Genomic DNA, 72,089 nt, shown 5'->3' with positions numbered 1-72,089 from the left:
TTCTTTTGCTATTGAATTTTTACCTTACTTGCTGTTGTTCTTGTTTCTTCTTCTTTTCCTTGTGACCTGGTGTTGTTTTTCCTGTACCAACGGCCTTTTTCTTTCACATTTTCGGTAAGTGTATGATGTGTTTCGCTATGGATATCTAACCGATCAGGTACTAAGGTTTTGATTTATGTTTAGGAGGCAATCAAGGTTTAAGGGCGGCAAGTCGAAACTTTAGCTTTGAGGAATCATCATTTTTCGTCAGTGGTAAGGCTGAAATTACTGAAAGCCGAACGGCTTGTTGTATCTTTGTTCAATTTTTGTTAATATCGCTGACTCTTTTGTTAACTTTAACTTCGTTTGGCCTGGATTTGTGCCTAATTAAAACGTTGATTAGAGGTTACTATTGTCTTGACAGCAAGGAGTCATTTGGAACGAGGTCCTTCTTCTATGGAATTTTAGGATACTTGTTCGGGGTTTCAAGGTAGGTATCGTGTGATTGAATTAGTAGCATATTCGGCTTTGTGTTGTAGCTAATCATGAGTTGAGATTAACGATAAAGTTGAAACGACCAATTTTAGGAACTACTGAGCTCGGAAGTGTTTTGCTGTGAAACCATAACAGGTGTTTGAACACAACACTGAATATTGGTAATCGGCAAAAAGCTGAAAAGTAGGACTGTCCACGCCAAACGGGCGTATGGTCACCCGTGCGGTAGGTCGTGTGACTAAACACAGGCGTGTGATCGACGAGGCTGGTCATGTGTGATACACAGGCCGAACCGAATTGGGTTGTGTGGGCCACACGAGCGTGTAGACCTATATATGTAAACCACAGGGGCGTATAGGATTGCTAGGCCAGGTTATGTGATCCACACGGCCAAGGCCATTTTTGGGCTGTGTGAGCCACATGGGCGTGTGGGCCCACACGGGCAAATGTCATGGGCATGTGGGCCCACACGGGGAAATGTCATGGGCTTGTGGGCCCATTTTCACTGTTTGATGGCTAAGATTGCACGGGTTGCCCGAGTTGACTGTAGACTTACTGTAGGGTCGATAAGCTTACCTAGAGCCCTAATTGACTGAAATGACTATATGACTGATACGATTATGCATGTTAATAAGCATGATGATATCACACTGATTTGATACAGTATGCCATGATTTTATGCATGATATCATGTTTTAGCATGTCATAAATGTATATTGCATTGCATTGAGGTGGGGGATTTATATTGTTCGGAGGAAGTGCACTGAAAGGCCTCGAGCCTAATTTACTGACAGTTTAACTGCAAACCACTATTTGGTGCCGCATTCGGTACTTTTTGGACAGTACAGATGGGTGGGTTGATTATATCCCCATATGGAGTGTAGGGTTGGACGGAGTTGGAGTGTAGAGGCTGGCTGGGTAGGATTTGATATTGCATATCTGTTACTGTACTGAATATGGATACTGTAATGGGACAAGGCCCAAACGCATGACTGCTACTGTATTGTAATGGGCTAAGGCCCTAACTGAAACTGTTACTGACATGGGCTTAGGCCCAGACTATGATTACTTTCTGTTTGCTTGTTTATAGGGGGTTTACACACTGATTTTTCGTAAACACACCCTTCTATTTTATCTGTACAAGAGACCCCTAGACTTTGGCAGATCGGAGTGGCGGAGGACTCTGCGGTGGCCATACGACCCCTTTTTACACTGTTTCGTACTTAATTAAGTTTTTAAAGTTTTATTTAGGGTATTTTACTGTAATAAAGGGCTCTATGGATTTTTGCTTAAAATTTGGACTTATATTGTTTTATGTTTTATATTTGCTAGAGGTAGAACAAATACGGGTTTTAAAAGAAATGCATGTGTTTCAGCAAAATACCCATAAAGACACAAACTGTTTTTAGAAAAGCTTCCGCAATGCATAATGTTTTGAAAGCTAACGACTGAATAAGAATCATGATTTTAGAATTAATAAAAGATATTGAGGAATTCTAAACGAAAAATGTTTTAAACAAAGCTACGGTTTCCTAACACACTACCATGCGACATCACCGATTCAGCCATAACTTCCAGGCCGGGTTTGGGGTGTTACACATTATCTAAATAATTATCTTAAATTCAAAAGAAACAAGTATTGACATCTTCATTCAAGATCACTTAAAGCACTCAAAGTGTTTAAGGTTCAAATATAATGCACTCAATAGTCAAACGAGAATTGCTAGTACCATAAGCTTTCTTGAAAATCAAATCTCCACCACTATAAAATGAGATGACACACCAATCAAGAGGTCTTTACAAGGTTGTAACGGGGCTTAGGTTAAGGGTATGGAATAGGCAGAACAGTTGGTTATAATCAAGAATCGACTTGATAAGTTACCAAACTAGAAAAAAAATCAAATGTTGAATTAAAAGGATTCACATCAACAAGAAATAAATAATAAAAATGAGCTTTTCAACACAATATGAAACTAACAATTCAAGCTCAATCATTGTTTTTTTTTCTCTTTTATTATTATTATTATTTTGAACAAGAAAAAAAATTCAGCAATACAAATGATGAAAATGACTTTTATAAAGGGGGAGTCATTCATTCAAAAACAAGTTTACCAAATGTTTTGTTATATCAGAAATGGGGAGATTGTTAAACCAAACTTTATTTGATAATATGTTTTGACATAACAAATTAAAGTGTTTTTGAATAAAAGTCAAAATTGAACAAAATTGGCAAAATCATATTTCAAATGAAGTATAAGAGATAAAATTTTGAATATTATACTTTGAAATCTTAGAGAATTTTTTGAATTAATTTTTTAAATCAAGTTAAAATGATTTCAATCAAGGTAAATTTTTTTTCAAATAAGTTATTTTGTTTATAAACAAGTCATCATAGCTTTAGGCTAAAAAATCAAAATGTTAAGGGAGTTTGTGTCTTAAGGTTTGGTGTAAAAACCTTAAGGGAGTTTGTAAGGTTAAACATTGTCATCAAAGGTTACCAAATTAGTGAATTTGAGAAAATTCTTAGTAGTGGAAAGCTAATGTAATGGAGTAGGTAATTGGGGTCGAACCATTCTAAATTCTTGTGTCAAATTTTTCTATCCTTATTCTCTAGCTCCCAAAAAATTTTAAAAAGCCAATTCACCCCATCTTGGCAATTTCGGTTTGATTATTTGGGCTAACATTAACAAACAAAATTGGTGCACCCCAAGGTGATACGCTCAGTCTAATGAATCCGCGATCAATCAGTTCTTGCAATTGAACTTTCAACTCTTTCAATTTTGTCGAATTCGTTTTGTATGAAGCAATGGAAATCGGAGTAGTTCCCGACACTAATTCAATTATAAATTCTACTTCTTTATCCGACAGTAACCCAGATAATTCTTCAGGGAATACATTTGTGAATTCTTGCACAATTGGCACTTGCTCCACTTTTGCTCCTTTCAATATCGTATCTGGTACATAAGCTAAGCATGTTCACATCCTTTTCTAACCAACCTTTGATCTGTTAACGTTGTTATAAAATTAGTAACACAATTCTTCCGCTCAGTTTCAACATTAACTAGTTTGTGATTTTGACATCTCAACTCAATCTGTTTCTATCTACTGTTAGCAATGGCGTCATGTATGATCAACCAATTCATACCAAGAATGATGTCAAACTCGTCAAAGGGTAAAAACATCAAATTCGCAGGAAACTCATAACCTAGTTTTTCCAGCGGCCACTTCCTAAAAATCTTATTAATTACGACACACTATCTTAGAGGGTTCGATACTTTAACATCAAACTCAGCGAATTCTTCTGGCATTTTTTTCTCAATTACTAATGAAGTGCAAATATACAAATGCGTTGATCCAGGATAGATTAAAGCATAAACAGTAACATCGAAAAGACAAAAAGTACCAACAATCACATCAGGAGAAGTGGCTTCTTCTCTAGCCCAAATCGCATATGCTCTGGCGGGAGCTCGACCCTCAGACTTCACAGTCACCTCACGTGCAGTGCTATGGCTAATTCTTATACTATTTTTGGATCCTTATTTTCTACCTCTCTGTGGGGTGGTTGATGATTTAGTGATTTGCTCGGAGCTAATTTTCTACCACAGACACTTCTCGCACTGGTTACTGATGTTGCTTAGGGTATCAAATTTTCATGTCATGATCATTCTCTCCCCGAATAACCGGAAGGAGGCATGAACCTATTTGAAATAGTTCTGAACCTTTTTGGTGGAGGAGGGTGATCGCCTCCGGATGTACCAACATCCAGAGTGTGAATATTGCAACTAAAGATATAGATTTGAGGCGGTGTCCGCAAGTATATGAGTCAGGTTGTAATATAGTTTGTTTACAATGAAACACTTGGTAAGTATTCCAAGGATCATACCTAAGAGATTGTAGTTTGGGGAAAACTACTATTAAGCTAATTACCAAAAATAATTACTAATCTACTCGAGTCACAAATTAGTAGTGTTGATCAAGAAGCAAGATAATAATAAGAATAAACTAAATAAATTGAATTAAATATAAATCTACTCCTAAGTTCATGTATCGGCTTCTACTATCCCTTGTTTTATTTTATACAAGTTCCTTTAGCCTAGATCCAATTATTTTACCTAATTAATTATTGATGTAGGGTTCTAAGAAATCAACTAGTTGATACCCTAGTAGGATCTTCCGATCTTCCACTAAAATAACTAGTCGGCAATGACTACTTATCTTTAAACCTCACAGTCCAGACCGATTCGGGGTTAAGGTGTTCATGCAAATGACTCTCTATGGTCGTCAAGCCTAGGGTTTAAGTTCTTCCTCTCTCAAATAGTTGATCCACTAAGAAACTCTATGATTCAATCAACTAATTAAGTTAAAGCAATTGAAACATGCAAAATATGTATAAAGCATAATTTGATTATAATCTTTACACAAACATTTATCTAACAATGTTAAAGAAAGAGATATAAAGAATAAAATAAGGAAAAGAGATGTTCATGGATTTATTGATGAAAGCGTGTCTCCGAAAAAATCTCTACTCACGCAAGTCTGACTTCAGAATAGGATCTTTTGATTACAAGAACACAAAATAACCTAAGTAAAAAATAAGAATGAAAGAAAAACCTAAGAATCAAAACTCTCAAATTGAGTGTTTAAACTTATTACAATGGCCTTTATATAGGCTAAACTCAGAATATTAAAGTGCCTAAAATATTCTTGAAGTTCTTAGAGTTTGACTAGGACAGATACTCCTAATTTCCCAAAATGTAATTAAAATGTGCTAGAATTTTTGGGCTGCACAAGGGGTTGGTTGCAACACATGCCTGCAATGTTGCAACTAACCACAAGGGGAATGTCGCGACACAGGAAGGTTGTGTCATGAAATCAAGGGTAGTTTCGATCTAGAACTTGTTTTTAGAATTTGTCTTCAATGTTGAGACATCAGTATATTAGTGTCACGACATAAGCATCAGTTTTGGCCCGAATAAACATCTTTAGCTCCCGTCTTGACCTATAAGACCATGTAACCTTATTTAGATATATAGAATGTAATAAAAACTACTAAAAAGAATAAATTACTACTTTAAGTATGAAAACCTAAATATATACTAAGATGCTTTGATTTATCAATCAAACAAGCTAAAGTTATGTGTAAAAAGGGTATAAAGGATCTAGACGTACTCCATTTTCCTGAATCTCGATGTTTCATTTCAACTAGCTTCTTGGCATTACATATATCCTCCATTTTCTGTTCTCTATCCACCAGAGTAACAAACTCCTTAACTTTAAAACCTTCAACCAATATTTGAATTTTTCATTCAAGCCCCACTCTGAGCGAGAAAACAATTCAACTTCGGTGGAAACTATCTTTATACCATATTTACTAAGTCGAACAAATTTCCTCTCATACTCATCCACTAGCATGTTTCTTTGTTTTAACTCAAGAAACTCTCTGTTTTGCTTTTCCAGATATTACGAACTAATATATTTCTTCTGAAATTCATTTTGGAAAAATTCCTAGTCTACTATTTCTTTTGAAACCACTGCACCAGCGTAGCCCACCATAGATATGCTTCTTCTTTTAGTAAAGACACAATACACCTCAAACAGTCCTTTGACGAACACATCAAATCATCAAGAACCTGTTGTGTATTTTCTAGCCAATATTCAACTTTAGTTGGATCATCATCTATTTTTCCTAGAAATTCCTCAACCCCAGACTTTCAAATTTTTTCGATTAGGGGTCTATGCAAATTTATCAGGTTTAAATTTTGAGGATGTGGAGTTACCGAGAAAGACATAGTAAGGGGTGAAGGTTGCAGAGTCACAAGGTGAGTTTGTAGGAACGTAGAATACAATCTATTCATCATTTGGAAGAAGGTACCACATGCCTCACTTCTAGGCCTTTGAGTTGCGAGTGCACTTTGAGTAGGTCCTTGCTCAGAAGCTAGAACATTACTTTCTACTTCATCAAGTGTAGCATGATTGTACTCAGCAGACATCTTTAATCTAAATGAAAAAATAAAATAAAATTGGATCAAAAGTTATCACACTATCACCGATTACAAGTGGCATCTATTTTTAGACTCGTGTGTGCTACATTTAAGTCTTAGAATCGACTAAATCAAAGTTCTGATACCACTAAATGTAAAACCCCTTACTCGGTCTGGTTGTTGAACTTAAGCTACAAAATGTTACCATACAAGATTCACATGACATACATATACAACTTACATGATGGATCTTGCCACGAACTAATATGTGGCAGACCGATCCTGCGAATTGACCAACTAAAAAAATTTCCCACGGGTACAACTATTGCAGAAAGTAATGCAAACACCTTATTTCGTAATTTACTACGGATACCTAAATGTTGAACTGTTCTACTAATACCTACACTAATAGGTTCCGCGAAACATAACATAACTTGAATTCATTTTATTTACAGACGTCAAAAGAGCCCAAAGCAAACATCTTCAAAGTTTAATATATTTTCTTACAAAATAACCATTTTTTTAAATACATGCCACTTAGACGAACTAAATCAAAATCAAACATCTATTGAAATTTTGACAGATAGTGTGAACTTCTTCCTGATCCGATTGTTACGCTCTAAATGTTCAAAATCTATAAGATAAAAGCAACCTATGTGTAAGTGTTAAGAATACTTAGTAAGCTCATACAAACTCGATAGTTAACTTAACTCATATGATGAGTATATGATAATTTAATATACAAACATAGTTTACCTATCAACCAACACAATTCACTAACAAAATAAATGCATATACTTTATCTCATACAGTATATCGAGTACACAACATGATGCTATAACATACTTCATATCTAATTTATTCACATACCTTTCACTGGTACAGACTTAGATTTCTCATATGCAAGTCTTCTATTATCCATCATTTCTTAATTCGCAAATTTCACATTTTGCATGGTTTATAATACCTAAAGAGCATCGTAAAAGAACTCAAAACACAAGTATGCTTCACATCAAAGGCTCATCCGAGCTAATCACATACAGAGGTGTCAGGTTACCTGTCCGGGCTAAACTTTTATCGACACAATGAAAGCCTGACCATGGCTATATATACATGTAAGGTTAATAGTTCAGGCTAACCCTTTAAAATGACAACATATTACCAATCCAGGCTAAATCTGTGTCACATGTATCTTTGAATCCACAACAAATGTCAAATCTCGAAATTATCAGGAAATAACATGTAGCCATGTGTACGAGTCTTTTACTAAGTACATCAGGACACTTTCATTTTATAATCTCATTCATATTCCTTCGTATTATAATTCAATATTTCTCCTCTATGTAGTTAACAAACCAAATCAAACCTACCAAATTTCAATTATACAATTAAAGAATAAAAGAACTTACCTGGCGAAATGGAAACAGACTCAACGACAAAGGTCAATCCACAATCTTTCCTTTTCCACAATTGTCTTCCGATTTGTTCAACGCTTGATCTTTAACATAATTTAGTTTAACTTAGAAATTCCTAACAGTATACATCAACTTATAATGTGTTTAAACCAGTTTCAGACATTCACTCTTTAGCCCTTATTGTTAAAAATAAAAAAAATTTGCTTTACCAAGTAACTCCTTTTCATACCTAAATTTCTAACCACATCAATTAGCATCAATGTTTCAAGCATGTCTCGATGACAACACTTTGAAACTTTAACAATTTTGAAATCAGATGCACAGTTTAGCTAAATCGAGTTAACACGTTCACAAAGACATAAACTTAATGAGAAACATACAATAATTTGCTTACCATGCAAGGCCAAAAGTTACAAAAATTCTTGAAGCTTTCCTTTTCTCCTACAATGGTATGGTTTCGGTAGAGAAGATGAAAATGAAAATCGTTCTCTTTCTCTCCACTTAAATACCTACTCACATGTCTATTATATGATTATTTTACTAATGTTTTAACATCTATCCATCCAAAAAAAAAGCATCAATCGTCCACTTAAAAAGAAAAGTGGATAATTTCCATATAAAACCTTTCAACTCATAGAGGTCAAGTTCAACTAACTCTTACCACATGCACAATTTAGTCCCTATACTAAAATAAATTATTTAGTCAATCAAATCAACAAATCAATATTTCATATAACACTATCATAGACTAGAAGATATTAAATATTAAAACTTACTGATTCAATCATAGATAAAAGAGATTCCAAAACCATTATTTTCGGTACCACTAAAAATGGGTTGTTACACACTAGTTTTCTAGTATTAACTAATATTAAGTGGTATTACATAGTCAGATCATCATACAGAAAGACAACTTATATTAGTAAACAAACCTAAATATGTTCTTAGTTTAATCGAAAATGAGCAAACCGATTAAAAGATTGATACATCATCTATCAAGTCTAATTGGGGAGATGTTTTATCTTGAGAATTAAAGCAGATGACTCCCAGAAGATAGAGACATAGATGTGACTGACTGGAATGATACTATATTAGACTGGACCCAAGCAGAATAGATCCTAAATTCGTTTATAGATTTATTCACTTGTGACATTCATAGTGTGACATACCTTAAACTTGAGTGGATTATGGAAAATGTATGCGTGAGTCGAATACTTTGATGTAAGTAAAAGTCTTAGTTCGAATAGATAATGAACTAAAAGATGGTACGTTAGGTATATAACTTTTGCAATATGCATCATCAATCATAATAGTGGAATTCATAGCCCAAAACATGAGTAAATGATATATTCTCATTTGCATTACATGATCGATGAAAAGTAAACATGGTCATAGGTTGTTTGTCTTTGTGATGAATGACTTAATTACTATTTGATAGTAGTTGACTTTTCATGAAGGAAGATGTAAAAGTTACCATGAGATAAAATAGGATCATATTGGGGGAACGAATTTATCCCAAAGAGATTAAGGATATTTTATGAGGGTAACACACTTATGACAATGTCATTGGACGAGCACTAATCAAGTAGTTTCTGTTATGGTATGTAAGTGGAGAGAGTTTAATCACGATACTATAATGGAATAACTTTGTGACTAAATGAGTTTATAATTAATAGCAAAGTATTTCCAATTATAAGGACCGAAGAGATGTTTAGTTAAGGTTTTGAATAGGTTAAAAAGACCTGGTGCTTACTATGCAATTAAATCGATGAAAGATTGTTGATTACCCAAAAAATGATAAAAGAATCTGAGAAGAAAAAAGGAAATGCAGAGTTCGAGATTTGAGAAAAAATGAAATAATGAGAAAATGTAGTGTTTTTAATTGATGAAAAAAGCTAAAAAGAACAAATGAAATGAAAATGTATTTTCTTTCTTGTTTTTAAAAGGAAAATGGGCTAAATAAAGGCTATATGCCAAATTTTTTTAATTAGGCCTTTAGGTCATTTTTAACATTAATTGGGGAAATATGTCGCTTTTAGGATAGAGAAATGGAAAGTACATCCAACTAGGTGCACTTTCTTCATAGATGGCAGTAAAGCGTGCCTAGTTGGCCACACTTTTTGTTTCTCTCTCTAGGGTTAGGGCCTTTTATTTTATTAGGGTAAGGGATTTGGTTGTTTTAGAATTTAGGGTTTTTTTGAAAGTTTTCAGAGTTTTTTACTGAAATGAAAGAAGTTCTTAGGTAGTTTTGAGGGGTTAGGGATGTGATAATATGCCTCAACACACATACATTTCATATGTCATAGCAGGATAGGACCATCACTTGAGAAACCTATCTTGGGGAAATCAAGTTTTAGGGGCGACGGTGCTTGATACGATAGGGGTCAAAGTCCAGGTGGAGGTCCCAGTTGGCAGTCCTGATATGGTCACAAGTTTGAGTATAATCAGGGGTCCGGTGATGATCGTTATGCAATTAAGAGTTCAAGCTTTTTGGATACCCACAAACAATGCCCTATATATACCATACATAAGATTGATGTCATAATCATACAGAAAAATGCTAAGAACTTTCGGTGTAATCAACGTAATTTTTTTCTCAATTTCCAAGCAGTCAGTATCTTAAACCTTTCATTCTTGTCTGAAGGCTGACACCGAAGTGGACACAAGAGGGATCTTAGGAGGAGAGCGGATGTTCTGATACAGTAGAGGTCAAACTTAGGTCGTCATGATAGCCGTTGTAGTTATTAATGGGTTGTGTAATAACGAGAATCATCGTCCCCCTGAAAGGATCATCACCTTTACTGCACTGCAACAACTACTTCCCACTTGAGAGTCTTCTTCCATCTACGATGGTGCCAACCTTTGACTAAGAAGGAAGATTAAAGGTACCAGTTGCCTAGAACTGGAGAAAAAAATTCATCGATTATAGTGGGAAGCCCCAAAGTTTTTTCGTACAAATATGCCATCAAACTTCTTTATGGTATTTATAAGGCATCATTTTTGGGTATTCGAAAAGATTGAGCTCGTGGCCGCGTAACGACCATCAATTGGCTCCCTCGTTATACCCTGAAACATTACCGTATAATGACCGTTGATCGAGACCTCTATGTTGACTTCTAACCTTGACCATAGAAAGAAAAATCACCCCATAAACGACTTCTCTAGGATAGGCTTCGGAGGCAAAGATCCCATCTCAGCATGATATATGAAATGTGTGCAGCTCGGAGCGATATTACATCACTGACGACTCAAGAATACCTCGAACATAAATAAAATATTTTTAGCGACTGAAATTTTTAAGATCGGGGAATGGTTTATAGTGGAGAAATAGAGAGGATTGAAGAGAAATTATATGATCGAGGGATGATGAAGCTTGTATGTGAGAGCCATTTTATAGCTATAAGGAAGGGTCTGTTTGCAAAGGAAAACTTTGAAAGCGCGCTAAAACATATTCTAAATGTTTTGAAGTGTTTAAAGTGTTTGAATTATTCGAAGCGTCAAGCTTTTCTACCTCGGGTGAAAGCCCCTAGCTGGGCGAGCTTTCTCTAGCAAATTTCCTATACTTTAAAGGTGAAAGGATCTTTGCGTATGCCTGTTGAGCACATTATGCAGCGCCGAATCGCAATGAAATTATATGAATTTTGAACTCGTGATGAAAAGTATTTACATACAATATGCAATAAATATGTACATTCATAAATGAAATCCATAACATGTATTCTCTTTCTCCCTACATAATTCTCTTATAAAAGGGGCTTAATTTTCATAACATAGACACGCATCAAGTTAATATCAAACAAAATAACCTTGCATCATAGGTGAGAGTTGTGCGTACTCCTTCGGGCAACTCTCTACTTATTTTTCTTTGCATTTATTAATCCAAATCGTGACTGTTATTGAAATGAGTCGATGAGTGAAATTCATTATATACTATGACGGTTAAATTTGTAATACAGAGTTCGAGGTGGTGTTTGTAGGAGCGAAGTCTATGGAATTTACAAGTAATAGCACCATTCAAATGCCTGAGCCAGAGACCAGAATCAGGAGGAAAGTCAGGAAATCATCCCGGAGAAGAATTACGAGGTTGCAATGCAGATTTCTTACATTCGTTGACCCCTATAAGTATGAGTTATTTGAATTGATTAGCGAGACGTGTCTCGAGACAGTCATATCATCGCATATTTTAAAAAAAATGTTGTTATTGAGTTATATGTCGTGTTTACCGGTGCTAATGGGTCTGGCCTATCTTTGACCACTGTCACGACGAATACAGGTACCGAAGCTGAAGCTGAAAGTCCTACTATAGATTTGTGCAATGGGTTTTCTGGCCTCCTTCAAAATGGCTACTACGGTGTTCCTGAAATATCTATGGGTAGGCACTCATCGGTATCCGGCATCGATCTAAACTTCGGGGGTCAATACCTATCGAGTTATTAGCATAAGCCAAATTTAGACACTCGGGCTTGACATTCAATTAGTGCATTTGATTTCAACTTCGGCACTGGGTCAATGTTATTGGGTGAAAGTAGTTATACCCGGGGATTATCAATATACATCGGTCATCAACCAGTTGAATATTTTGTTGGGCACATAGGTAACAAGAGAACCAATGACCTACTCCTTTTGACGAAGGCCTACAAGGGTTCGTCCAACACCATGCTCAAAGGTGACAATGAAGGCACAAACAAAAAAGGGGATGTAAGTGAGGAAGAAGAGACTATAGACGCTGATACGGAAACCCGGATCTAGACACAAGAGAAACACAAATTAGAAATAAAACGAGAATAAATAAAATTAGTTAAATAATAAATAAATGAATAAATAAATAAAAAGGATAGATTTGCCCTATGGAACCCTTGGTTAACTTGTAACCAAAAACGCCAATGATTGAGCGGCTCCCTACGAAACCCCTAGAAGAAGAACCTCTAGAAACACCGATGAACGGGAAAGAAATTTGAATATTTGCAACTCCGAAATATCCTCGAAAAGTAACAAACTCCAAACTAAATAGCAAGAGAAGAATCACTCTACTCTCAAAAATTTGCCTCACACAAATTTGGAAGAAAACAAATACTCTCTTTTTTTTTATTTCTCCCCAATGTGTAGAAAACAAGCCTATTTATAGGCAAATTACAAGAGTAATTGAATCCTAATAAAACTCTTTCAAGAGTAATTGAATCCTAATAAAAACTCTTTAAAGGGTAATTGAATCCTAATAAAACTCTTTAAAATTATCTAAGAAAATAAATAAATAATAACCTAACCAATAAAATTACTTAACTCATAAATGATGTGTCCCAACCAATGAGAATTAAGTAAATAATAATAATAATAAGATACATAAAAAATTAATCCACCAATTTATGGGCTTTTACTATTCCAAGATTGGTCCAGTTAATTGCATTCTCGTATTTGTCAATGTCACGAACATGATGAATTAAATTTGTAGCAACAAAGTCTTGGACAAAAGCATTCATCTTTAATTTTAATTGTCGTGTCTTGCTTCGAGTAATTGGACCACTAGGAAAAACAACCCCTTGAGTGTCACTTCCTTGGCTTGTATCATTCTCCCCCTCTTCAAGAAGATTCGTCCTCGAATCTGAACCTGCATCAAATTCAAAAGGAGAAAGATCAGAAACATTGAAAGTAGCACTAACACTATACTCACCAGGAAGATCAATGCGATAAGCATTGTCATTTATTTTCTCGAGTACTTGGAATGGTCCATCTCCTCGTGCATCAAGTTTATTCTTTCTCTTAGAAGGAAATACATCCTCAAAATCCTGCAAAATATCAACAAAACAACTAGGCAAATGTGTATTCGGGTTAGTCAAAACAAAGTTTTCCCTAAACCTAATAATTACAAATGTTTGTTTTGTACAATGAGCAAATTTGATATCTCGAAACCTAGCGAATAAACTCACTTTCTCATCACGTGACTTGTGTGTGCAATTACTCACCAATGTTGGACCTTTAAGTTGGCTTTTAACACTAAGGGCCTCTTTACTCTCAGCCTTTTTCAATGATTTTACCTCACTTCCCTTACCCATCTCACTAGCAAGTTTGAGTTTATCATTGTAGACTTCTTGAGGAGGAAGTGGAGCCAAAGTAAACTTCTTTCCAAGGAACACAAAGGTATATTGGTTAAGGAACCCATCACGATTTACTCGTCGATCAAACTGCCATGGCCGTCCAAGTAATATGTGCCCAGCTTGCATTGGAACAACATCACACAAAACTTTATCAGAGTATCTACCAATGGAAAATGAAACTAAGCATTGTTTAGATACTTTTACCTCCCCACTATCATTCAGCCATTGTAAGCGGTATGGCCTTGGATGCTTCACACAAGGTAGGCCAAGTTTCTCAACAAGGGAAGAACTCACCACATTGGTACAACTTCCACTATCGATGATCAATGAACTAGGCTGTCCACCAATCAATCATCTCGTGTGAAAAATGTTATCTCTTTGTTCGCGCCCTTCCTCTTTAAACTGGACATTTAAAGCCCTTCGAGCAACAAGTGCTTTCTCACCATACTCCAAGTATTCTTCGTACTTATCATGAGTATGCACATCATCAGCATCTTCCAAAGGAGGCATCTCATCTTCGTTATCAGACTCAAAATCAACCTCGCCATCTTCTCAAATCACCAATGACTTTTTATTAGGGCATTCTCGAGCATAGTGACCCCTTCCTTGGCATTTGAAGCAGGTAATATCTTTTGGCTGCTTAATGGCACTAGGAGAAGTAGAAGAAGAAGATGAAGCTTGATTAGTAGAAGTAGAACCTTTAAATGAATTAGGCATACCTCTATCTTTGGAGTAAGTTCTAGGCTCATTTGGCTTGAACCGTGCATCTCTCCCATTCCACAATCTATCATCTTGTTTTTGCCAATTTCCTCTCCAAGCAGGATTAGAAACTGAACTAGCACCCCTCGATGTCCCATGCTTTCGTAATTGCTTTTCAATGGTGAGTGCGGTTTGAAGCATCTCTTCAACATCTATGTAGTGTTGTAACTCAACTCGATTTGCAATCTCAGGCTTTAGGCCAGCAAGGAATCTAGCCATAGTTACCTCAGCCTCTTCAACAAGATTGGCTCTAATCTGAATAGTTTCCATCTCTTTGTAGTAGTCATCCACAGATCTATCTCCTTGAACAAGATGTTGGAGTCTTTGATGGAGTTCTCGATAATAGTATGGTGGAACAAACTGTTTTCGTAAGATGCGCTTCATTTCAACCCAAGTAGTAACAGGTTGCTCTCTATAAAGAATCCTGCTTTTACATAATTGATTCCACCATGTTAGTGCATAATTAATGAACTCAGCGACAGCGTATGTTACCTTTTTCTCATCAGAGTAATTGTAACAAGCAAAAATTGCTTCCATCTTTTCCTCCCAATCAAGGTAAGCATCAGGATCATTCTTCCCTGAAAAAGAAGGAAATTTTGGTTTGGGGGTGTCATTGTTTCGTTCCACCCTTTCTCTAGGTACATACTCGGACTCAAAGTCATCATAAAAAACATGGTCCTCCCTTCGTTTAAAAGTTCGATCGCGCGAATTTGATCGGCTTATAAAGGCTTCGTTCAACTTCTTGTAATTATCGGCAATGTATCTCTCTTGAGTTGTAAGTTTTGTATCAAGATACTCCCTTTGCTCTTGTATCATCTGGGTCATGCGATGTTCGACTTGAGTTTGCAACTTTTTCATCTCTTTTTGTAACAACTCGAGCAAAGGATCGTTATCTCTTTTTTTGCTCATCCTCTTCATTTTTACTAGTTTGGGATCTAGTTATCGGCATGGTATCTGTGAAAAAATCACACAAACAGGAACAAGAAAAAATGATAATAATCTCACTCGTTAGCTCTCAAAAGAATAACTCTCTGAATGATTCAAAACTTGTAAATATGTTTGGAGAGGGTTACTAATCAAGATCAAATAATGGAGGTGCAAACTTTAAAGAAACAATGAAGATCCTAATTGCTTTAAGAGGCCAATAAACTTGACGAAGCAATTTGTAATGGAGGCTACACGGATGAAGGAATTGTGCGTGCCTTTAATATCTGCTAACACAAGAAGAAACAAAGTGTTAGAAAACGTAAGAGAAACAAAAAAAAACGTAGACCTGCAACGATCCCTAGCTCTAGAGTCAAAGAAAAGCTTTAATAAGAAGAAAACTTAAGAAAACTCTACCCAATTTAAAGGAAAACAAAAAATCGGAAACGTTTGGTGTGTTAAGATTTTCAAAAATTGAAGCTTTAATTATATTTGAGTCAAGAAAGAAGGGGAATTTTTTTTTTCAATTTTGGGAAAAAATAAAATAAAAATAATAACAATAATAGGAAAAGAAGAAACCTACGTATAAAAGGTAGGCAACTTTTTTTTGCGCTTTTTTTGCTTTTTGCTTTTTTTTTGCGCTTTTTACTCTCTCTTTTTTGCGTTTTTTGCTTTTTTTGTTTTTTTTGCGCTTTTTACTCTTTTTTGCGCTTTTTTTGTTTTTTTTGCTGTTTTTGCTGTTTTTGTTTTTATTTAAAGAATAAGAGGAGAATAAACACAAACTTTTAAAAAAAAAATCGACGAAACTGATGAAAAGTGTTTTTGGTATTTTGACTCGTTTCAGATTTGATTTTATCTTCGAAAATAACACCGAATGGCTTGGCTCTGATACCAACTGATGCGGAAACCCGGATCTAGACACAAGAGAAACACAAATTAGAAATAAAACGAGAATAAATAAAATTAGTTAAATAATAAATAAATGAATAAATAAATAAAAAGGATAGATTTGCCCTATGGAACCTTTGGTTAACTTGTAACCAAAAACGCCAATGATTGAGCGGCTCCCTACGAAACCCCTAGAAGAAGAACCTCTAGAAAAACCGATGAACGGGAAAGAAATTTGAATATTTGCAACTCCGAAATATCCTCGAAAAGTAACAAACTCCAAACTAAATAGCAAGAGAAGAATCACTCTACTCTAAAAAATTTGCCTCACACAAATTTGGAAGAAAACAAATACTCTCTTTTTTTATTTCTCCCCAATGTGTAGAAAACAAGCCTATTTATAGGCAAATTACAAGAGTAATTGAATCCTAATAAAACTCTTTCAAGAGTAATTGAATCCTAATAAAAACTCTTTAAAGGGTAATTGAATCCTAATAAAACTCTTTAAAATTATCTAAGAAAATAAATAAATAATAACCTAACCAATAAAATTACTTAACTCATAAATGATGTGTCCCAACCAATGAGAATTAAGTAAATAATAATAATAAGATACATAAAAAATTAATCCACCAATTTATGGGCTTTTACTATTCCAAGATTGGTCCAGTTAATTGCATTCTCGTATTTGTCAATGTCATGAACATGATGAATTAAATTTGTAGCAACAAAGTCTTGGACAAAAGCATTCATCTTTAATTTTAATTGTCGTGTCTTGCTTCGAGTAATTGGACCACTAGGAAAAATAACCCTTGAGTGTCACCTCCTTGGCTCGTATCAGAGGCAATAGAGGGGGAAGAGTTAGAACCTAAGCCAATCCGGCATCACGGTCAGGATGGTTTAGAAGTGGCACTATTTTTCGAACCGGATCCAATTACAATAGAGCCGGAACCTTACGATTTTGACGATGACGCCTCGAACTATGCTCTTGATCCAGATGCGCGATTCATTGTGTATGAACTTCTGCCCTACATGACGAACATCGACCTATCGGTCGAGGGTGGTTTAGAGTTTTCGCGGCTTTTGCACAGAACACCTGGTCATGTAAACACATATCGTGGTGTACTAGTACTAGAAGTTGGAATGGAATACCCTAAAAAATGATTTTCTTGTTGCACTGAAGCGAAATAGAATCAAGAATAGCGTAAAATACTACATCATGAAGTCCCACTCCGAGAAATTTGAAAGAAAGTATGCAATGAAGAATGAGAGGTGTAAGTGGAAAATCATGGTGTCTTAGAAGAAAATTAGGATGTGGATGATAAAGAAGTACCTCGGTCCCCATACGTGTGTTTTTTACGGGTGAAAGTTAGGACCATCCAAGGCTAGACTCGGACACGATTGTTGGCATTATTCTACTGATGGTGAAGGCCAGTCCCCAGATTGAAATACCAGTGCTAATTACAGATATATGTAGCCAGTACCAATACACTCCAACGTATTACAAAGTTTAAGTTGCAAAACAGAAGGCTGTAGAGAAGTTGCATCACGGGTGGAAGGGTTCGTATAACTATCTATGGCAATAGTATTAGGTATTGGACCGGTACGTACCAGGTTCTATAACCGATCTCAAAATGCTCCCAAAGTACTAGAAGATGTGTTGCGGCACGGAACCTTTGTGTTGCGACATCGCTATAATTTTCTGCAGGGTCAACCCGACCCATTCGCACAACCCGGTGGTTTAACCCTTAATACACCCAATTTTAACCCTTTAAAACACCTATTTTCTTACCTAAAATAACATAACTCTTTTATTAAACCTAGCCTAACCTCTCTTACTTTCATATTTTGAAAAACCATTCTCAACACGCTTAAACCCTAAACCCTCAATATCTTAGACATTCTATTTCCTCTTCATAAACTCTTCAATAAACATCGGTGCAACAAGAAACGGGAACATCGCAGGAAACCAAGGAATTCAAACAAACTTCGGCTATATATTTAAGTTTAACAGTTCCTAAATTCAACTTTTTACTGTTCCATTGAATTGTTTGCGTAGTATTCATTAGGATTGAAATATCATGCCTCCAAGGAAAGTTAGGCAAACTATGGAAATAGATCCATCGATGGTTCAAAATCCCTCTACCTTTCTAAATCTGAATGTTGAAAATTATTTTAATAAACTTCAAGGAAAATCATTCATTCAAGAGAGGGGATTTGATCCATCCATGATTTTATGTAAGGAAATATGGCCTTTAGTCAAATATCACAGGTGTAGACATTTTTGGATGATCCCTAAATACAGTGTTGTTGTCCCTATTGTTTAAGAACTTTGTGCATCCTTACGGTACCACGATTCTAGAAACACTGAAGGCTATATTTGGGAATCGATACTTGTGTGAGGGAAAGAATTGCAAGTAACCCCTCGAATAGTTTGCGACTTTTATAATGTTCCATACTATGAAAATGATTTTATTAACGAAACTGATTTAGAATACTTTTGGGACATAGATATGGATAACATTATAAACTTTTTAACTGAAGGAATGGGTGAATGGAAATATCGTTCAAGTACCAATGCTCTCGTATCCTTTCATCAAGCTATTATGTTTCCAGAGGCTAAGATATGGATCCAATTTATGTGTACAAAAATAGTACCTACTTTAAATTTTTCTAACGTTAATGCCTTTAGGTCAGTGTTACTTTATACTATTTTACAGAAAAATAGGTATGTATTAATAAATGGATTCACCAGAACATGAAAAGATGCACTAGTGGCTAGAAGGTGGGCATCTTCTTTCTTCATCTAGTGACGGCTTTATGCAAAAAGATGGGTGTACCTATGATATCCACTGCTACACCATATTCGTCACAGTATTGGAACAAGCGGCAACAAGAAATGACTACTACACCATATTCATCACAGAGATTGACACGAGCTTAATAAAATATCGGTGAAAATAGTCATCCAAAGCTTAATTAGATGATATAGTGGATGCAAGAGTTGGGACCAATTTTCCAAGAATTTGCAAGGGAAAACAGCATCTGGGTCCCCAATCATACACCTGACATGTTCGGGCCAACAAATATAAAGCAAAGAGAAGAAGTGCGTAACAACAAAAAGGATGAGCAAAATGATGGAAGCGAAGAGATGGATTTTGAAGAAGATGATTGAACATTTTTTTATTTTTGAAAACTTGTATTAATTTTTGGACGCTTTTAATTTAGACTTTGTAGGAGTAGGATTAATAAGTAAATTTTTAGTATGTTCTATTTTTTTAAGCTTTCTATGTAGGAACCCAACACGAAGGAGACACAAACAATTCGAGCTTTACATGATCAAAGGAGGAAGCACCCACCATTAGCAGTTGGAGCGACCACGATCAATCGGGTAACTTCTGTCCTTATGTTTTATAGGCTACACATTGAGGACAATGTGTCAACTAAAGTGTGGGGGGTAACATAGAAAATATGCTTCAAATTTTTATATTTTCTTTGATTTTTCTTGTCTTTTGTGTACTTGATATTGTAGAAATACAAGTGATTGGTTAGGAGCATGTACATAGGTTGCTTGTGTTTATGAATAAATTTGGCATAATCATAGGTGATTTTAAATTTTTGATTATTAGACTACTAAGTTCTATATGTTACACTATAAATAGACATTAACTAATCAACTATACCAAGTGATGTAGAAAATACAAGGAAACAAGCATGCTAGTACGGATGATAAATGGTTGAATTTGTATTTGTTTGGTTGATTAAATTTGTGCATGTTGAGATATTTAGGGATGACCTAAGGCATAGTTTGAAACACATCTAGAGCCAAAAAGCTATACTATTTATATTTCTCCTTTAGTACCAATTTTTGAGCCTGTTAACACTTCTTGATGAATCGCATTACAAGCCCCAAGCCTGAAAACGTTAATTTGTACATGTATTTTTTCTTTGGTCTTGCACTGCACGATTATAGATGTCTGGACATACGTATTGAGGGTTAAGTAGATACATCACAATGGAGTTTGTAAAAATAGAGTCAAATAGGAAAGATTAGTGTGATATAAGAACTATAAGTTAACCTAATGTACGAAACAAAAAGAAAAATCCAAAAAGGGAATTAGTACGAGTAGAAAAAATCTTAAGCTGGCGAAAAATCATTCATGAGTGAGATACATTCAAAAATAAAAAGTCACAAAGTCACAAAAGAAAGAAAAACTCATTCATTAGTGCATAATAACTCGTAGGGCTAGTCGTAGTCACTATGTCATGTTATGACTTCCTATATATGGAGAGACAAGGAAGGTGAGAGAAGGAAAAATAAGGCGGTGAGCGGTTAAGGTCATTAAGGGTGAAAGAATAGGAACTAATACGATGTGTCAAACTATTTTTGTGTTTGTAACCATTTTTTATGCTTACTATTTTTGAATTTCATACCTGTCCTAGGCCTCAGAACGTTACAAGCCAAAAAGTCCTATGTGACCTAAAATATGCTTATATATGAATGGACATCATATTGAACATATGCATAAATGAAAATTGCTATTCTGCTCGGATAATCAAAGTAATTTTATGCTCTGTTGATGGATTCCTACAGGTGAGACCTTTAATACTTGTACGGACATTTGGCTTAAACCTAGGGATAAGGACGACAACCACCTGAAGGCTATAAATAGGCTCATTTGGCACATGTTATGGACACCATTCCATTAGCTTAGATTCTTTCTTTAGATTTAGTTTTGTTTTCTTGCTTTCTTAGGTTTTCTAGAGTTTGGTTTATTTGTCTTTGTTTTATTTCAAGAGATCTGAATTATGAAGGAGATCAACTTATGTGGATTCACATTTATTATCAATATTAATCAGGCTTTTCTTAAACTCTTTAGTTCAATTTATTTATTATGATTAATTCCTCCATCTATTTCATGTTGTTTATGAAAGCCATGAGGAACTAATCCCTTTACGGGGAATTAGCAAGTGGAGGTATGATTTGTTAATTATTTTGTAGGGTCACTCAATGGATTAGCTATTTGGGAAAGGAAGAATGTGAAACAAACCCTGGGCGTAACAAGCCGGAGAAGTCATCAAGGTGGGAATTAACCTAAATTTGGTATTGTTCATTCATGAACTCCTTTACCCCAAGCCAGTTTGAAATGTGAGGTCGGAAGATAAGTAGTTCTTGCTGACTAGTTATGTTAGTGGAAGATCGGAAGATCCTGCTAGGGTAGCGACTAGTTAATTGACGAAGAACCTGACGCAACAGTTGATGGGGGTTACCTATAACACCCTTAACCCGTATCCATCATCGAAATAGGGTTTAAGAGTATTACCAAAGTTTACAGATCAAACTCAAATATTTCATATTACTTTACATTCATATAAAAAATTAATAATAAATTAATCATATCATCCCTTATATGAGCCCTCAAGGCTCAAAACATACATTAGAAACAAGTCGGGACTAAATCAGAATCTCAGAGAATTTTTCGTGAAATTTCAAAATTTTTCTAAAGTGCAAGACACACACGCCCATGTGGTCAGCCCGTGTGGCTCACACGGCCAAGTGACACGCCCATGTCTTAGGCCGTGTAACTCTCTAACTTGGGTCACACGGCCAAGTCACACGCCTTTGTGCTAGGCCGTGTGAAAATTTTAATTTTCATTAATTAGGTGCAGGGGTCACACGGTCAAGCCACACGCTTGTGTGCCAGCCCGTGTAATCAAATCTGAGCATTCTGTTTTGAATTTTTTAAGATGCAGGGGACACCCAGCCAGAACACATGCCCATGTGCTAGGCCGTGTGTCACACACGACTGAGACACACGCCCGTGTCTCTGCTCGTGTGGACAAAATAAGGTTATTTCCAAGCCTTATTCCTCAACCAATTTCACCTTCCACCTACATAAGCACTTAAACACATTCACCAACCAATTCAAGACATTTAAACCAAGCCAAAACCATGTCTTATGCATGATATTTCATCACATTAATATATATTTAATCTTACCTAATTGATCAAAATTCACATTTATGCATACTTTATCAATTATGCTATCTCCATCCATTCATCCATATGCTTACCATCATTAAATCATTTCAATTTCACACATCAAACATGTTAAGGCCATATATATATACACATCTCAAAATATACTGAACACAAGCCATACCAATGGCTAATTGCAACCAAAATATTTAAAATGCCAACAATGGCTAAGTTAACCTATACATGCCATTATAACAAAAATTAGTTTCATAATTGTACCAAAATGGGCCGGTGGATAGTGTGAGTGATCTCCGCCAAGCTTCCAACCCTTACAAGCCTCCAAGTACTATAAAACAGAGGAAATAAAATAGAGTAAGCACTTAGTGCTTAGTAAGTTCGTATAACGAAAAACTAACTTATCAATCATTTACTCTTAAGGTAAGCATACAAAATACATCCAAGACAATTTGGCAATTAGCCTAACGCACACATAACCTCATCAAACATGTTAGTCATGTATTTTATATGAATAACAAGATCATGGATGAGCTCATCAAATAGCATGTTTCCATATGTTTTCAAGTATATACGGGTAACGATTCATTCAAAGTTCATTTCAACTTATATCAGAATTTCACCCGTTGAATCATTTGAAATCTCGATGGATACATTGGTAGTACAAACAAAGGGTACAATACTGTAAATCCATCAATTCACATTCAGGAGTGCTTTTACAAGCACTTAAATAGAAAGCTCTCTCTCAAGCAATATAACGAGAAGCTCATGTGAGCCATGTAACGGGAAGCTTATCTGGGCAATAATACAGTAAGCTCATAAAGAGCCTATAACGGATAGCTCTAGAGAGTAATTAATTAGGAAGCATCGGATAGCCATATAACGAGAAGTTCAAGCAAGCAATAACTGGATGCTCACAAAGAGCCTTAAATCGGGAAGCTCACAAAGAGCCATATACGGAACGCTCATAAGAGTTGCTGTGTGCCCACAACACATGTAGGGTTACAACCGATCGGGATACTCCGAAGAGCTATTAACAGAAAGCTTGTAAGAACCATATAACGGGAAGCTTGAAGGGGCTTATAACGGGACGCTCTTTCGAACTATGGTGTGTCCGTAACATATGTAGGACCATAACTAATACGGAAACCCTGTATCTAATCGAATTTCATTCATTCAAACGGGATTTAACATTTATCGGGAATTTTCCAGATATGTGATCAGATTTCATATACATGACCAATACACAATTCACTTACAAATAATTCAAATCAATTCAAACATATAATTACACAATTAAGTTACACGAACTTACCTCGATAATGTTCGTGAACTTGTATGCTACTAATCCGTTACTTTTTCTTTTCCTCGATCCAATTCCGTATTTAGTCTATCTGGATCTATATGAGTAAATTTAACTCAATTTAATACTATTTCATACTCAATTCAATCCAATACACATCTTAGGAAAAATTACCATTTTGCCCCTGTACTTTTAATTAATGACGATTTCGTCCCTAGGCTCGGAAAATGAAATTCATGCAATTTAATCCTTATTCCAAGCCTAGCCAATTTTTACATATAACAGTAGTAGCCCATGTATTTCATGAAAATCATAATTTTTTTCATAAATTTTACATCTTTACAATTTAATCCCTAAATCACATTTTCATCAAAATTCCTTTAACAAAAGTTGTTTATCTATCAACAACCTTTCATTTTCTACCATGAAACTTCATAATTCATGCATACTCATTCATGTAAAAACCCTAGTACTTTGATAACTTTGCAAATAAATCCCCAAGATAGTTAGATTAGCTTATTACGATCTTGAAAATATATAAATTACTAAAAACGGGACAAGATTACTTACCCAATTAAGCCAAGTAAGCTTGCTTGAACTGTTTTCTCTTAGCTAGGGTTTTCATAAAAAAATTTGGGAAAGATGATGAAAAAGATGATATTTTCATTATTTAATCAATTATCATCTTTTAATATATTTTATTTCCAATTTCATCCTTTTCTTTAATTAAATTTCCATGGATGAATCATCATCCTTATCTACTAACTTCTCTTAATGGTTTATTTTCCATATAAGGATCTCAAACTTTGAATTCTGTAACTATTTGATACTTATAGCTACCAGAACTAAACTTTTACATTTTATGCAATTTGGTCATTTTCATCTAATTAAACATACAATCGGTAAAATTTTCTTAACAAAAATTTCATAAGATTTTCCTATCATAATTCAGACCATAAAATAATATTAAAATAATTTTCTTCTCGGACTCGGATTTGTGGTCCTGAAACCACTGTTTTGATTTCACTAAAAACGAGCTGTTACATTACCGAAGTGAGCTAATCATCCATAATTGAGATTTGATTTACTAACCTCTTTTATCTCTTGAGTTTTATTTATTTTATGTTATTTTAGTATTATTATAAAATCCATAAAAACTCTCTTTTTGCTCTTGTACTATAATTTATTTAAAAGTACTTGTGACAGCCCAAAATTGACCCTAGTCGGGAAGTGGTTTCGGGACCGCTAAACCGAGTCACCGAAATGTTTGAATGTGATATTTATTGTCTAGAATATGTAATTATGAATGTGTGAAAATTTCAAGCTTCGATTTAGTCGATTGCATGTGAGTTTTAGTAAATAGGACTTATGTGAGAAAATTTTGAAATGTGATAGGTCAAAGCATAAGGACCTATTAGTGCTTGTTGAAAAAGGGGGGACTTGCATGTCAATTTCCCCCCTCTATTAGTAGTGGCCGGCCATGACAAGTATGGTAGACCAAGTGTGATGGGCAAGACATGTCATAGACATGTTGTGTTGGTGCATCATGGGTGGAAACAATAAAATAATGAGCATGGTAATTAAATAATGAAAGGGAGGAGTGATGAAAAAAAAAGAATGGTCTCATCCATGCCCCCCCTTTTGCCGTGAGTTAAAGAAAAGAAAAGAAAAAAATTTTGTTCATCCTTTTTCATCTTCTTTTGGCCGAAAATTCTAAGGAAGGAGGAAGGAGTTCTTGCTTCATGTTTGGTTTGGAAGAGGATTAGGAGGAGGTTTGGCCATACTTGTATCTAGATTAAGGTATGTTTGAGGTTGTGCCATGAGATTCATGCATGTTTTTAGTTGCTAGCTTGAGTTCTAATTAGCCCATGGTTCAAATCTTTGCTATGTCATGGGAATGATATTCGGCCTAGGTGGATTTTGTGTTAATGCCATTGCATGCTAAATATGAAGCTTGTTAATGATGCATGTGATGGTGGATTGATGATTCTTGAATCTTCTTTTTAGCATTTTTGAGTGAGACATTAAGTTCTTTGTTTAACCATGACCAAAAATTGAAATGGTATGGTGTTGTGATGCATTCGGCCATGGTAGGAAGTAGAAGGGAAAAATATGGTTGTTGTTAGATGAAGTAGAGTCTAACGAATGATCACATATGTGCATTAGTTGCTAGATGGAGAAGAATCGGCTAGCAAGTTGTGTGCTAAGGCCGAATATAATTTTTGTATATTAATGAGTAATGCATGTGTTAAATTGATGGAAAGGGAGAGGATGCTTTACTAGTGTATATATGTGTGTATTAGCCAAGTTTTGAACTTGAAACAAAATGGTGTTTAGTCAATACAAGTGACCATACTTGTAGAATGTATTAAGTGTTGCAATCGGCCCCAACATAGACATGCATATTCGGCCATAGGAAGGAGATTGGTGTTGCATGTATTCGGTTAGAGGCAAGCATATTGATGCTTTTGTCTTGGCTTAGAAAATTCGGCCAAGGGGGAAAATTAGCTAAAATGTTGAGTTTGATTCATGATTCCGTACATATGTGACTTTAATGTCTAATGTATAAATATGGGTTAAGTGCCTTGTGTTCCTCTTTTCGATGCTCAAATGATTAAATCAATTTATTTGTTTAATTAAGCTCAAGAGCAAAGGGGAACTAAATCCGATAAAGGGAAGGAAAAAGTGGTCGAATAGCTATCGGAATCGTTCGACAACATCCGAGGTAAGTTCTTGAGTAAAAGAGCTTAAATTATGATTTGATTAGATCATGTTTTAAGCAAATCAAAATCATGCTCTTTGTGTGTGGCTATTGAGCCGAAATTGCAAGAATGATAAGAGTCTTGTGTTTGAGTTTTGCTAACGAAAATGAAATACGAATGTGCCATGATTTATTGTTAAATGTGCATGGTTATTTGAATGATGTCCGGGCTAAGTCCCGAAGGCTTTGTGCTAGGTGACCATATCCGGACTAAGATCCGAAGGCATTTGTACGAGTTACTAAATCCGGACTAAGATCCGAAGGCATTTGTGCGAGTTACTAAATCCGGGTTAAGTCCCGAAGGCATTTGTGTGAGTTACTAAATCCGGGTTAAGTCCCGAAGGCATTTGTGCGAGTTACTAAATCCGGGTTAAGTCCCGAAGGCATTTGTGCGAGTTACTATAACCGGGCTATGTCCCGAAGGCATTTGAACGAGTAGCTATATTCGGTTAAATTCCGAAGGTACGTGATTTGGGAATGAATGATCTTGCTGTAAAAATTTCAGTTAATATGCTTGAAACATCCCAACATTGAGGTATGTTTCGTATGTGCTTTGAATTAGTTGAGCCCTTACAAATAAGTATTCGCTCAGTTGATAAATGAGCTACCGGCCTTTGGCTAAGTTGATCTTTGTGTATGAATAAAAGGGTTGGTAATGTGAAGTAAGTATGATATTGAAAAATTGTGCATATGAAATTATCCGTTTAGCTACATGAATGCTATACTTTTGTTGTGCTGGAATCCCTTGCTCAAAACTTACTAAGCATAAATTGCTTACTCCGTCTCCTTGATACTCTGTTTTATAGATTTTTGTTCTCCAGCTATCGGACTCGGGATTTTGAAGTCGAAGTCGCCCACACTATCAAAGCCCCCTTTTGGTACAATTTTGGTTGAACTTCGAAATGGCATGTATAGGACTACCCTTTTGTTGTGGGTCATGGACCCTTTGGACTTGTATAATTTTGGATAGCCATGCGAAAATGGCTTATATATGTTTGAGTATAATGTTATAATCATTTGGTATGGATATGGTTATTGAGAGGTGTGGATATGCTTAACAAGGATTGGTCATGGGAATGGTTAATCACTATCATAAATTGTGCTATTTATGCTAAAAGGGCTAGTTGAATCATGGAAACTATGAAATAGGTAAAGTCTACCTTAAAGGCAGATGCTGACAGCAGCAGTGATGTAGATTTGGAAAATCACTAAAAATAGTAGGAAAGGAATTAAATAGTGAATAAATTATGTAAACGAACCTTGATGAATCTATTTTCATAGGAAAGTAACGAAACGATCATATGGACAGTATGTTAAGAGATATTCAGGTTCTCGTAAGACAGGGCCAGAACAGTTTCTGGATTCCCTGTTTCGACTTTAGAAATTCATTATAAATTAACCAGAGATAATTAGGAGTCATGCCATATATGTATAGATTCCTCTTTGAGTCTAGTTTCTATAGAAACAAACGACATCAGTATTGAAGCCTTGTACAGGGAGATATCCAAGTCGTAATGCACAAAGGTTAGTGTAGTCGATCCCTGTAACATGGGAGACTTTGACTAATAAACTGTACTAATTGGCCCAACCAAAAATTCTAGAAAAAAAATATGTAGATGGGAATATGAGTCTAGTTTCAGGGAAAATTTACGGAACTGGATTCCGAGTTTCTGAACTCAAGATATGATTTTTAGAGCGACTAGTACGCAGATTGGTAGTGTCTGGGAAATTTTTTTATAAGTGGTTTAAAGTCTATTAACACCTCGTGTTCGACTCCGGTGACGGTCTCGGGTTCGGGGTGTTACATTTGATTGGTATCAGAGCTACGGTTTAGTCGTTTCTAGGACTACCGTAATGCGTTGGGTCTAGCTATACATGCTATTTTATGTGATCAATTGATAGTGTGGTGATTTCTGACATTTGCAAATGTGTTTATTTATAGTAATGGATCCCGATCCCGATCCCGACCGAGCGGTAGCTGATGATCTTGAGAGTGTAGCGCCTGCTCCCGCACAAGGGACAATGCCGGTGGACTCTCAACCTAATGCTAGTAACCCGAATGATGAAGCTAGAAAAGCTTTCTATAGCGTGATGAATGATTGGTTCAACCAATACATTCGAACTAATACGGCTGTTCCACAACCTCCATTCCCGACAAATACCACCCCCGCACCTACAATACCTCCGGTAACTAACCAAATAAGGTCAAATAAGCCCCCAGTTGACAGAATCCGAAAACATGGGGCTACTGAATTTAAAGCTACGGATAGCGACGATGCCGAGCAAGCTGAATTTTGGTTGGACAACACTATCCGGGTACTCGATGAGCTATCTTGTACACCCGATGAATGCCTAAAGTGTACTATCTCCTTGCTACGCGATTCTGCCTACTATTGGTGGAGTACTCTGACTTCTGTTGTGCCCCGAGAGCAAGTAACTTGGGAGTTTTTCCAAACTGAGTTTCGGAAAAAGTATATCAGTCAGAGATTTGTTGATAAAAAATGGAAGGAATTTCTTGAGCTTAAGCAAGGTTCTATGTCAGTTACTGATTACGAGCGAAAATTTGTTAGACTTAGTAGATACGCTCGGGAATGTGTTTCGTCCGAGGCTATCATGTGTAAACGCTTCGAGGATGGGCTGAATGAAGATATAAAAATGTTCGTTGGCATTCTTGAAATACGAGAGTTCGTAGTACTTGTCGAGCGAGCTTGTAAAGCCGAAGAGCTTAGAAAAGAAAAACAAAAAGTTGATGTGGGAACTGGAGAGTTTTGTAAAAGATCCTCGGGAAAGTCTCTTCAACAGGCATCGAAGAAATTTCAAGATGATGTGGGCCAGTCTAGAGGCACTTCGGGCCTTTTTAGACGAGATCGTGATCGACCCCCTGTGGGTACACGAGGCACTTCGGTCGCCAGTGTTGGGAATGAACGTCGAGATAGAACGGAATGTCGATATTGCGGTAAATGGCATTCGGGGAGTTGTAGATTCCCTGACCGCTCCTGTTACAAGTGCGGATCAGTTGACCACTTCATTAAATATTGCCCGAGGTTGTCTGAACAGAATGTAAATCAGAGTGGGAAACCGGGTGCTACCACTGCTCGAGGTAGACCATCTAGAAATACGGGCAATGCTAGCGGTGGTCAGGGAGGATCTAGAGATGCTACGACCAGATCCGAGGCTCGTGCGCCTGCTAGAGCTTATGCTATACGTGCCCGCGAGGATGTTTCTTCGCCTGATGTTATTACCGGTACTTTTACTCTCTTTGATACTAATGTAATTGCTTTGATTGACCCCGGTTCTACTCATTCTTACATATGTGAAACCTTAGCATCCAGTAAGACTTTACCTATTGAGTCTACTGAGTTCGTAATTCGGGTGTCAAATCCCTTGGGTCGCTACGTGCTTGTCGACAAAGTGTGTAAGAAATGTCCCCTAGTAATTCGAGGTTCCTGTTTTCCGGCGGACTTGATGCTTTTGCCGTTTGATGAATTTGATGTTATTCTTGGTTTGGATTGGTTGACCGCGCATGATGCGGTTGTGAATTACAAAAGCAAGACTATTGATTTGAGGTGCGCAAATAACGAGATAATCCGAGTTGAGTCTACGGACATAAAGGGGTTGCCAGCTGTAATATCCTCAATGTTGGCCCAGAAATATGTAAGAAAAGGGTGCGAAGCATACCTTGCGTATGTACTTGATGACAAAGAATTAGAAAAGAAACCCGAATCTGTGCCAGTGGTTTGTGAATACCCGGATGTTTTTCCTGAAGAATTACCGTATCGTATGGCACCAACCGAGTTAAAAGAGTTGAAAGCTCAGTTGCAAGAATTGACGGATAGAGGTTTCGCTCGACCAAGTTTCTCACCTTGGGGTGCACCAGTATTGTTCGTGAAAAAGAAGGACGGAACCATGAGGTTGTGCATTGACTATCGTCAGCTGAATAAAGTGACAATAAAGAACAAATATCCGTTACCGCGTATCGATGATTTGTTCGACCAACTGAAGGGAGCCTCAGTGTTCTCAAAAATAGATTTGAGATCGGGCTATTATCAGTTGCGAATTCGAGATTCGAACATACCCAAAACTGCCTTCAGAACGAGATATGGTCACTACGAATTCTTAGTGATGCCGTTTGGGCTCACTAATGCCCCTGCGGTATTTATGGATTTGATGAATCGGATCTTTAGACCATATTTGGATCGGTTCGTAGTTGTGTTCATTGATGACATCTTGGTCTATTCAAGAGATGAGACCGAACATGCTGAGCACCTGAGATTAGTGTTGCAAATTTTGCGGGATAAGCAGTTATATGCTAAGTTCAGTAAGTGTGAGTTCTGGTTAAGAGAGGTTAGCTTCTTGGGTCACGTGGTATCCGCATCGGGTATTCGAGTTGACCCGAGCAAAATTTCAGCCATACTTAACTGGAAGCCTCCAAGAAATATTACCGAAGTTCGGAGCTTCTTGGGGCTCGCCGGTTATTACCGACGATTTGTAAAAGGTTTCTTGATGATAGCCACACCAATGACGAAGCTACTTCAAAAGGATGTTAAGTTCGAATGGACGGAGAAATGTCAGAAAAGTTTCGATCAACTGAAAACTTATTTGACTGAAGCTCCAATTTTAATGCAACCCGAATCAGGCAAAGAGTTTGTCATTTATAGTGACGCATCCCTACTTGGGTTGGGTTGCGTATTGATGCAAGAAGGTCGAGTGGTGGCCTATGCGTCGAGACAATTAAAGCCACATGAGAAAAATTATCCGACCCATGATCTCGAACTAGCTGCCATCGTATTCGCTTTAAAAATATGGCGACATTACTTATTTGGTGAAAAGTGCCATGTATTTTCGGATCACAAAAGTCTCAAATATTTGATGACTCAAAGAGACTTAAATCTGCGACAAAGACGTTGGCTTGAGTTGTTGAAAGATTACGAGCTTGTCATTGATTACCACCCGGGAAAGGCTAATGTGGTTGCGGACACCTTAAGCCGGAAATCACTGTTTGCTTTACGAGCGATGAATGTGCACTTGTCTGTTCTACCCGACAATGTGTTAGTAGCTGAATTAAAGGCCAAACCATTATTGATTCGTCAAATTCGTGAAGCTCAGAAAGTCGACGATGAATTGGTTGCAAAACGGGCTGAATGTGTTCTGAATATGGAATTCGAATTTCAAATTGGTGATGACGATTGTTTGAGGTTCAGAAGTCGGTTGTGTGTTCCAAGAAATTCAGAACTCATTTCGATGATTCTGAATGAAGCCCATTGTAGCCGAATGTCAATTCACCCGGGGAGTATGAAAATGTACAATGATTTGAAACGTTGGTTTTGGTGGCATGGTATGAAACGAGACATCTCCGACTTTGTTTCGAGATGTTTAATATGTCAACAAGTGAAAGCGGAACATCAAGTGCCTTCAGGATTACTTCAGCCGATCATGATACCTGAGTGGAAATGGGATCGAGTCACAATGGACTTTGTGTCCGGACTGCCATTGTCAGCAAGTAAGAAAGATGCGATTTGGGTTGTTGTCGATAGACTGACTAAGTCGGCTCACTTTATCCCCGTGCGTACGGATTTTTCATTGGATAAACTAGCTGAATTGTACGTTTCTCAGATTGTGAGATTACACGGGGTACCTATTTCTATCGTGTTGGATAGAGATCCGAGATTCACCTCACGATTTTGGAAGAAATTGCAAGAAGCTTTGGGTACCAAGCTGCATTTTAGCACTGCTTTTCACCCCCAAACCGATGGTCAATCCGAGCGGATAATTCAGATACTTGAGGATATGTTGAGATGTTGCATCCTCGAGTTCAGTAGTTCATGGGAACGGTATTTACCTTTGATTGAATTCGCTTACAACAATAGTTTTCAATCAAGTATTAAGATGGCACCTTACGAGGCTTTGTACGGTCGTAAATGCCGTACACCATTGTTTTGGACCGAGCTCGGTGAAAGTAAAATTTTCGGAGTTGATTTGATTAAAGATGCCGAACAGAAAGTAAAGGTAATCCGTGAAAGTCTGAAGGCAGCCACAGATCGTCAAAAATCGTATGTGGATTTGAAACGAAAAGACATTGAATATCAGGTGGGAGATAAAGTGTTTCTTAAAGTTTCGCCTTGGAAAAAGGTACTCAGATTTGGCCGTAAGGGCAAGTTGAGCCCGAGATTCATTGGGCCGTACGAAATCTCCGAACGAGTTGGTCCGGTTGCGTATAGATTGATTTTGCCCCCTGAACTTGAAAAGATTCACGATGTCCTTCATGTTTCGATGCTTCGACGTTATAGATCCGATCCGTCACATGTGATTAATCCCTCAGAAGTTGAAATTCAATCTGACTTGAGTTATGAAGAAGAACCGATTTGTATCCTAGCTCGTGAAGTGAAAGAGTTGCGAAAAAAAAGGGTTCCGTTAGTTAAGGTGTTATGGCTCAAACACTGGATCGAAGAAGCTACTTGGGAAACCGAGAGCTCGATGAAAGAACGATACCCAAACCTATTTACCGGTAAGATTTTCGGGGACGAAAATTTCTTAAGTGGGGGAGAGTTGTGACAGCCCACAATTGACCCTAGTCGGGAAGTGGTTTCGAGACCGCTAAACCGAGTCACCGAAATGTTTGAATATGATATTTATTGTCTAGAATATGTAATTATGAATGTGTGAAATTTTCAAGCTTCGATTTAGTCGATTGCATGTGAGTTTTAGTAAATAGGACTTATGTGAGAAAATTTTGAAATGTGATAGGTCAAAGCATAAGGACCTATTAGTGCTTGTTGAAAAAGGGGGGACTTGCATGTCAATTTCCCCCCTCTATTAGTAGTGGCCGGCCATGACAAGTATGGTAGACCAAGTGTGATGGGCAAGACATGTCATAGACATGTTGTGTTGGTGCATCATGGGTGGAAACAATAAAATAATGAGCATGGTAATTAAATAATGAAAGGGAGGAGTGATGAAAAAAAAAGAATGGTCGCATCCATGCCCCCCCTTTTGCCGTGAGTTAAAGAAAAGAAAAGAAAAAAATTTTGTTCATCCTTTTTCATCTTCTTTTGGCCGAAAATTCTAAGGAAGGAGGAAGGAGTTCTTGCTTCATGTTTGGTTTGGAAGAGGATTAGGAGGAGGTTTGGCCATACTTGTATCTAGATTAAGGTATGTTTGAGGTTGTGCCATGAGATTCATGCATGTTTTTAGTTGCTAGCTTGAGTTCTAATTAGCCCATGGTTCAAATCTTTGCTATGTCATGGGAATGATATTCGGCCTAGGTGGATTTTGTGTTAATGCCATTGCATGCTAAATATGAAGCTTGTTAATGATGCATGTGATGGTGGATTGATGATTCTTGAATCTTCTTTTTAGCATTTTTGAGTGAGACATTAAGTTCTTTGTTTAACCATGACCAAAAATTGAAATGGTATGGTGTTGTGATGCATTCGGCCATGGTAGGAAGTAGAAGGGAAAAATATGGTTGTTGTTAGATGAAGTAGAGTCTAACGAATGAGCACATATGTGCATTAGTTGCTAGATGGAGAAGAATCGGCTAGCAAGTTGTGTGCTAAGGCCGAATATAATTTTTGTATATTAATGAGTAATGCATGTGTTAAATTGATGGAAAGGGAGAGGATGCTTTACTAGTGTATATATGTGTGTATTAGCCAAGTTTTGAACTTGAAACAAAATGGTGTTTAGTCAATACAAGTGACCATACTTGTAGAATGTATTAAGTGTTGCAATCGGCCCTAACATAGACATGCATATTCGGCCATAGGAAGAAGATTGGTGTTGCATGTATTCGGTTAGAGGCAAGAATATTGATGCTTTTGTCTTGGCTTAGAAAATTCGGCCAAGGGGAAAATTAGCTAAAATGTTGAGTTTGATTCATGATTCCGTACATATGTGACTTTAATGTCTAATGTATAAATATGGGCTAAGTGCCTTGTGTTCCTCTTTTCGATGCTCAAATGATTAAATCAATTTATTTGTTTAATTAAGCTCAAGAGCAAAGGGGAACTAAATCCGATAAAGGGAAGGAAAAAGTGGTCGAATAGCTATCGGAATCGTTCGAAAACATCCGAGGTAAGTTCTTGAGTAAAAGAGCTTAAATTATGATTTGATTAGATCATGTTTTAAGCAAATCAAAATCATGCTCTTTGTGTGTGGCTATTGAGCCGAAATTGCAAGAATGATAAGAGTCTTGTGTTTGAGTTTTGCTAACGAAAATGAAATACGAATGTGCCATGATTTATTGTTAAATGTGCATGGTTATTTGAATGATGTCCGGGCTAAGTCTCGAAGGCTTTGTGCTATATCCGGACTAAGATCCGAAGGCATTTGTACGAGTTACTAAATCCGGACTAAGATCCGAAGGCATTTGTGCAAGTTACTAAATCCGGGTTAAGTCCCGAAGGCATTTGTGCGAGTTACTAAATCCGGGTTAAGTCCCAAAGGCATTTGTGCGAGTTACTAAATCCGGGTTAAGTCCCGAAGGCATTTGTGCGAGTTACTATAACCGGGCTATGTCCCGAAGGCATTTGAACGAGTAGCTATATCCGGTTAAATTCCGAAGGTACGTGATTTGGGAATGAATGATCTTGCTGTAAAAATTTCAGTTAATACGCTTGAAACATCCCAACATTGAGGTATGTTTCGTATGTGCTTTGAATTAGTTGAGCCCTTACAAATAAGTATTCGCTCAGTTGATAAATGAGCTACCGGCCTTTGGCTAAGTTGATCTTTGTGTATGAATAAAAGGGTTGGTAATGTGAAGTAAGTATGATATTGAAAAATTGTGCATATGAAATTATCCATTTAGCTACATGAATGCTATACTTTTGTTGTGCTGGAATCCCTTGCTCAAAACTTACTAAGCATAAATTGCTTACTCCGTCTCCTTGATTCTCTGTTTTATAGATTTTGGTTCTCCAGCTATCGGACTCGGGATTTTGAAGTCGAAGTCGCCCACACTATCAAAGCCCCCTTTTGGTACAATTTTGGTTGAACTTCGAAATGGCATGTATAGGACTACCCTTTTGTTGTGGGTCATGGACCCTTTGGACTTGTATAATTTTGGATAGCCATGCGAAAATGGCTTATATATGTTTGAGTATAATGTTATAATCATTTGGTATGAATATGGTTATTGAGAGGTGTGGATATGCTTAACAAGGATTGGCCATGGGAATGGTTAATCACTATCATAAATTGTGCTATTTATGCTAAAAGGGCTAGTTGAATCATGGAAACTATGAAATAGGTAAAGTCTACCTTAAAGGCAGATGCTGACAGCAGCAGTGATGTAGATTTGGAAAATCACTAAAAATAGTAGGAATGAAATTAAATAGTGAATAAATTATGTAAACGAACCTTGATGAATCTATTTTCATAGGAAAGTAACGAAACGATCATATGGACAGTATGTTAAGAGATATTCAGGTTCTCGTAAGACAGGGCCAGAACGGTTTCTGGATTCCTTGTTTCGACTTTGGAAATTCATTATAAATTAACCAGAGATAATTAGGAGTCATGCCATATATGTATAGATTCCTCTTTGAGTCTAGTTTCTATAGAAACAAACGACATCAGTATTGAAGCCCTGTACAGGGAGATATCCAAGTCGTAATGCGCAAAGGTCAGTGTAGTCGATCCCTGTAACATGGGAGACTTTGACTAATAAACTGTACTAATTGGCCCAACCAAAAATTCTAGAAAAAAATATGTAGATGGGCATATTAGTCTAGTTTCAGGGAAAATTTACGGAACTGGATTCCAAGTTTCTGAACTCAAGATATGATTTTTAAAGCGACTAGTACGCAGATTGGCAGTGTCTGGGAATTTTTTTTTATAAGTGGTTTAAAGTCTGTTAACACCTCGTGTTCGACTCCGGTGACGGTCTCGGGTTCGGGGTGTTACAGTACTAATTAGGTCTTTTAGTGTTTAGGTTAGAATAGATCTAGCACTCGCCTCCCTTGGGTACGATCCTAGGAGTACTTACCTACTTTGTTGTAACACTATGTTACAACTCGATTTTTAATTGATTAAAGGAGCAGAGAAGAAAAGATGACACGAAAAGTTGAGAATGCGAAAAAGGCAATGTTCTAGAGATTTTTTTCCTCAAAAATAGAATTGGTATAATTAGCTTTAAGTCCCTTGAATTACTTGAATACAAAAATAACTTTACGTACAATGACACATGAAATCTTATCATTGGATCACGTGCTTCAATAGGTTAAAAATTATCACTGTTTATCAAATGTAAAAATAATTTTTTTGAAAAATTTAGGTACCACATTAGAAGATTTGTCTAAATTTACATCCCAAATGTTATCCTTATAATTCTTAATTTAAATATAATAATAAAATATAAAGATTTGAAAGGTTAAAATTAAATAAAAATAAAGTGGCATTAGTTTTTTTTTATATTTATACAAAGATATCAAAGTTTGTAATGTAAACTAACCAACCAACCTTATCTATGGACACAATGGGTTGAAGTACTACCTACCGCAAGGCACGCAGAAAGATTCTGTTTCCGAACATCAGAACTCAAAAATATCCGAATCCATCCTTGAATTACCCTTACTACCCTCAACATCTCACAATTAAATGACCTTAGTAGCCTCATTACAGGTGTCAGCTCCCAACTGAACAGATATAAACTCCCAAAACCCTAGCATTCTCTACTCTTTCTCTCTCACTCACTCACTCACTCACTCGCTTTTGTCCCCGTAGATATCAGAGGGAAAACACAAGAAAAACAGAACTAGGGTTTTAAAGAGAAAGGGAGCAAAAGTGAGAGAGAGGAGAGAAGAGGCAGAAATTTTTAGGATTAGGGTTTTATTATATTGTTCTCTAGGGTTTAGAAAATGGTGGCCGACAAAGGAAAGAAGATGAAAGTAGCAGAGAAAGTAGAGGAAGAGAACCATGATCAAATAGATGGAGACCTCGTCATTTCCATCGAGAAGCTTCAAGAGATCCAAGGCGAGCTTGAGAAGGTCCATTTTTATCTACATGCCGCTTTTTCATTTATATAATGCGTGTATATGCTGATTTCCTTTTTCTTCTCATTTCTCCCTTGTTTAAGGTGTATGAGCTGGAAAATTAGCAAATTTTAGAATTTTTTAAATAAAAAATTTGGATTTCCTTGTGTTTTTTTATGGTATAATGTTAATTGAATGATGTTTTAAGTGTCAAAGTATTGTATTTGCTGTAATTTCAATTGCGGGTCGATGAAATAAATGTTTAAAATTTACTGCTCTGGTCGTTAATATTTGTACTTTATCGGCTTTGTATGCTGTTTTTATGTTGGGTTCATCTGAATTATTGTGCTAAGCTTTGTTTTATATGTATATTTATTTGGTGATCTAATGTTGATTGTTAATTCTTGCATCTGATCATCTTTGTAGTATGATTGAGTCCTTTAATGTTTTCTTCCGTGTATCTAAGTGTCCCCTAGCTTTGTTAAGCACAATTTTGATTTCTTCTTTTATTTGTGAAGTTACTTTGGATTATTATGTCTTATTGCGAGGCAGGTGATTTAATGTGGCTATGCTTGCATACAAGCGTACAGATGAAGTGGTAAATGTCACATGTGGTGTTTCTGATTGTAAGCTTTTCGGTTCTGTTTTTTTGGTTGTAGATCAATGAAGAGGCAAGTGAGAAAGTCTTGGAAGTGGAGCAGAAATACAATGAAGTTCGCAAACCGGTCTATGATAAGCGGAATGAAATCATCAATTCAATTCCTGATTTCTGGTTAACAGCTGTAAGTTATTCTGTTCTTCCGTTCTTAATATGGTGAACAATTTGTTAAATTTGTTTACATGTTCAGAAGAATGTATTAAATTGACTTGCATTCTTCATGTGCAGTTCTTGAGCCATCCTGCTCTTGGTGATCTTTTGACTGAAGAGGATCAGAAGGTTTAATGTCACTTCTTTCCCAAAATGAACTTATCATTTTGCGCTTATTTTACTTTCCAACATTGATTTTTGATTTTGTTTTTTATAGATGTTTCTTGATGTTTGCCTGAATTTTGTGAATTCTTTCTTATTTATTGATCTTCTTATTTTCAATTATTATTCTTGGTAGATATTCAAATATATTAACTCACTTGAAGTGGAGGATTTTAAAGATCTGAAATCTGGATACACTATCACATTTGTAAGTTTATTCATATTCCTATTCTTACCTTATTTTTGGTGATTGAAGTTGCTCTTAATTTCATTTGCTTGCATTGAACTACTGTTAGAAGAAACATAATTCATACTCTAATATATCTGATGATTTGTTGACCGGCTTTATTATAATTTTTCAGAATTTTAATTCCAATCCGTACTTTGAAAATACAAAGCTTACAAAGACCTTTACCTTCCTTGATGATGGAACCAAAATTACTGCTACCCCAATCAAGTGGAAAGAGGGCAAGGTAAGACCTTCTCTTTTGATGACTATCCTGCTTCTTGTTTTATGTTTTCCTTGGATATCATATGAAATTATTTTCCTTAAATGTTAAGGGCTTGCCAAATGGAGTTAATCATGAGAAAAAAGGAAACAAGCGACAACTTGCCGAAGAAAGGTTTGTTTATCATACCCATCAGTCAATTTTTCTCAGGCTTAGGACTTGAGTAACATAAAACTTGAGATCAGTTTATTAATATCTCCATCACTCCATGCTGTGAAATGCAGTCACTTTGTGTGGCGTGCTATGTTATAAGAGTTGGATCGGTGGTTGGACTGGTCAGACAGCCGGTTACTAGTCCAACCAGTTGAGCAATAGTTAAATAAATAATAAAAGTTAAAAAAAACATAACTGATTGGACTGCCTTTTTCTGGTCATGGTTCCCAGTTTTCTTCCGGTTCATAGCAGTTTGCTCTATTCGTGGTTATATATCATTGTCAAACTGGTTGGACCACTGGTTCCCAGTTCAACCGGCTGGTCCAGTCCGCTTCTGACAATACTGGTGGTGTTTCTATAACTGCTATGTATTTATATATATATGCATGTACATATTTGAAATTTCTTATAATATGTTGTGAAGTTCATATGCATTTATGCCACTTGTATTTGATCCTTCATTTATGAGTCACACTGCAAACCAATTCTGTATTGTGCTAAATTTTATCAACATATAACACAGCTTCTTTACCTGGTTTGCTGATGCTCAGCAAAAAGATGACATGGATGAAATTCATGATGAGGTAAATTCTCTATGCATGTACTATTAGTTTATTTTACTCATTCTGTAACAGCGCTGGTCTAAGCTTTCATTTGATGAACACTGCAGGTAGCAGAGATTATCAAGGAGGATTTATGGCCCAATCCTCTCACTTATTTCAACAATGTAACCTCTTTTTTCCTCCTGCTTCTCATGATTTGTTGTACATACTGTTTTTCGTGATCATGTTTTGTTTCCCTTTGCTAATTGTTATTGGAACTTTCTTGATGCAGGAGGCCGGTGAAGAGGATTTTGACGGAGATGAAGGTGATGAAGAGGTATACTATTTTTCTGTTTTTCGTTTCTTTGGGAAACTGAATACTTTCTTTCATGTCCCATTTTTACTGTGTTTGTTATTTCTTTCAGAAAAAAATGCACTCGTGTAGGTTTGAGGTTACTTGTTCATAGACTTAACTCTTAAACCGTTCTAATAATCATATGTTAGTTGGTTATTGAAGATGATATAGTTTATGCAGTAAATTACTATTCCTCTTTATAATGCATTATATTAACTCAGAATTTCTACTCTGTATGGATAGTCCTACAAGGTGCTGGTTTTTGTTAAAATTCTTGTAATCCTACTTGTTTATGTAAATATATTACGATTTCTATGCTTTCCATATTAATCCTGGAGAATCCCTCTGAAACTGGATAGTGATAGGAGTGAGATTTGTGATTTATGTATCTCAAAAAAATTTGTTCTATGCTTTGGCCCAAGAATACTTGAATGCCTCATAGAGCAATATGGGGCAAGAGGTTAACCGTAATCAAATGAGTGCAATTTGATATGTGAATCTTGTTCTATACGAGTGCCTTTTAGATTATCTCTGACAAGTTTAGCTCTAGAACTCTCCACCCAATTCAATATGGTCAAAATCTTATATTGGATGAAGAAGCACTTTGAGATTGCAGGTGATAGGTGTCTGAGAATATAATTTGAGATGCTTAAGGTAAGTTTTTGGAGAACATTTCATGTAGAGAAAGAATGGTTGTCGTCCAGTGTATCATATTTGACTAAATTAGAGATTCAGGTTTCAGAATGGAGATGTTTATAATCTGGAATAAAGGAAAGTGGGAGAATGAGGTTGAATTTTCAATAATAAAGATTGTTTTGTTATTTAAGGAAGCACTATATGTCTTTTCTCTTTATTCTTAGGGAGTACTTGCGCCTAGGTCACAACTCAGGTAATAGCTCTTTGGGATTTGTTGCTGCGTCTGGAAATTCTTAAACTTGTCAGACATAACTAAATTGTTGTCAGATGGTGATGGCTTAATTATATATTCTGTTTAAAGTAAAGATATATTAGACTAATAATTTTGTAGCATTTATGTTTATTTTATTTATATTCGCACTTACAGGGAAAAGATGATGATGACATAATTTTATTTGACTCTGTTAAAGATATAGGTTAGATAATATCTCCTGCTTTGATATCTGTCCATTTACAGGGTAAAGATGATGATGATGACTCTGATGATGATCAAGATGATGATGATGATGACGATGATGACGACGACGAGGATGACTAAATTACTTAACAGCCTTAAATCATAGTAGTTGATTCTCTTGCTCAAGTAAGAACTGGTGTAAAGTTGTCTCCTAGTCATAGCTAAGTAAGGTTATAGAGAAGATAGCCATCTTTAAGATAGCTTTCTATGTTTTATAAGCAACTCTCGTTATTGTAAGCATAGCTATGACTCGTTTCTTTTTGCCCATCTCTTCACCTTTTTGATCTTTCCTCCCTTGTGTTTTTGTTTTTCTGGTTTCCTCCCAGAGGGTGACACGAAGTGAAAGCTTCTTACATGATATTGGAATGCAGGCATTTTATCTATAGTTTTTTTTTTTTTTTAAAAAGCTCTGTTAAATAGATATGTAAAATGCTGAATCCATTTAGTTTTCGCATGTTACTGATTGATTTTATCTATATTGCTCTGGATCTTTATTTTTCTTTTAAACATATGCGGTTTAACGGTTAAAAATACAAGGATATGAGCTTTAATGACCTCAAATACATGGATGAATACAAGGATATAATCTTTAAAGACTCATATCTTAACGCGTACCGTAGTACTTTCAACACATATTCATATCGTAATTTGAGTAATAAAGTATTTGCACAACTTACCAAAGCAATTATAACATCCCATAGTAGTAAAACTTCAGGTTTATCCGTGCAAATGATAATGTGGAACTTAATGCAAAATGCTTGTGGCATGATATTTTCTTTGTCATCACCAAGGTATCTTGATCGAGTTATGTTTTCACATCTATCAACGTGCTGTGTATCGTGCTTTCATATTAAAAATTATAAGGTTAATTTTCAAGTGAGTTGATCATGGTGTTCGAGTTCCATGAATATATATGTATGTTGCTAGTATCATGAGGTTGGAACTTAAGTTTAGCAAACGGTGCGGTTTTAGGTAATATTTTTGTTTGAAATTTGTTTAAGTCATTCTAACTCTCGAAAAATGAAAATTCTCTTAGAAATTCTTTAAGGCACCAAAATAAAGCGGAAGCAAACTCAAAAGCTAAGGAGCAACGAAAGAATTGAAAAGTCACAAGGCAACAATGCATACAAAGTGCTTGAGTAAATGTTCTTAAATATATTCTTTTCTTCAAGAATGACGTGAAGTACAATGGGATAAAGTGATTACAAATGTAGGGAAGGCCTCTATTTATAGTTGAGTTCCCTTATATATAATGATATAGATTGAATTACATCAATAGCTAAGATTAATGCTTATCTACAATATGAGAGTTCTAAGATATTTAAATTTTATACAATCTTATCTCTTAGGATTTATATTAATTATGGTAACTCTAATTTTACAGAAATGTTGTATTAGGCCACCAAAGCTTCAAGTTGATAGGCTTCTCCATGGGTTCAACAAATTGGGCCAGTTCAAGTGGGTTAAATGAGTCTCATTTAATTAATTGACTATTATGGGATGCTCTCTGTGCATTCGTCAGGGGCTTTGATTCGTGGCTCGTGACATTTTCTCCCACCTATTCTTGCGACATCCTCGTTGTATCCTCGGAATGACACTGGTTTGACTTGTCTCGAAACTGCCTCGATGCTTGGGCCAATTCCCAACTAGTTTCTCTTTCAGTCATTTTGTCCCTTGGAACATTTGCTTCGACTTATGTCTTTGTCATCACCTAACCCAAATCATTTCTCTCTTTTGTAGTTCTCATTCGTAAAAGCCCATTGCCCTTACTTCTTCTCATCGTGACTTGCCTCAATCGGGATTCTCTTCATCCACACAAAAAGGCTTAAACAGACCCATATTGAATGCTGAGTTAACCTTGAGTATAACTGCCGACTCCAGTTTGTAAACATTTCGACTTACCTACTTAAGAAATCTAGAAGGAACCATGTGTCTTTGCCAAGCCAACGATAAGTCATAATGTAAAATACTAGATAAGTGTTTGAGATGTACCTCACTCGTAGTATTTACTTGACTTAATTTCCCAATTCGTGTCACTACTTTTCCCCCACAACCCACCTCTTTCATAGACGGTAGCCCCACTAATAACTCAACAGGCTTTACATCGATTTGCTTCCCCTTCAACATTTCTAAAAGGGTTTCCTTAGTACTCTGATCTACCAAGTCAATGTTCTTACTACAATGAACAACCTCAGCTAGTTGGATTGTCGACAATACATTGGTTTCGCCCTTCATGTATCGACTCATTGACACAATGAAATGTTGTTGTCGAATATCCAAGATACATATACAATTAGAAAAAGGAACCAAAAAAGCATTAATCTTGTTAAGGAAATTCATGCCAAGAAAAAAGTCGTAATCATCCAAGTGAAGTCTTCCTTGCCTTTCCATTGATTGATCTATAGCTCAACTCATTGTACTACTCCCATAGTTGGGACCTCTTTGGATTTTACAGTCCTAATCTTTTTAGTTGATTTGCTAATTAAGAGACCAAGTTTATCCACAAATTTCTCCAATATACAAGTCTGATGTCCCTGTATCAGCAAAAGCACTCCTTTTGATGTCCACAAACATTAATCCTTTCTGCTTGCGATCTTTCTTCACTTTGAAAGAATTGAGTATCATTGACCTAAGCTTTAAACTCTCACTCTCTAGCCCCACTTCATATTCTCTACAGGTTACAAACAACTTAAATCTCTTTGGACAGTCCCGCATCATATGCAGACCACAACATAATAAGTACTTCACTGACTTCTTTTCATTCTCTCTGACCCTCTTGGCTTTGGTAGAACTGAAGATTGAACCAAGCTTCAATGATGTTTTTTCTGGTTCTTCATCCCCTTTGATGGAAAAAATGCGGACTAATCATAAATGAAGTATTTTACTAGCCCCTTCGGTTTGTTGTTGGGCTTCCACTTCCCATTATGTGGTTTCCCATTATCACCATTGTCATTGCTATTCTTAATCTATCTTTCTTCATCTCCCTCACCATTGTCCTTTTCTTAGGACTTGGAAGACTCGAACTTGTCTTTCCTCGGAACAAGATCGATTAATGACTCCGCTACGGTCATGGCTTTGAAAAGTTATTTGACTCCTCGATGTTGCAACTCTTATTTCGCCAAAGGCTTCACCCATCTATAAAGGGGAAAAAAGCCTACTTGCTCAAATTGGAAATCTGGTGCATGAATTTACTGAATTGCCATACATATTTCTTAACCGTGCCTTGTTGCGCAAGATGGCGCAACTTAGCTCGAGCCTCATCCTTGACATACTCTTGGTAAAATTTCCTCTTGAATTCACTCTGGAACTCTTCCCAAGTCCTAACGGTAGCTCCACTTCATTTCTCATTTGTGGACTTATGACGCCACCATAAAAAAAGTTATAAATAAACTACATAGCAACAATATTTACCTTAGTAGCATCATCCATGATGTTTCTGGCATGGAAGTAGGCTCTATTCCCCACAATAAGTTGTCCACATCTTTTGCGGACCTCGTCCCATCAAACTCTTTTAGCTTCGGGACATTTATCTTAGGCATGAGTGTTGTAGTCAACATCCCATTACCTAAAGCAGTTTTATAGATAGCAAACTCCCTATTGAGCTGATAGTAGCAATATTTACCTTAGTAACATCATCCATGATGCTTCTAGCATGGAAGTATTGCTCCATTCCCCAAGTTGTCAATATCTTTTGCTGACCTCGTCCCATCAAACTTTTTTGGCTTCGGGACATCTATCTTAAGCATGAGTGTTGTAGTCAACATCCCATTACCTAAAGCAGCTTTATAGATAGCAAACTCCCTATTGACCTGCACAATCTGTTCTTTCAAGGCTGTCACCATGGCCTCAAGAGCATCATCCTTCTCAATCAGCTCACCCACAGCGGTATTGAGAACCCCTTGCATTGTAATCACATTAGCACTGAGGGCCTCTATCAATTGTTCTTTAAGCTGATCTTGTCTTGATTCCAGCTCTGTGGTATGCCCATCAATTTCCTCAAAGGTCTCCCTTACATCACCTATAGAACCCTTAAGTTTGACAACCATGCCTTCCAATGAGGTGCTAACTTTCTTGCCCCTCTCACGGGTTTTCATAGGCAGAACCCGCTTGTCTACTCCTTTCGACATCTCCACCAACGCCTTCGAACACTAGCTTTGATCTCAACTATCACAGGGCTAGAACTTTAAGTCTAACAAACAGCCTAAGTAAACCCTAACTCTTGAAAGATGAGAATTCTTCCAAAAATTTTCTAAGGCACTAAAATAATGTGGAAGCAAACTCAAAAGCGAAGGAGTAACGAAAGAATTAAAAAGCTACAAGAAAACAATACACACCAAGTGTTTGAATAAATGCTCTCAAATATATATTTTTACTCAAGAATGAAGTGAAGTACAATGGGATGAAGTGATTACAAACGAGAGGGAAAATCTCTATTTATAGTTGAGCTTCCCAAGATTCAATGATACAGATTCAACTAGAGTGTTTTAAGGGATTTAAACTCTATACAATCTTATCCCTTAAGATTTATATTAACCATGGTAACTCTAGTTTTACTAGAGTGTTACACTAGGCCACAAAAGTTTCAAGTAGATGAGCTTCTCCATGGGTTTCACAAGTCAGTTCAAGTGTGTCCAATGAGCCTCATTTAATCAGTTAACCTCGATGTGATGCTTTATGTGCACTTGTCACAGGCTTTGATCTAAGGCCTATGACACTAGTATGAGCTTGGACTCTAGAATATGCTTTTAGTCTCAATTTTAAAAATTATATTACATGCAATTTCATATGCATATCATATAATAATATTAGTTATGTTTATAAAATTCTTATATATATTATATATAATCATAAGTACTACATATAATAAACAATTTAGATATGTTATATACAATAAATTTATTAAAATAAAATATCTATATAAAATTTTTATTTTATATTGTGTTACCATAAAGTAAAAGTAAAATTTTTTATTACATTCGAAATATAATTTATAATACATCAAAATTATTTAAATCTATTTAGGCTTACTCAACCCAACTTGATAAAAAAATCGAGAAAATTTGAACTTGAACAAAAAGATGGCCTGAGAAAAATTGATACGGCATCCAAATTTTTATATAAACAAAATCTCAAGCCTTCAAATTTTTACGTAAACAAATAATCAAAACCAACTTAAGGCTTATGTTAAGTGGATTATAGAAAAGGTGGCTTTGGGTGACCCGACATCTTAACCTCCTATAGGCAAAAACCAGTACCTAACCAATCAAAGATGTCAAGGCAAAGGAAAATTTTTCTGGTGACTGCCACCTATAGCTGGCTAGCATTTCTGGTATAATAATATGGGTTATAAACATTAAGTTATATTGTTGGTGATAGACAATGTACATACTAGATTTTTCCCGGGTCTAAAAGACCCGCATTACAGACAGGCCCGTACGGCCCAATTAATAAAAACAAATAGAGGCCCGAACCTATGTGGCCCAAACCCAACTGAAGCCCAAACCAAACAGAAGCCCAAAGCAGATTTAGAAACCCCTAGGGTTTCTAGGGCAGATCCTCATGCTGCAACCATTAGCAAGAGCCGAATCTTCATACCTGCACGAAAATGGAAACAAATAATATATGGAAAATAAAATCAGAGATTTGCAAATCAAATCAAAAGAAAACAGATATTGTTTCTTCTTTTAATTTTTTCATATGGCTATATAAAGCCATTGACAATACTGTAAACAGATCCGATTTCGAAATCAGAAATAAAAAAGACTTCTACTTACGCAATATAGAGAGCAAAAAACCGAATCAAAGGTTGTTACTTGCATTTTTTATTTTTTTTCTGTTATATGTATTTATTTTTATCGCTTATATATATAAATAATACAAGAGGAAAGAAAGAACCTGGGTTTTAAGCCCTAATCGCCGTGAACGACCGAGGAACCGTCTCCAAAGAAAGACGGTCGGAAATTGAAAAGTCTCTCGGGCTTTTGAGGTGCTTCCACGAATATTTGGAGGGTTTTGTGCCCGGATTTACGCTTAGAGGCCTCAAGGGAACCAGATCTGAAGATTTCTTTTTTTTTCGGCCACCGTATATGGCGGTGCCGGCGCTGGAGAATAGCGGCCGACACGGTGGTCGGTGACTGTCCGATGACCGACCGATGGTCGGAGGACTGAGGGGCTGAAAGAGTTTTTTAGAAGAATTTGTTTTTTTTAAATGTTTTGAAATGAAATTTTTGTTTTAATTTTGGCTTAAATAGCCAATTGAAAACGGCACCGTTTTGAGGGGAGGATCCGCGTGTCGACCCGACCCGGACCCAGGATCCGAGCGTTTTTCATGCGGAGGGGCAAATTACGCTTTTGTCCCCTCCGCCTTTTAATATGTTTACAATTAAGTTTATTTGCTTTTCTAAAATTCACCTTTAATTTGTTTTTAATTTTAATTTAGTCCTCTCTGAACGACATCGTTTTAGAGGAGAAGGGAAAATTGCCCTTCCAGCCCCTCTATGTAATTCTCGCGTTCAATTTAATCCTCTAGATTTTATTTATTTGCAGATTTACCCTATATTTTTACTTACAATTCAATTTAGACCATTTTTCATATTTTTCTTTAAAAATTAATATTTTTTTGATAATGCAATTGTTTTCATCTTATCTTATAATTCTCATATGTAATTATTATTATTTTGTATATATATGCTTTTTAAAAAAAAACATGTATTATGTTTTATTTTGAAATTATTATTTTTTCGCGTACTTATATATATATACTTGTTTTATTTATTTAATTATTTTTGGTATTATTTATTTCAAACCTATATATACTTTTATGTATACTTGTATGCACTTTTTGTTATTTATTTTAATTATTCGTTTATCAATTTATGTTTGCATATTGTTTATTATTATCTTGCCCATTTATTTGATATTTTGTATGTCATAATTATTTATTTATTCATATTATTTCTATGCTATTGTAATATTTATTATTGCCTTGTATATTAAATGTAGCATCACATCATTTTTTTACTTGATTTTAAACTTTCCAAAATTAAGATAAATGCTTGTATTTAGGATTTTCAAGGAAATTGAGCCCTAACGTATCGGGTTCCGATTTTCTTCGTTAAATCTAACAATCTAGCAATTTCTCTTTAATCAAAAAATAAGAGCTCATTATTGGGAATTCAACACGTTGTGTCCTAACGTATTAGATGTGACGCATTGATTTCTCGAGATGAAGATTTTTTTCTAAAAACTATAAAGGAAATATTCCGAGTTTGGGATTTTAAAGGAATTGTGCCCTAACGTATTGGGCCGTGATTTCTTAAATCTTGGATAAATGGATATTCTTTTAATTTTTTTTATTATACGAGTGTTCTGACCTAATTCATTTTGGAGGAAATTAGAATGTTGTGCCCTAACGCATTGGGTGTGGCATTTTTGCTTCTCTAAATTGAGAAGGTTCTTAATACGCAATGTTTTAAGTTTTTAAAGATTATATTTTTAAAATTTTCGACCTTAAGACACTAATTAATTAACTAGGTACCAATTTTTGGGCGTTACGAGGGTGTTAATCCTTCCTCGTACGTAACTGACTCCCGAACCCGTTTTTTTTAAACTCGTAGACCAAAGCTGTTTTTAGGTGATCCAATCACACCCTAATAAAAGATTGGTGGCGACTCCCAATTTTCATTTTTTAAAGTCGACAACCTAAAAATTTTGTTTTTTTTTCAAAAAAATGGTTTCGACAAACAAATTATCATCAACTTTGCTGGTCATATATGGATATCTCAACTTCTTAAACAGTTGCTTCCAAGGTTTGTGTAGCACTTGCATTTGCTTTATTTACCAAATTAGAATCATACACTGCTTTCCATTAACCTACCTTATGTTTCTAATACTATAAATATTAATGTCTTTTCTTCCCATTTCGGTACAAAATAATTAGTTAGCAGAACTCGAATCTAAAAAATGGCAATGAAGCTTGATAGTTACTTGCAGTTGTTTTTGAGTTCTCCAACTAAAGTTGCTGTGAGAAGTATCAGTTTGATGTGGGTGTTTTCTTTGACTGCATAACTTTATTTTATTATGAAGGATTGGTTAATGGCTTTTATATAACTCTTACATTGCTCTTCAGATAAGAGTGAAGAATGTGAGCAGGTTTTGCCATGCAAAACCAATTGTCATCATGAGTGGAAGGTTTCTAGGACCGACCGTCTATACAAGAGAAGGAGATCGAGTTCTTGTCAACGTCACTAACTATGCACAATATAACATCTTCATTCATTGGCATGTTATTTACATTCATTTGCAATCTATCTTTATGCACAATGTACATATATGCATATATATATTGAACCAGCTTGTGTTTGCATGTAACTAAGCAGGCATGGGTTAAAGCAATTTCGTAATGGTTGGGCGGATGGACCTGCATACATAACACAATGCCCCATCAAGACTGGACATAGCTACACCTATGATTTTAATGTCACGGGACAACGATGAACACTATGGTGGCATGCACATATTTTATGGCTAAGAGCTACTATCTACGGTGCCATTGTCATCATGCCGAAAGAAGGGAGGATGTTTCCACTCCCTCAACCTTATGGAGAAACTAAAATAATTCTAGGTTGTAATTGGTTAGAGGAATTGATATTTCTAAGTTCATTGCTATGCAGACATGGAATGTATAACAGGCTAAGTTTTTGTATGCAGGGGAATGGTGGAATAAAGACGTTGAAATACTTGTAAACCAAGCTAATAAGTTGGAGTTGCCACCACCAACTACTGATAGTGGGTCCACTCTTCCCGTGTTCTTTGAAAAGTAAGTACTAGCTTTAGAGTAGAAAAACAAATTTAAGAAATTGGCATCACTCTGACTTGTTTCAATTTTAGATACCTTTTCTATGGAGGTTAAGGTAGGCAATTCTATATTACAAAGGCATCCCAAACACAGTTCTCCCATCTATGCCCAAATTGCCTGCCCCAAACAACACCAATGTTGCATTGAGATATAACAATTGTCTTAGAAGCCTAAATAGCCAACAATTTCAAGCAAAAGTCCCACTTAAAGTGAACCGTCATCTGTTTTACACAGTTGGTTTGGGTGCGAACCTATGTTCAAGTTGTCAAAATGGTACACAACTAACTGCTTCTGTCACAGGGCTAGATCTTTTGTCTCGTGATCCGTGCGGCCTTCGGCAATCCGTTCACTCCAAACTCGCCTAAGTCAGCCTTTACTCCCAAAAGAAAAGATTCCTTTAGAATTCCTCTAAGATACCAATTTTGTATAGTGGAATCGATTATGCCAAAAGAAGCTACAGACGAACAATAGAAAGCTAAAGAAAGGAATGCCCACAAAGTGTTTGAGTAAATGCTCAAAAAATTCTATTACTCTTAAGAATTCAACATACAATGGATGAGTACAGATGAGGGAGATGCTCTCTATTTATAGTTGAGCTCCCCAAAACTGACGATCAAGATACATTTACATCGATGAACATGATTAACCATATCCCTGGATTTACAAGATATGCCATGTCAAATCTAATATAATCTTTACAAGATATGATTCCCTCAATATTCTAACATTAGTTACCAAATTAGCCTAAGTTGTCATATCTTAATAATCGGGCCAACCAGGCTTCAATCTGACAGGCTTTTCTAACAGTTCTTTGAATCAGGCTAGTTCTCATGGGCTAAATGTTCCCCATCTAATCGATAGACCTCCATGGGGCGCATCTTATGCCATGGTCACGGGATTTGCACTTTGGCCCGTGACATTCTCCCCTACCAATTCTCGCAATGCTTTCATTGCGACTTCTGCATGACACTGACTTAATTCATCTTGGAACTTTTTTGTTGCCTCAGCTTCTTCCCGACTTGTCTTACGATCGGGTTGCCCTTTCCTTCGGAACCTTTTCCTTGGCTTCCGTCGTCTCTTAACTTGAATCGTTGCACTCGTTGGTACATCTCGTTGGCAAGAAGTCTCCGTTTTAACTTGCCCCAATTTTGACTTGTTCCCATTGGAATCCCTTTGATTCTCACATCTTGGCTTCGTACCGCCCACAGTCCCTCGATCTCATTGCTTAAGAATTTTGAAAGGGCCCCTACGACCTTACCAAGCCAACAAGTCAGAATTCAAAATACTATCAGAGTGTTTACAATGTATCTTACTTGTAGCATTTACTAGTTTCGACTACTTTTGTATTGCTTCTTTCCCCTCGAAGTTCGGTACAGAATCCACCTTCCCAAAGGTGACGGCTTCGCAGTCAACTCCATAGGTCTCATATCAGTCTTATGCTCCACTAACTTTTCCAAAGGGGATTTCATAGCATTTCGTTCTATCGAGTTAATGTTTCTCACATACGAAACATCTTCGACTAGTTGGATTGACCACAACACCTTGGTGCTAAGCTTCATATCCCGATGCACTGGCACAACAATCTTTAATAATGGACTAGTGACAATGTGAATTTGATCGGCCCATGGAAACAGAACTGTCTAAATCCTGTCAAAGAAGTTTAAACCAAGTACATAATCGTAATCATATAATTGGACTACCTCAAAGTCTTCCTTGCCCTTCCATTGGCTGATTTGTAGCTCCACATTACGAACTACTCCCACATTAGGGCTCATCAGAATTTACTGTCTTAATCTTCTTATTCGATTTCTTAATTGACAGACCAAGCTTCTTCGTAGCCTTTTCTGATATGAACAAGTCTGATACTCCCGTATCAATAAGAGCACTTCGCTCCTCACCCGCAATGTTGATGTCCACAAACATCAACCCTTCTTCACCATTCCTTTTATTAGGAATGAGCACCATCGTATTGACCCTCGATGTATTTCCCTCAATAGGTTTTGCCTCTTCCTTCGGCTCATCTTTCTTTTTGATTGCCGAAATCATCGATTTCTTCAGACATTTTCGCGCCATGTGTGGTCCTTGAAAAAGGAAGCATTTTACCCTCTTTCCCTTGGCCCTTGGGTTGTTGGATCCCCACTTCGCATCTCATGGTTTCCCATTGCCACTTGTGCTATCGGTAATGTTGCCATCATCGCTATGTCCCTCTTCATCTTCCTCATGGTTTCTCTTACCATTGCCTTTTCCATTGGACTTAGACGACTCGAACTTGTCTTTCATTGGACCAAACTAAAAAAAGGACTCTACTTCAGCCATGGCTACAGTAAGTTCGGTGATTCCTTGCCTACGCAACTTATGCTTTGCCCACGGCTTTAACCCATCCTTGAACCAATAGAACTCTTCTTTCTCGCTCAAGTCGGAGATTTGAAGCATCAACTCACTAAATGCTCGAACATACTCCCGAACAGTGCCTTGTTGCGTGAGACGGCGCAACTTAGCCTGAGCCTCTTTCTCGACATACAGTGGATAAAACTATTTCTTCAACTCTCTTTGGAACTCCTCCCAAGTCCTAATTGCATTCCCACCACGTTTTTCATCCGTGGACCTACGACGCCACTACAAGAGAGCCACATCAGTAAAATAGATTGAAGCAGTGTTTACCTTAATGGCATCATCCTCGATGCCCATCGCTCAGAAGTATTACTCCATTTCTCACAATAAGTTGTCCACATCAATTGCGGACCTTGCACCCTTAAACTTCTCTGGTTTGGAAACATCCATTGCTTGTTGCTTCGGTCTTGAAGACAACATCCCATTACTCAAAGTAACTTTGTAAATCGTGGGCTCCCCCTTGAGCTCTTCAATTTCCTTCTTCATGGCTAACACTATATCCTCGAGATTCTCATCACTCTTTGCCAACTTTGTTGTAGTGAAATTGACTAATTCATTCATCTTTTCCGCATTGGCATCGAAAGAATCCAACACGAAATCTCTGAGTTGCTTATTCATTGAGTCAAACCCATCTGTGCGTCCCTCGACCAACTCAAGCATCTCCTTCATGTTCCCTACGAACTCCTCGAGATTAACCACTCGATTTTCTAAAGCTGTCAGCATGTCCCTCGAGTGACTTGCTTTTCTAGCCCTCCCACGGGTCTGTATTGGCTCATTCTAATCAGCAACTTCTTTCGACATCCCAATGGTGCCTTTAAACCTGGCTCGGATACCACTTGTCACGAGGCTAGATCTTTCGTCTCGCGATCCGTGCGGTCTTAGGCGATCCGTTCGCTCCAAACTCGCATAAGTCAGCCTTTACTCCCAAAAGTTAGGATTCTATTAAAATTCCTCTAAGTCACCAATTTGTATAGCGGAAACGATTGTGCCAAAAGAAGCTACAGACGGATAATAGAAAGCCAAAGAAAGGAATGCACACAAAGTGTTTGAGTAAATGCTCAAAGAATTCTATTACTCTTAAGAATTCAACATACAATGGATGAGTACAAATGAGGGACAGGCTCTCTATTTATAGTTGAGCTCCCTCAAAATCGAAGGTCAAGATACATTTACATCAGCGGATGAGATTAACCATATCCCTTGATTTTAGGGATTTACAAGATATGCCATATCAAATCTAATGTAATCTTTACCAGATATGATTCCCTCAATATTCTAAGATTAGTTACCAAATTATCCTAAGTTATCATATCTTCATAATCGGGCCAACCAGGCTTCAATCTGACAGGCTTTTCCAACAGTTCTTTGAATCGGGCCAGTTCTTGTGGGCTAAATGTTCCCCATCTAATCGATAGACCTCTATGGGGCGCATCTTGTGCTATGGTCACGGGCTTTGCACTTTGTCCCGTAACACTTCATTGAACAACATAACCTTTGTGATGCCAAAGGTTGGTCTTCTACAGGCTCATTATTTTCACATCAAAGGAGTATTCAAAACTGACTTTCTCGATCGACCTCCGGTCCTATTTTACTACACCGGTGTACCACTTACAGTGAACCTAGGCACTTCACTAGGAACAAGGCTCAATAAGGTGGCTTTCAATTCCACCATCGAGCTGGTATTACAGGATACTAACCTCCTCACAGTAGAGTCACATCCATTCTATATTTATGGTTTCAATTTTTTCGTAGTTGGCAGTGGTGTTGGGAACTTTGATCCTTCCAAAGACCCTACTAAGTTCAAACTAGTCAATCCTCCCGAGAAAAATACTATCGAAGTGCCAACCAGAAGATGGACAACTATTAGATTCTGAGCTGATAATCCAGGTAAAATTTTCGCAAAGATGATCCATGTAATGTAAGGTCATTGAATTTACTCTAGTTTTTGTGTCTATCAGGTGTTTGGTTTATGCACTGCCACCCGGAACTACATACGATGTGTAGTCTAAAGATGGCCATTGTTGTTGAAAGTGGGAAGTCACTTGAAGAATCTATTATACCACCACTAAAGGACCTTCCACTTTGCTAGACATAGTTAAAACCATTTTCACTTATTTCTCGATAGAGGAACAATGAATTTGTTCCCACATTTTATGTATTTATTTCATCTTTGGTTTAAGGCTATTCTTTTGAGGAGGAGATATGTTGAAAATTGGCCAACCATGCTGCTGTGATATTTTTGGTTGAAGTGTATGCAGCTTGTAAACATGCTATAGCACGTATGTTTCTGGTAACAGTAAGGTTTTCTCTTTAGTTTCATTGTAATCAAACTAGTTGAAAATGAACAAGTTGATGAAAACTTGATACATTAGGTGTTGAATGACTAGTTTAGGCAGCTTGTTTATATGTACAAGCAATGTTTATCAAGTTACTAAGCGATTTAGTGGTAGTAGGTAGTATCTGGTGATGTATTTGGCTATAAATGTATTGTTTTCTTATTGAATGAGTGAGCAAAAATGAGTTATCAGCCATAAGCTCCCTTGCTGCACATTTGTGAGCAAGTAAAATTTTTTTCTTGTATCTTGCTATCTTGTCTTGTGTCTTTTTTTTCCTTCCTTTGCTCTTACAAAAACTCCAACAATTGGTATCGGAGCTTTTATGATCTTTGAAGGGCTGCTAAACAAATGATATGTTTTTGTATTAATTTTTTTCACTGCTTGTTAAAAAGAAAGAAGTTGTCAAAGCACAAGCATGTCATTAAGGACTGCTTGTAGAGAAGACAATATCAGCTCAACCTTATGAGACTTTCAAACAAGCTTGGAATAAGCTGAAGGAGGAGTTTCAAGGAAAGTATGTGAGCTTTACAATGTGCAAGTTGCAAGCTCAGCAAGATGTCAAAGCTGCGAGCTTAGCGAGAAGTGCAAGCTATGAGCTCAGCAAGTGGTGCGAGCTCATCAAAAGGTGCGAGCCTTGTATAGTTGCAAGCCTGTTGAAGACACCAGCTAAAGACAGTATGCAAATATGCAAGTTTGTCAAAGGTGCGAGCTCAGTAACATGTGGAAGCTCAATGCGAGTTGTAAAGTTGCAAGCCTGTTGAAGATAGTAAGCAAAGTGCGAGCCTGCCAAATTGTGAGCCTGTCGAATTGCAAGCCGAAGTGGCAGACAGTCTAAATGCAAACCTGAATGTGTGCAAACTGAAGTGGCGGACGGTCTAAATGTAAGCTTGAGTGGGTGCAAGCCAAAATGGCAGGCTGAAGGCAAGCAAACTATACTCACGAACTGTTTGTGCAAGAAGAAACAAGATTGTAATTGACAAAGGAACAATGCAAGATGTGTTGTCAACTAAGGCTGTGAAGGAGGAGAATACTCCATTTGATGAACAAATCTTTGGCACAAAAGACTGTATGGTGTATTGTGTGAGTCAGATTTGGTTGAAAATGAGGCCAATGTTGAAAATGTATTGCTTGAGCAAGTTCAACTTGAAACAAAGCATTTTGGGACTGCTAAGCTTAAATGTTGAATGATTGGTATTCGCAACATGGAGTCCAAAGAGGAGTGTTGAAAATTGGCCAACCATACTGTTGTGATATTTTTGGTTGAAGTGCATGTAGCTTGTAAACATGCTGCAGCACGTATGCTTGCTGTAACAGCAAGGTTTTCTCTTTAGTTTTATTGTAATCAAACTAGTTGAAAATGAACAAGTTGATGATAACTTGATACATTAGGTGTTGAATGACTAGTTTAGGTGGCTTGTTTATGTGTACAAGCAATGTTTATCAAGTTACTAGGCTACTTAGTGGTAGTAGGTAGTATTTGGTGATGTATTTGACTAAAAATGTATTGTTTTCTTATTGAATGAGTGAGCAAAAATGAGCTATCAGCCATAAGCTCCCTTGCTGCACATTTGTGAGCAAGTAAAAATTTTTTCTTGTATCTTGCTACTTGTCTTGTGTCCTGTTTTTCTTCCTCTGCTCTTACAAAAACTCTAACAAGATATCACATGATCTAAATGCTTTGTTTGAGATTGTTTCCCCCATTTATAGGATACCACGTTTCATCAATGAAGTTTTACATACTTTCTCCATATATTTTCCCTTCATTTTCTGGATTCGCAACGCTTCACAAAACACATTGGAGAGCTTCCATGAACAGCAAGACAAGGTTATTCAAATGAAATTGCAGAATCAAATATAAAATGAAAAGTAAACATGGATTCATCTCATTTAATTGTTTCAGTCTTTCAGAATAAGTAAAGAGACTTGTATAAATATAATTGATTCTCTATACTCGGTTGTTATTCATGGTCATGATTAAGACTTCACAGTCTCATTTATAGCCCTTAAGATCCCCTCCTGCATCTCTTTCATCCTTGCCTGCATCACGAATTCACAACATAAGAATGATGGTAAGAATATAAAATCAGACAGTAACTTGGTATGAATTCCCACCATTATTGTCATTTCCATTGTCTCCATTTCTCTTCTACTCACTGGTACATCCTGTGCTTGCTTCTTTCTTTCCTACAATACCATAATATAGTTTCTCGTTGAATATAAAGTTCAATGCAATATCCCCGTACCTATGTCCAAAATCATGATGGACAAGCACGTACATAGCTCTGTAGTCTGAATGCCTCATGACAATTAAAACATATAATGGTCTCTAAGATAAACTACTTGCTAAACACTAGCCTTTTAGTGCATATCCTCTACGGCTAATTAACCATTTATATAGTACTTCGTGTTTTTACCTGAAAATTACCCATAGGCTTGCTAAAACCTTTGAACTGGTGGAGAGTTGACGGTGAAGGCAATGGAGGTCGGGGTGAAATGCAGGCAGGTTGTTGCAAAAAATCCCCTGCAAAATACGAGTGGTTAGATACTGCCCTTGCTCCTTCATTGTTTGCTCCTAATCAAATGCCAGATATATCATCCAATGTTGGAAATGGGTACTTGAACCAAAATGAAGAGTTGGAGCGGCATAGAATATAACATTTCTTACCTTTAGTTGCTTTTCTAGGAGGATAACTATGGAGAACACAATCATCCATAGATTTGCAGCTTATCTCACTCACATCATCTTCGAGCTTTCTCTTTGATTTACTTCTTATTCTATGTTCTGCTTCTTCTTTTTGAAACGGTGGAGCAGACAGCACAGTTTGAGTTTCCAAACCTTCATTACAGGCGTTAAGAATTTCAACATCTTTTGCTTTATCCCGGTGTCCATCATGTTTGGTTTTCAAAACATTTTCGACCTTTCCCAATACTATGTCCAGAGAATCCTCAACTATCTTATAGCTATCTTCAGAAGCAAGGCTTTTGGTAATGACATGTAGAGCTTTTTGCATTAGTTTCTTCATTTTCAGTGACTTTTGATGATTCAAAACATTCCCATCTGTGGCAGATTTGGTCCATCGCTTCAATATGTACTGAGAAGGTAACTTGAAGACATTTTTTGCGTTCAATACCTTAAGAATATGAACACATAAGATGCCCATAGATTCGTATTTTTTGCAACTGCAAGTGATTTGATTCGAAGAATCACAAAACTTGACAATGTTGTCCTTTTGACCTTCCTCTTTCAGCTTGAATGAAGCAACAGTGCCAGTTTTCCCCATGTCCTTGATTGCCACAGATAGGCATCCACGTAACTCATCTTGGAACAGTTTGAAAATGGTATAAGTATAGACATCTGCAGCTTGTTTCTCCAAGGTGCTGTCGTTTTGAATCATCAATGGAGACATTTTCTTGCAGCATAAGTCATCATCGATTTCTTTTGTACGTCGTTCCTTTGCTACTGTTTGATATCGATGAGCAAACTTCAGCAGAGTCATGTTTTCTTTCATCAAGCTCTGGAAAATGGTTCTAATGGCCTTCCAACCATCTGCTGATTGTATGCCGGCAAAGAAAGTACTTCCGGCGAAGACAGGAGACCATTTCTTCCTCAACATGTATAGGGTCTTGAGGCGTTCGTTTTCATGCAGCTTGTATTGATCCACTAGAGAATTCCACAACATATCAAATTCTTCCTCGGACTGGCAATCGAAGATGCATTTATCGAGAAGGTTTCTGAATGCAGACTGGTGATGAGGTTCAGGAAGATATTCCTCAATAGTTTGTTGAATGTACCACATGCCAAGATGATGTTGTGTATCAGGTAACACTTCCTTTATTGCATCAGCCATTGCTTGACACTCATTAGTTAAAATTGTCTTTGGTTGAAGACCATCCATTGCTGCCATTAAAGTACCAAACAACCACATAAAAGAATCCAAGCTTTCATCAAGCAGCAAAGCACAGCCCAATAAGACATACTGCCGATGATGGTTAAGCCCTAAAACTGGTGCACAAATCATACCTTCTGACCCGACTCGAAATGTGGTATCCAGAACTACGACATCCCCGAAGTGCTGATAGTTTGTTTTCGATCTGCCATCCCTCCAAATGAAACTGATGAGGCTGCTTTTTGCATCGACTTGCAATGTGTAGAAGAAAGAAGGATCCTCGAGCTGCTGTTGCTTGAAGTAGTTGATTAAACCCTGGATATCTTCAGGGTTTAGATTACATTGGTTCAGATAACTCAAGTGGCTACTAAAATCTGCATTGCGAACTTTTGCACAAATTGCATCCCCTGCCTTTTGTGCCATTCGGGTTTTCCCCATTGTGCGCTTTGTCCAATGATCTTCCAAGGCCTGCTGGTTGCGAGTGTATGAACCTTCGACAAGGCTATGATTGTGTTTGAGAACTAAGCGGGAGATCATCCATTTCTCAGTTTCGTTTGTGATTTAAACCATAGCTCCGCATCCAGGTCTCGTTTCTTTCCTTCTATACCTTAGTGCACTGCTATTAGTTTTGCTCAACCGGAACCCCTCGTTCGAGCATAGAAAGGTTCGTTTCCTAGCTGTTCCATTTGACGACCATTGATACTTCCCTTTCCTCACAGAGAAACCAGTTGCCTTAGCATAGTCTTTGTAGAACTTGTATGCATCCTCCTCGGAAGAAAACTCCATCCCAAGTTCTGGTTCTTGAATACTAATTTGGTGATCAATTTTCAATTTCGATTGTTGCAGCATCTCATCCCAGACACTCTCCGACGACGCGGTATCATAGCCATCACTGTCTAACGATAAAGAATGAGTGCCACAACTCAATTGATGTTTCGCTGAGTTCTTCATCTTCTGCTAAACAAATGAAATATATAATATCAAATTCATGATTTCTAATGAATTAAAACTGTCACAGCACAGATTCAAATATGTCCAAGCTATCATCATTGCCGTCATTTGACCATAAATTGGGGAATGAAAGCAACTTTGCTCTAACACATCGGAACGAGGATATGAGCTCCAAGCATCCTTCCCATCCGTATTTGACACTCACACTTAATCTGAGTAACATAGGCTAGGAAACAATACCAGTTTATATGTTTGATCAGTTGATTATGTCAAAAAATACATGAAAAAGCTGACCTGGCCATGTTGCTGGTGGTGCTGAGTAATTGCGATTTCGGCGATGCTAGGGAGAGTCAACTGCTGGTCATCGAGGTCAGGGCCGTGAGTAGTGGTGAAACTGAGAGGCCCCGAGACGGCGGAGCAGCGATCACTAGAGCCATGAAGGGCGGCGCCGTTGTTATTGCATTCTCGATCGAGAGACGTCAATGGCTGATGAGGCTCTTGATTAGTCAACAAGGGAAATGGGACGTGATCGTCTTGATCCTCCATTAAACCAAAACCAATATAATAATTCTCAAGAGCAAATTCATCACCCAAAATGAAACCCGTTGCAGATGTAGAATCTACTTCATCCCCCATATTTCTTTAGTTGTTCTCTGGATTGTGTTTCCAAGTAATAGGAATGAATGTCTACTGTTGACTTGAAAGGTAGACTTTAAACCAACTTTCCCTGCTAAAAAATTGTTACATTTGTTCGGGCATCGGGTTATCGGTAAGTTGGATTTATGTTTTGTAAGTTGCTAAACTATTAGTAAGTTTACATTTTGGTCATTCAACTTTAAAAAGTTACAAAATGGTTCATTGAACTGTTCGAAAGTTTTCATTTAAGCCACTGATCAATTCTAAAGTTTTTATTTAAGCCATTGGGTTGTTAAGTTTTTTAACGATTTTAACAGCCCAATGGCTTAAATGAAAACTTTTAAATAGTTCAGTGATCATTTTATAACTTTTTAAAGTTGAGTGACCAAAATGTAAACTTACTAATAATTTTGTGACATTGGATGTAGTTTACCCATAGAATAATTGTAATCTTTGTGGGTAAGAAATCAACAATATTTGAATCTGAATCCTTAAATGTAACTCCCTTTATACGGCTCGATGATTGGTACGAATAAATGATGTCACATTGACAAAACGATCACTTTAACAAGAAATACCTATATCAAAAATCAATATTTGCCCATATAACAAATTTGGTAAAAAGGCTCTCCAGTTCTCTCAATTTCAAATTTGACCAAATAAAATTTAAAACAATTTAATCCCTATTAATTTTGAAAGTGAGAAATTAAGGAAAATTAATCACGACGTTAATGTTTTCTGATACTTGTTCATGATTTAGATTGGTGTAATAATAAATTTAGTCCTCAAAGTTTAAACATTTTATCCATTTGGTCCTAATTTAACAAATTTATCCCGTAGCATTTGTGTAAATGTTGAGGCTGAATTTCTTAAATGTATTAAAATTAAGGTTAAAATGACAAAATATGTAAACATCGATGGTTAAATTTATAATTATACCAATAAAAATTATGTACAATTGATGACAGACATTAATGCCATAATTAATTATTTTTAGTTGCTTACTTTCGAAATTGACTGAGATTAAATTACTCTAAATTTTGTTCAAGAGACCAATTTACTCAATTTTGAAATTGAAAGAGATTGAAAAAATCTTTTACCAACAAATTTTCTTGAAAAAGATTTTAACATTTACATAAATTTAAACACACTTTAAAATCACTCGTCATTATTTTCTAAGACTAAGATGTATGAATACATAAAACGAATCTTTTGAAGCACTACGAGAACTCAAAATGCAATTTTTTAGATTTGAGTAAGAAAATTGTTAAATCTAAATTCAAAATCAACCTTCAATTTTCACATCTCATTCTAACATTTTTTATGTCTTAAAATTCATTTTAAACTCTTCCCAATGTCTCATTACGAAATGAGAACTTGGGCCATCATTTTGTAGATTTGTTTGTAGGTAGGGTTAGACCGGACCCATGCAAGGCATCAAGTCTAAATTTTTAAACCCTAACTTCACCCGACCTGAAAAATAAATTTAACTTTTTAAGTTTATATCCGACCCAAATTAAAAAAAGAAGAAGATAAATTTAGACCTAATTTGGTTTGTTCATGTTTAATTTTTTTAATTAATTTTTATATAAAAATAAATTTTAAAAAATATAATACACTAAAAAAATATTTATATTAAAAACACAAATATAAATATATAGATGTTTTATTATATAAAAAATGTTTTTATTAAATATTATTTTGAAAATTTTATTTAGGAAGAAAGATGGACTGGCTAGTAAGGGTTTAGCATGTGTACATGTCACAAGGCTAGACCTTTCGTCTCACGTTCCGTGCGGCCTTAGGCAATCTGTTCGTCCAAACTCGCCTAAGTCAGCCTTTACTCAAGTGAGGATTCCTTAAGAACTCCTCCAAGGCACGAAGTTGAAGATCGGAAGCGATTTATGCCAAAAAAAGCTACAAAGAACAACAAAAAGAGCACACACAAAGTGTTTGAGTAAATGCTCTCAATATTCTCTTATTCACAAAGAATAATGAAACAATGAATAGAGTCAGTACAAATGAGGGGGAGGCTATCTATTTATAGTTGAGCTTCCCCAAAACCGACGGTCAAGATACATTTACATCGACGAACGAGATTAACCATATCCCTTGATTTTAGGGATTTACAAGATATGTCATATCAAATCTAATCTAATCTTTACAAGATATGATTCCCTCAATCTTCTAATATTAGTTACCAAATTAGCCTAAGTTGCCATAACTTCATAATTGGGCCAACCAGGCTTCAATCTGACAGGCTTCTCTAACAGTTCTTTGAATCGAGCCAGTTCTCGTAGGCTAAATGATCCCCATCTAAATAATAGACCTCCATTGGATGCATTTGGTGCGATGGTCACGGGCTTTGAACTGTGGAACGTGACATTCTCCCTCACCCATTCTCGCAACGCCCTTGTTGTGACTTCCGAATGACACTGACTTGATTCGCCTCGGTCCCGTCTCAATGCCTTAACTTTTCCCTTCCTTCAAGACTTTTGCCTCGGCTTACGTCGCTTCTTAACTTGAACCGTCTTACTCGTTTGTACATCTCGATGACAAGAAGTTATGTCACTCTCTTGCCCATATTCCAACTTGACTTGAACAGAATCCTCTTGATTCACAACACTTGGCTTCGCTTTGCCCACAATCTCTCGGCCTCTTTGCTTAAGAACTTCGAAAGGGCCCATACGTTCTTGCCAAGTCAACGAGTTAGAATGCAACACACTATCAAAATGTTCAGAATGTACCTTTGCATTTACTCAGGTCAATTGTCCCACTTGCATCACTTCTTTTCCCTTGAAGTTCGATGCACCACCCACCTCTTTCATATGTAGAAGCCTTGTCGATGACTCGGCCAACTCCGACGCTTCACTCAAATTGAGCCTCATTGGTCTCAGCTTCATTGTTTTCATCGTAATTTTTCCCTCTAAGTCCGATGACAAACTCACCTCTTCCTTGTGTGGAAGCACCTTCGATGACTCACCAAGCTCAGACGTTGCCTTTCCTTTGACTCCGGCTTGCTTTGGACAGTTCCACAACTCATGCGGACCATGGCACAATAAGCACTTTACTCGCTTCTTTTTGCTCCTCTTTTCCCTCTTAGCTTTAGTTTTTCCTTTCCTCGAACCAAGCTTCTTGGGCTCCTTGTCTGCTCCATCGTTCCCTTCGATGACAGACTTTCTCGGACACTTTCGCAACCTATGCAGACCATGACACAAAAAGCACTCTACTGGCTTCTTCTCACTTTCGGCCTCCTTGGCTTCGACACCCTTTGCGCTTGAACCAAATACCAAGGCCTTACCCATCGGCTCTCCTTAAGCATGGATTTCTGAAGAAATTTTTTCAACATGTGTGGACCGTTGCAAAGAAAGTATTTTAGCTTCTCCCTTTTCCTCTTGGGTTTCTTCTTCCCAACTCGTGGTTTCCCATTACCACTATCGTCGTCGTTGCCATTGCCATCAACAACATCTTCCTTGTGATCCTTTTCACATACGCCCCTTTCCTTGGACTTGGAAGACCCAAGCTTGTCTTTCCCTAGACCAAGCTTGACCACGGACTCTACTACCGTTATGGCTTCCAACAGCTTTTGGACACCTCTTTGTTCCACCTCTTGTTTGACCCACGGCTTCAACCCATTCTGAAAAGCAAGCAATGCTTCTTTCTCGGTCACATCTGAAACTTGGAGCATGAGTTCCTTGAACTTTCGAGCATACTCCCCACTGTGCCCCGTTGTGTTATCCCATGCAACTTTTCCCGAGCTTCTTCCTCGGTAAATTCTGGGTAAAACTATCCCTTCAACTCACGTTAGAACTCCTGCCACGTTCTAATCTCACCTTGCCTTTTATCAGTGGTCTTGCATCGCGACCATAAAAGCGCAATATCAGTAAGAAACATTGAAGCAGTGTTTACCTTAACCGCATCCTCCACAATGCCTTTGGCATGAAAGTAGTTTTCCATTATCCACAAGAAATTGGCCACATCATATACAGACCTTGTCCCCACAAACTTTTTCGACTTCAAGACATCCTCGTAACTGAGTGCTACATTTGCCACTCCTTTCCCCACTGTTGCTCGGTACAAGGCCAGCTATCCCTTCAGCTCATCTATTCTTGTGCTCTAAGCCATCGTCGTGACCATTGTTTCCTCCTTTAAAGCCTTCATCAGGGCTTCGAGAGCATCGTTCCTCTCCGCCAGCTTCTTCCTTTGGGAATCTAGCAACTCTTGCACACTATCCCTCTGAGAAGTGAGACACGTGGTCACAAAGTCCTTGGACTGCTCTCTCAAGTCTTCCATACTTTCTCCAAGTGCATTGTCTAACTCTTTTGCATCCTCCATGGACTCCTCAAGTTTACCCACGCGTTCCTCAACAGCCGACAGCATCTTCCTCAAAGACTTTCTGGCCCACCTTTGTTAGAACTCTTCCTTCGACATCCCAATGATGCCTTCGAACCAATAGCTCGGATATCAGTTGGTTTGAACCAACAGCTTCGATACCACTTGTCACGGGGTTAGACCTTTCTTCTCGCGATCCGTACGACCTTAGGCGATCCGTTCATCCAAGCTCCCTTAAATCAGCCTTTAATCAAGTGAGAATTCCTTAAGAACTCCTCCAAGGCACCAAGTTGAATAGCGGAAGCGATTTATGCCAAAAGAAGCTACAAAGAACAGAAAGAGCGCAGACAAAGTGTTTGAGTAAATGCTCTCAATATTCTCTTATTCACAAAGAATAATGAAACAATGAATGGAGTCAGTACAAATGAGGGGGAGGCTCTCTATTTATAGTTGAGCTCCCCCAAAACCAACGGTCAAGATACATTTACATTGACGGATGAGATTAACCATATCCCTTTATTTTAGGGATTTACAATATATGTCTTATCAAATCTAATATAATCTTTACAAGATATAATTCCCTCGATCTTCTAGGATTAGTTACCAAATTAGCCTAAGTTGTCATATCTTCATAATCGGGCCAACCAGGCTTCAATCTAACAGGCTTCTCCAACAGTTCTTTGAATCGGGCTAGTTCTCGTGGGCTAAATATTCCCCATCTAATCGATAGACCTCCATGGGGCGCATCTTGTGCCATGGTCACGGGATTTGCACTTTGGTCTATGACATTCTCCCCCACCCATTCTCGCAATGCTCTCATTGCGACTTCTGAATGACACTGACTTGATTCATCTTGGAACTTTCTTGTTGCCTCGATTTCTTCCCGACTTGTCTTACGATCGAGTTGTCCCTTATTTCAGAATCTTTGCCTTGGCTTTCGTCGTCTCTTAACTTGAATCGTTGCACTCGCTGGTACATCTCGTTGGTAAGAAGTCTTAGCTTTAACTTGCCCCAATTTTGACTTGTTCCCATTGGAATCCCCTGGATTCTCACATCTTGGCTTCGTACCGCCCATAGTCCCTCGGTCTCCTTACTTAAGAACTTTGAAAGGGCCCCTACGACCTTGCCAAGCCAACAAGTCAGAATTTAAAATACTATCAGAGTGTTTGCAATGTATCTTACTCGCAGCATTTACTCGGTTCGACTGCTTCTGTATTGCTTCTTTCCCCTCAAAGTTTGGTACACAATCCACATTCCCCAAAAGTGACGGCTCCGCAGTCAACTCCACAAGTCTCATATCGGTCTTATGCTCCACTAACTTTTCCAAAGGGAAATTCGGGGGCTAAATAATCCCCTTCTAAACAATAGTCCTTCATTGGATGCATTTGGTGCGATGGTCACGGGCTTTGAACAGTGGCTCATGACATACACAGGTCATTGGGTGTGAGGACCTTCAGATCACCTCCTTATGAAATTCCGCAAGTGTTGTATGGTGACGTTAGCCAAATTTTGAAGCATGCAATGATTCTGCTAATTGTAGTAGTTTTGAAATTTGAACTACAGATTTTTGTCCCTACCAATAAAAAAAATATTTTATTAAAAAATAATATAATAAGTGTTTTATGATATTAAAAGACACTAAAATAAACATAATAAATGTTTTATTATATTAAATTTTTATATTTGGGTTAGGTTATTGTAACAACCCGGTTTTGACCCTAATCAGAATAGTGGTTTCGGGACCACAAATCTGAATCAAAAAAATATTTTAATATTATTTTGTGTGTTTATTTTGTGTGCATTCGATGGTGTGAAATTTTCGTGTTTTAATTTCGTTGTTTAAGTGTCCGATTTAATTAAAGGGCTTAATCGCATAAAATAAAAATTTGATGGCTAAGTATGAAAGTGCTTAATTATTTTTATCTTTATAATTTGGAGGTTTCATGTTGAAATTTAGCCAATATTAATGGTAGTGGACGGCAATGATGGCTATTATATATATTATATATATATTAATTATAAAAGTAAAATAACAATGATATAATATATTGAAAATAATAAAACTTAAAAATAAAAAAAAAGCCATGCATGTTGTCTTTCTCATTGCCGAATATACAAAAGAAAAAGAAGAAAAGAATAGCAAGCTAGGTTCGGCCCTTATTTTGCTTGATTAAGGTATGTTTTTGCTTCGGTTTTTGATGATTTTTACGTTTTTGAGATCGTTGCTTTGAATACTTCAAAACCCATGTCTTAATTTTGTGAATTGATGAATATTTTGAATTATGCCATTGATGAATATTTGTGTTTTGGGATGTTTGATGATGAATAATGGAAGATATGTCTTAGATTAACATGTTTTGTATTGGTATTTTTGATGAATTTGAGTATTTAGGGCTAAATTGTGAAAATAAATTTTTGAGGGACTAAAATGTGAAATAAATGCAATGTGTGGACTTGTATGAGAACCATGAATATTCGGCCCTTGTGTGTTATGGGCAAATTTTGTGTATTTTGTGTTTTGTGCAAAAAGGACTAAATTGCAAAAAGTGAAAAATGTTAGGGGCAAAATGGTAATTTTCCCATTTATGTATTGTTGGACTCAAATGAATGTTTTGATGAATAAAAAGGTTAAATTTGACTATGTTTAGATCAAGGAACGAAGAAAACGAATTTGGATCGGGGGAAGTCGAAGGTAATCGAATAGTCGATCGTGTTTGCTGATATCCGAGGTAAGTCTATTAGCTATTTAATGTCATAAAATCAGTATATAAATAAGTATATGAGCTGTTTTTGGATGAATTATAATTAAAAATATGATAGTTGAAATAATTAAAAGTATGAGTGAATTATATATATATTATGCAAATCTACATCTATATGTTCTCGTATTGAACTTAGGTATGCCATTTATACAAGTTTATAAGGGGTTCGACTATGCAACTATGCATGTATATGTTCTTGTGATAAATTTAAGTATGAAACTTATATATGAAAAAGGGAGATTCGATTAGGTATGTATGTTCTTGTAAAGGTTCTTGAACGGGGTTGAAGAGATGAAATTATTAGCTTGGATTATCTTAATGTGTTCGAAAGTACGATATTAATAGTATGCTTCAATGTGTTAAGTTATATATATATATATATTCAGATGTATAATTTAGATATTGAGTTGAATTTGATGACTGAACTTTTTATACCGATGTGGGTTAAGGATATAGTTTATAAATTATTGAGCTGAATTTTTATGTGAATTCTATATACCATTATGATATACAACTCCTATGAATTGAGATTCTTTTGTTAAAGCTCAGTATCATTCGGTTTATCGTTAGTGACATAATTCAGACTTTACGTCTAGCAGGCTTAATGCCGGTGAAATTATTCAGACTATAAGTCTAGCAGGCTTAATGCCGGTGACACATTTCAGACTATAAGTCTAGCAGGCTTAATGCCGGTGACACATTTCGGACTATAAGTCTAGCAGGCTAAGAGCCGGTGTATTGAATCAGGTTTTAAAACCTAGCAGGCTAAATGCCGGTGAATCCGTTTAAAGCATGTGATAATATACAATTGATACCTCTATGATTTTGATTATATGAAATCGATGTATACATAAATGTTCAATCACATGATTTTAGTCATATTAACTTGATGAGCATATATATATACATATATTTGGTCTAAGCAATTGATAGATATGTATATATATATATGTTGCATTCGGCATAGGTGGATATATTTATGTGTATGCATTCGGCATAGGTGAAAATAAGTGTATGTATCTATGCATTCGGCATAGATGGGTATAGGTGCATATGTGCATTCGGCATTTATGGATGATAAGCATAAAAATTTGGCTTTTGATATATGTAGTTGAATAGTTGTATTTAAATGGATTCGATGAAGTGCGAACAATAAGTACTCTAGAAATCAGTATATGCTGTTAAGGGTTATGCTAGTAACTTGATTATATGCATATAATGTACATACATTTGTCCGTTTATGTGTATTAGATAAATATACATCCTTTTAGACTTAAACAAAATGACTCAATAAAGTAGTGTTTGATTAGTAATCATATTTGATGATTGTAATTTCAATAAATTTACTTAAAGAATTATATGATTCTTTTATATGTATTTTAGATATGCTGTAGACTTACTAAGCTATAAAAGCTTACTTTGTTTGCTTTCGTTCATTCGTTTTTATAGATTTTTTTGGAGACGCGTTACGAGCTCGGGGATCATCAGCACCGCCCATCACACTATCGACTTCTTTTGGTATTTTGTTAAATATTTGAACTCGATCTTATGGCATGTATAGGCTTGATAATGTTTTGGATAATTTTGAATCCTATTGTGTAAATAGCAATGCGAAAAGAGTTTAACTTCCATGCTTGAATTTGATTATATATGTTCATGAATTGGACTTGCATTTGGAATTAAATATTAAAGTTATGTTTATGTGAGCTTGGTTTCGTAATGCCTCGTAACCCTGATTCGGCGACGGAAACGGGTTAGGGGTGTTACATTTTATTGGTATCAGAGCTACGGTTTAGTCGATTCTCGGAACTAGCGTAGCGTGTATGAGTCTAGCTATACATGCCATATTTTTATATCGAGATAGTGTGATGACTGCTGACGTCTAAAAATGTGTTTCCGTATAGTAATGGATCCCGAACGAGCCAGTAGATTCTCGACCAATCTCGAGTAACCAGGAGGGAGAGGCTAAACAAGCCTTCTACCAAATGATGAATGACTGGTTTACTCATTATGTCCGAACTAATCCGGTTACACAACAACCTCCACCCCGACTAATCCATCTTCGATTCCTGTTATACCCCAAGTAAGTGATCCGATGAGATTACTTAAGCCTCCGGTTGACAAAATTCGAAAACACGGGGCCGAAGAGTTCAGAGCTACTGATGATGATGATGCTGAGCGAGCTGAATTCTGGCTTGATAATACTATTCGAGTGTTTGATGAGTTGTCTTGCACCCCTGATGAGTGCTTGAAATGTGCCATATCCTTGCTACGGGACACTGCATATCACTGGTGGAATACACTAGTATCGGTGGTTCCGAAAGAGCGAGTGACTTGGGAATTCTTTCAGACTGAGTTTCGTAAGAAATACATCAGCCAGAGATTTATTGATCAGAAACGTAAGGAATTTCTTGAACTGAAACAGGGTCGTATGACAGTGACAGAATATGAACGGAAATTTGTGAGACTTAGTAGATATGCTCGAGAGTGTGTTTCAACTGAAGCTATCATGTGTAGAAGATTTGAAGATGGGCTGAATGAAGATATTAAACTGTTAGTTGGTATACTTGAGATAAAAGAGTTCGTAGTACTTGTTGAACGAGCTTGTAAAGCTGAGGAGCTCGGGAAAGAGAAGAGGAAAGCTGACTATGAAGCTCGAGATTCTCGTAAAAGATCATTCAGTAAATCATTTCAGTCGACCTCAAGGAAATTCAGAGCGGATCATAGCCAATCTAAAGCTACTGCAGGGTTTCCTAAGTATGATCGAGATCGACCCCCTGTGAGTTCACGAGCTACTTCAGTTGCTAGCGTTGGTAGTGTTCGACAAAATAGATCAGAGTGCAAGCATTGTGGGAAATGGCATCCTGGGGATTGCAGATTCCATGATCGGTCTTGCTTCAAGTGTGGTTCAAAAGATCATTTCATTCGAGAGTGTCCGATGGTAGCTGAGCAAAACACTGTGCAGGATACCAGACCGAGTAATGTGCCAGTCCGAGGTAGACCGCCGAGACAATTGAGTAATGTAAGTGGTAGTCAGAGAGGAACCAGGGACACAGCAATTCGATCTGAGGCCCGTGCACCTGCCAGAGCTTATGCCATCCGTGCTCGAGAGGAGGCTTCTTCTCCAGATGTTATTACTGGTACTTTCACTCTTTATGATACTAATGTTATTGCATTGATTGATCCTGGTTCGACTCATTCTTATGTGTGTGAGACTTTAGTATTCAGTAAGACTTTGCCTGTTGAGTCTACTGAGTTTGTAATTAAAGTATCGAACCCCCTGGGCCGGTGTGTTTTGGTTGACAAAGTGTGCAAGAATTGTCCGTTGATGATTCGAGATTTATGTTTTCCAGCTGATTTGATGTTGTTACCATTCGACGAGTTCGATATAATTCTGGGTATGGATTGGTTAACTCTGCATGATGCTATTGTAAACTGCAAACGGAAAACTATTGATCTACGGTGTCAGAATGATGAGATTATTCGGATCGAATCTAATGATCTGAATGGTTTATCAGCAATAATATCCTCGATGTCGGCTCAGAAGTATGTGAGAAGGGGTTGTGAAGCTTACCTTGCATTTGTTCTTGATAGTAAAGTGACCGAAAAGAAGATTGAATCTGTACCAGTAGTGTGTGAGTATTCAGACGTGTTTCCCGAAGAATTACCGGGTTTGCCACCTATTCGAGAGGTAGAGTTTGGTATTGAGTTAGTACCAGGGACGACTCCCATATCGATAGCTCCATACCGTATGGCACCGACCGAATTAAAAGAATTGAAAGTACAGTTGCAAGAGCTGACTGATAAAGGTTTTGCACGACCGAGTTTCTCTCCTTGGGGTGCACCAGTTCTATTTGTGAGAAAGAACGACGGAACGATGAGAATGTGCATTGATTACCGGCAACTCAATAAAGTGACTATAAAGAATAAGTATCCGTTACCACGGATTGATGATTTGTTCGATCAGTTGAAAGGGGCTACTGTGTTTTCAAAGATAGATCTGAGATCAGGCTACTATCAGTTGCGAGTTAAAGACTCTGATGTGCCAAAGACTGCTTTCCGAACGAGGTACGGACATTATGAGTTTCTTGTTATGCCTTTCGGACTTACTAATGCACCTGCTATTTTCATGGATTTGATGAATCGGATCTTTAGGAAGTATCTGGATCGGTTTGTGGTAGTATTTATTGATGACATTTTGATCTACTCTCGAGATGAAAATGAGCATGCTGAACATCTGAGACTTGTGTTACAAACTTTGCGAGATAAGCAGTTGTATGCAAAGTTTAGTAAATGTGAGTTCTGGTTACGTGAAGTCAGTTTTCTGGGCCATGTTGTATCAGCATCGGGTATTTGGGTTGATCCGAGTAAAATTTCAGCTATACTTGATTGGAAACCTCCGAGGAATGTTTCGGAAGTTCGAAGCTTTCTGGGGCTCGCTGGCTATTATAGACGTTTTGTGAAAGGGTTCTCTATGATTGCGACCCCGATGACAAGGCTACTACAAAAAGACGTTAAGTTTGAGTGGTCAGAAAAGTGCCAGAAAAGTTTCGATCAGTTGAAAGCTCTTTTAACCAAAGCTCCAGTCCTAGTTCAACCCGAATCGGGTAAAGAGTTTGTTATCTATAGTGATGCATCTTTAAATGGTTTGGGCTGTGTATTGATGCAGGAAGGCAAAGTTGTAGCCTAT

The 72,089-nt window shown here is 36.9% G+C and overlaps 3 protein-coding genes and 1 pseudogene across 5 annotated transcripts; 2 read left to right on the top strand and 2 right to left on the bottom strand.

The window, feature by feature from the left end:
- The first annotated feature begins 37,035 nt into the window (after positions 1 to 37,035).
- On the top strand, positions 37,036 to 41,632 carry LOC107949829 (NAP1-related protein 1). 2 transcript variants are annotated; one of them, XM_016884602.2, is made up of 11 exons: positions 37,053 to 37,580; positions 38,225 to 38,347; positions 38,452 to 38,502; positions 38,672 to 38,743; positions 38,898 to 39,008; positions 39,097 to 39,158; positions 39,721 to 39,781; positions 39,868 to 39,924; positions 40,032 to 40,076; positions 41,248 to 41,373; positions 41,574 to 41,632. In XM_016884602.2, the coding sequence occupies exons 1-10, from the start codon at positions 37,452 to 37,454 to the stop codon at positions 41,326 to 41,328; spliced, it is 792 nt and encodes a 263-aa protein (XP_016740091.1). In that variant the 5' UTR covers positions 37,053 to 37,451; the 3' UTR covers positions 41,329 to 41,373; positions 41,574 to 41,632. The 2 variants fall into 2 exon arrangements, with proteins under 2 accessions (XP_016740090.1, XP_016740091.1); XM_016884601.2 differs by having other exon boundaries at positions 37,036 to 37,580; positions 41,248 to 41,632.
- A 4,150-nt stretch (positions 41,633 to 45,782) lies between these two features.
- On the top strand, positions 45,783 to 54,584 carry LOC107949921 (laccase-11-like; annotated as a pseudogene).
- Positions 54,585 to 56,686: 2,102 nt separating this feature from the next.
- On the bottom strand, positions 56,687 to 59,279 carry LOC107949831 (protein FAR1-RELATED SEQUENCE 9). The gene is made up of 4 exons (XM_041090064.1): positions 57,497 to 59,279; positions 57,246 to 57,403; positions 56,944 to 57,015; positions 56,687 to 56,868 (listed from the first exon to the last, which is right to left on the bottom strand). Exons 1-4 carry the CDS (start codon positions 59,253 to 59,255, stop codon positions 56,806 to 56,808), a joined length of 2,052 nt encoding a protein of 683 aa, XP_040945998.1. The 5' UTR covers positions 59,256 to 59,279; the 3' UTR covers positions 56,687 to 56,805.
- Positions 59,279 to 60,369, bottom strand: LOC107949832 (uncharacterized). Of its 2 annotated transcripts, none has more exons than XM_016884605.2 (2): positions 59,964 to 60,369; positions 59,279 to 59,675 (listed from the first exon to the last, which is right to left on the bottom strand). In XM_016884605.2, exons 1-2 carry the CDS (start codon positions 60,303 to 60,305, stop codon positions 59,280 to 59,282), a joined length of 738 nt encoding a protein of 245 aa, XP_016740094.1. In that variant the 5' UTR covers positions 60,306 to 60,369; the 3' UTR covers position 59,279. The 2 variants fall into 2 exon arrangements, with proteins under 2 accessions (XP_016740094.1, XP_016740095.1); XM_016884606.2 differs by having other exon boundaries at positions 59,279 to 59,672; positions 59,964 to 60,368.
- Between the last annotated feature and the right edge of the window lie 11,720 nt (positions 60,370 to 72,089).

This window comes from Gossypium hirsutum, chromosome D03 (genome assembly GCF_007990345.1).
Source record: "Gossypium hirsutum isolate 1008001.06 chromosome D03, Gossypium_hirsutum_v2.1, whole genome shotgun sequence".
Lineage (NCBI taxonomy): Eukaryota > Viridiplantae > Streptophyta > Magnoliopsida > Malvales > Malvaceae > Gossypium > Gossypium hirsutum.
This window is presented reverse-complemented; position numbering and strand designations above follow the sequence as displayed.

Bases quoted from the DNA above. Each gene is read 5' to 3' on its own strand.
- LOC107949829 (XM_016884601.2), top strand. From the start codon at position 37,452: ATGGTGGCCGACAAAGGAAAGAAGATGAAAGTAGCAGAGAAAGTAGAG. The intron at 38,348-38,451 runs GTAAGTTATTCT...CTTCATGTGCAG, and splicing joins CTGATTTCTGGTTAACAGCT to TTCTTGAGCCATCCTGCTCT. The intron at 39,782-39,867 runs GTAAATTCTCTA...TGAACACTGCAG, and splicing joins TGGATGAAATTCATGATGAG to GTAGCAGAGATTATCAAGGA.
- LOC107949831 (XM_041090064.1), bottom strand. From the start codon at position 59,255: ATGATCTCCCGCTTAGTTCTCAAACACAATCATAGCCTTGTCGAAGGT. The intron at 57,404-57,496 runs GTAAGAAATGTT...GCATTTGATTAG, and splicing joins TCCTAGAAAAGCAACTAAAG to GAGCAAACAATGAAGGAGCA. The intron at 56,869-56,943 runs GTGGGAATTCAT...TTCGTGATGCAG, and splicing joins CAATGGAAATGACAATAATG to GCAAGGATGAAAGAGATGCA.
- LOC107949832 (XM_016884605.2), bottom strand. From the start codon at position 60,305: ATGGGGGATGAAGTAGATTCTACATCTGCAACGGGTTTCATTTTGGGT. The intron at 59,676-59,963 runs GTCAGCTTTTTC...TCATTTGTTTAG, and splicing joins ACCACCAGCAACATGGCCAG to CAGAAGATGAAGAACTCAGC.